The sequence below is a fragment of the Mytilus galloprovincialis genome, chromosome 5 (genome assembly GCF_965363235.1).
Source record: "Mytilus galloprovincialis chromosome 5, xbMytGall1.hap1.1, whole genome shotgun sequence".
NCBI lineage: Eukaryota > Metazoa > Mollusca > Bivalvia > Mytilida > Mytilidae > Mytilus > Mytilus galloprovincialis.
This window is the reverse complement of record NC_134842.1, coordinates 64,108,736-64,180,824: the sequence shown is the minus strand read 5'-3', so window position 1 is coordinate 64,180,824 and position 72,089 is coordinate 64,108,736. Positions and strand designations below refer to the sequence as shown.

The window sequence follows — 72,089 nt, the reverse complement described above, 5'->3', positions numbered from 1 at the left end:
TTAAGAGGTGAAAATTATTTTCTAATTCTTACTTTTAATATAAAATTGAGAAAGGAAATGGTGAATATGTCAAAGCGACAACCACCCGACCATAGAGCAAACAACAGCCGAAGGCAACCAATGGGTCTTCAATGTAGCGAGGATTCCCGCACCCGTAGGTGTCCTTCAGCTGGCCCCTAAAATATGCATAATAGTACAGTGATAATGGACGTCATACTAAACTCCGAATTATACACAAGAAACTAAAATTTAAAATCATACAAGACTAACAAAGGCCAGAGGCTCCTGACTTGGGACAGGCGCAAAATTGCGGCGGGGTTAAACATAGTCTATGTTAGCGCATTGCGAATAATTTATGATGAGATATTCAAATATGCAAATTGTTGATTTCATAATAAACTTTAAATATTTTTTTAGTGTAAACCTTAGTTTCTCTGAAATTTTATATCCAAGATGGAAAAAGACGTCCATATCACCTTAAAGATTAAATATCCAATATATAATATTGTTGATGAAAACTGTTACAAAGAATGATGATGCAAAATTTTAAAAAAACGTTGAACGTGCTCGTTTTTCAAAATAAACAATTATAATTATGAAACATTCGTTCTGCATGTTATACCATGCTGGTACATAAATACTCTAACTTGCTCCAATTAGAAACTCAGTCTTGTATATACCCAAGGCCGCCTACAGCACAAGAACTGTTAACTATTTGTTTTTCGTTCATTTTTTTACATAAATAAGCCAGTTTTTCTCGTTTGAATTGTTTTACATTGTCATATCGGGGCCTTTTATAGCTGACTATGCGGTATGGGCTTTGTTCATTGTTGAAGGCCGTACGGTGACCTATAGTTGTTAATGTCTGTGTCATTTTGGTCTTTTGTGGATAGTTGTCTCATTGGCAATCATACCACATCTTCTTTTTTATATTAAAGCATAGTACATTCCTTAAAAAATAAATCTACTTATATTTTATTTTAGATTTCTAAATCTCGTAGAATATGGATTTATTCACGAAAATGTGTTGTTTTTTTCATGAACAGCCTTTGTACAGTTTTGAAATGTTGTACAACATTTTTGTACAAACTGTAGATTGAAAAATAGCACAAGTACCCATACTTTTAACTATATTTTTGAAAAAAAGCATAGTAAAATATTCATTTTGTCAAGGTGAGAAAATTTTATCTCAGGAAATATATACCTAAGTCTCAAACTTTCACCAATTAACGGAAATCACCTAAATAACTGCCTTTAGATTAAAAACAATCAGTTACTATATGAGCTTATTCCACATTCTTTTTATTATATAAAATATAAATTTCTGTCGTACAACGCATGGATTTCAAAGCTTTTTGTACATACACTTATTGTTTTATGGCTATTGCGGTTTGGTCTGGTTCGGGTTAGTTTTTTTGTTGTTGTTTTTTTTACAGGAACATTGGAAATAATTTAAAAAGGTCAGTAGTATCCATCATTGGTCTAAACAAAATGTTAGTAGAAGCAACTTTAATTAGATTTGTTCCGTTTGCATAAATTTTCTATTCTGAAATAAGGCCACAATATAGATCAATCTTATCAAAAAGGTTACAATGCATGTACCGTATGAGTTTATTTATTGAAAATAACTTAACCAATTCCTCATTCTTATTACATCACAGGATTATTCTCACAATTTTTCAGTTGATATTATCAAACAGACAAATAAATTAAGACGATGTTACAATATAGTGAAAATACAGAAAAATGGGTAGGAGGAGAAGAAAGATGCCACAATTCACTCCAAGAAGAATACGAACAACTGCTTTTCCAGCAGGTGTTAACATAACAGGTTGTACAGATTATCCTGAAGGATTCGTTGTAGTTGATAGTTATAATAAACGTTTAGTTAAACTGAATCGCGATGGTGCATATTCAAAAGATGTTGCAAAATTCACCAACAATCCTTTAGATGTCTGTCACGTTATTGGATATATATTTGCTTTTACAATTCCTAGCGATCACATGGTGGCATTTGTTGATACAAATGAATGTGAAATAGTCGAATCAGTTGTATATAGACCAAAGTGTTATTGCATTGAGTGGGATGGTGTTAATTTGTTTATCGGTTGTCCAAATAATAGTAAAATAATCATTGCAGACAAGCTTGGTCGTGAAATTCGAGTTCTGAATATACCAGGCCAAAGATTGTCAGTGCCTCTGGTAATATTTATATCACAAATAAAACGAGGATCTTGTTTCATGTTATGATATACATGGTAACCAGAAGTGTATTGTCCCAGACATCGTTCGGAGTCCCAGAGGAATAGAAGTGTCTTATGATTTTGTGACTGTATTAGGTAAACATAATGCTGTTTATACACTGTCTCGTAATGGATATCAACACAGAAACATTCTAAATGGACATTCGTTGTCAAGTTCATGTTTGTTAACCAATTTGACTCAATTCTCATGTTTGATTCATAACATATTAAAATGTATGTTCTAATTACAAAAAAAATTGAAATAAACAATTACACATATATATGGGCTGGATAACCTGTATAAAGAGTTTTATCGTTTTTTGTGTACTTTAGTTAAGGGCATACGATACAGTTTTGATCCTGTATTTACAGTTTGATGAAAATTTCCATATAGGCTATTTTTTGCCTGATTAAATCAAATATGTAATAAAAAGTATACCTCCATGTGCTACTTTTTGAGTTAAATGAGGTCGAAATTTTGTATATTTGCTCAAAATTCGAATTTGTGGCCGTATTTTTCTTTTCGAAAGAAAGACATAACTTTTTTGTTTTAAAAGATAAACACAAATTGTTTTTTGTTAAATAATTTATAATTTCTGTATTTTATAAGTATCCTAAAAATTTATGCATTTTTTATTCAGAAATAACTCATATTTATCAAATGGTCATAAATTGAGAAAATTAACGTCATTTTTTGCTGTATATTTATCAAAATTAAAAAAATTGCACTATTTACAGTTTTATAAAATTTGGTCCACATAATCTCCCTGGAAAATGAAACAAAATGTCGTTTTAAAAAATAGGGGTCCATGCACTCGTTTTCAAATTAAATCAGTTTGAATGATAAAAATCAGGCGAAAAATGCATCTTTTCCCGATTTGTCAGAGTTTGACGTCGCGAAAATAACATTTTACGTTAGCAACGTCATTACCTCCCCTGTAACTGTATCGTATGCCCTTAAGACGCCATCTAGTTGACTGTTACATCTATTAGCATCTGACGTCTGCCGACGGTCATATAATTCGATATGGAAAAAAAATAGAAATAGAAATATTAATGGTACGTGCAATTGGATTTGCCTATGTCTGTTTGATTTCATGTAATAGATTAAAAATGAAAATCATCTTTTCTACCTGTACAAGAAGGATTTGTTTGCGGAATGGAACATTCAACGAAATGGTCCATCCTTCTCTAACTTTCATTCTAATATGACGACCTATTATCGTCAACCAGTATAATCACAATATATCTACCTTAGCGCAAACACAGTAATACACAAAAACAGCTGTTCCTCGTTATGACCAACTTATTTTTACCTCCATATATTCTCAATGTTCGTCATCAAAACCCCCAGTTTACGTAGGCTACGATTCAGATATAATGTATTTATCTCTTTTCTACAGCAAAATAAACAAATCAATCCATTTCAATTCATTTTTCATTGTAAAATTTTATTTAACGAAAATTCCGCGAAATGATGTGATTGTCTTGGAATGGCAACGATCGAAACGAGGTGACGTCACAAGTATGTTTCCGTACACAAAAAAAAACTGTAAATACCAGGCGTTGTATGCCTCAGAACGAATAAAATTACATTTCAAGGAAATCTATAAGTGAAAAATGTGATTATTTAAAGAATAACTAATTAAAAGAATCCAAATAGAGAAAACATATTCAACGAGTGACCGAACGACACATTAATTCACGAATGCACGCAGCTAATGAGTTAATTATCAGTGTTGTTTGGTCACTAGTTGAATATTTTTCGATATTTGAATTCTTTAATTAGTTATTCCTTTTTATTACATTGGTAAACTGCTTCTTTTATGAAATTAAAGTAGAAAATGTTAGGAACTATATCTTTTTCTACGCATTTACAATTTGTTTTGATCCGACGTTATCGACGTCTTGACAACGCCTTTAGTTGTATGACAACAGAGGAGTGAAATTACCACGCTTATTTCACAGGGGAAATTATCGATTTTTATTTCACTGGAGAATCAATGTAATTCATTGCAACCAATGTAATTGACACATTCTCCATTTCCTTTCTCAATTTTAATAAAAGAAAATAATCATTGAGTTATATAATATTATTAATATTATAAAATTGAGTAAAACGGAACAGCAAAAACAGTATCGTATGTATAGGGTTTTCACGGTTAACAAAATTACCGAATTTGTCCTATTAGAATCAAAATAATGCATGGCAGCCGTAAATTTTGATTTTATTTAACCATGGGTTCGGCATTTATATTCGTATTTTACTACTCGCTAAAACGCTCATGGTAAACTAATCGAGTATAAATGCCCAACCCATGGTTAAATGAAAACAAATCTACGGCTGCCATGATTCATTTCTTAAATAAAACATTCTTGACATCACTGCTTATAACGAATTTTATTTAAGAAAGGAATGTTTCTTTCTGTAATTTTATTTGGGTACAAAAGTGTTGACCGAAGTACATTTAAATAAAGTTCGGCCAAAAAGCAAAATCAAAAGATCAAACACAACAAACGAATGGAAAACAACAGTTATATTCCTGACTTTGGTACAGACAAAATGTGTGAACAGAACAAAGCTACGTAATTTGTAAAATAATAGGGGTACAGCAGTCAACATTGTGTTATAATCTTAATCACAACAAAAACAAATAAATATGTTAACAAAGAAAATCAAAACTCAGTGCATACGACTAACGTCTATAGACAAATATCCAGTCATTCGTGCTCGTTTCGAAAAAGCTCTGAAGTCAAATTGATAAAACAATTAAGAACATTAAATACAGAAAAAGCTAAACCAACTAAAACTATCTCAGTTTATGCTTGAACTTTAAATACTAAAAAGAGAGGCGAGAGACACCAAAGAACACTCAAATTCGTAAGTCAAAAAAGTCTCATAACGCCATGGCAAAAAAAGGAAAACTAAAAGTCAACCAACAGTATCCAAAGACAGCAAAAAAAAACTAAAGACTGAACAACAGGAACCCAACTAAAAACAGATGGTGATCTCAAGTGCTCCAGAGGAGTCATTAAATATACAAATGTATTTGTTTATTTCTGAATTATCATATTAAATTTACTAAAAATTTTCTGATATATCCCAATGGTTTAATTTCCAGTTTTTTTATTAACTTTTCTTTTTTAAATAATATCACAACGAAAAACTGACAAACAACATTTAATGCATTATCAAACAACAATGTTTATCATGTTTATTAAAATGTAACTCTTTTTCAAACTGTTTTCAAACATAATTGCATTAGAAAACTATAAAATTATAAAATCTAATTTTTAAACAGAAAATTTTCCAGTTGAAAGATTTAAAAGTATTACACATTCTCAATACTCCAAAGATAGTTTCTATGGTCCTCTTTCATAAAACCTCGTACATATATTCTACCACCGGATCCTGCTGAAAGAAAAGAATTCTTCATGGACGCAATGTAAAAACCTTGGCCTTCTGAAATATTTGACTTCACTGGAATAATTTTCCACACACAATTCATATCACTTTTCTCGCTTGATGAACCTTCGACCCATAATCCTGTAGTAATTTTTCTGACTTTGAAATCGGGTTCCCTTTTCGAAAGGATAAAGAAATTGTTCTTTCCATGTTCTTTACTTTTTCTAAAAGTAAATCTTGTTTGTTCAACATTCACTGACCTTGACCATCTGATGAACTTTAATCCTCTCGGTAAATCTGCCATATAAACAAATCCGTCGGAATAGGAAAGCGGTCTAAATCGATATGTGCCCGTTGAAAGATGACTTAGCTCATCTAATTCCATGTGATGATCAATTAAAAAACTTTTCATAAATTCCCTATCAGAAACATTTCCGATAAAATGGAAAATAGCGGTAGACGTATTTGGTTTCCATAGAAACTCTAACAGGGATTTGTTTCTATCTATTTGGGCACTAATAACTCGGAGAATACCAAGTCGAATATTTTGGGATAGCAAACTATCAAACAAAAATGCATAATAATAAAGAAAAAGGACATTTTTCAGAGAAGAAAACCTACAATAAATCTCGACAAACAACATGAGCCTTTCGTAATCACGACATTTGTCTGAAAAATTCGTAAACTTTTTGCTCAAAAGTTCCGTGATTCGAGTTACAAGTGTTTCAAGTACCGAAGCTCCTAAGTGCATTGGTATATTTGAAGAAAGAGCATTTATATCAACATGATCAACTTTTTTAACAGTGTTTCCAAAACCAGAAAGGAAACTACCTGCTATAACTATATCATTTGAAAGTTTTTCACACTCCGTGTAAAAAGATTCCCCGTTGTTATCTTTCAACAAGGCTTTCAACTCCTTCTTTAAATTGGCTGACATCAAATCAATCTTTTCCGTCAACGGCCTCCATTCATCTCGATTTAGGTTTAAAAAATACTTTTCAAATATTTCACATCCTTGCTGTTGAAGCATTCCAGGATTCTCAGAAATAGTTTGCAGAACGTTTTCTTCTGTCTGAAAAAAACATGTAATATATCTGATTTAAAGTTTAGAATTATTTTATATTACTTTGAATGACTAGTTTTTACACTTTTTGTTTGCATAAACATTCCATTTCGAAACAACAATGAGTTTATCTTGGTGCTAATAACACCCAATAGATTGACCTCTTTTCACAGTCATTCACACCATTTATACTACGCAGAACATGCATATTTTAAAAACACAAAATAACCATTTTATGACTCAAACGTTCTAAATTCTAAGAATATTAGTGATTTTTGTCTGGGGAACTTAACATTGGCATGAACAATTGAAAAACACCTGAAATAACAATGCAGATTCGCGTAAGCCTTAATACGGCCCCAACTTCTAGCAACAATTTAAAATCCGGATTTATTGACGTACATTCGTTCTATTTATTACGTCACAATAAGCACTGCTTCTATTTTCCCTGAAAATCCAAGGTGAACTGGTAAATTTCCATTGATTATTTGACAGAAAACAAAGAGCGCATGCGTCAACAAGAAGATCTTTTCACATAATGTTTAATATAACTTTTTACATAAATGACTTTACTATTTAGATTATCGACGCCTGTGCTCCATGTTTTCTATTTCTTTATTTGGTTGGAATCTGGAAAAATAATTCAAAATTGTCTAGAACCGTTTTTGTTCTATTCAACATGTACATTTAACCTCCAACGCTTTAGAATAAAACGTAGATGTATATCTTTATTTAACCTTTTCACATGTCTATCATCAGCTTAAACATGTTTTTTGTCTTGAAACGTTCAACTAAAACATTGAGTCTAAATATGACCCTGACCGAACGCTTATATGTCATTGCAGCAATTTTTTTAAGAAGTAACTTTTTTCCTAAGACTGAATGTATTACTAATAGATTAATAAAAAAATAGATATTTTCTTTAAAATAACGTTTTCTCTCGTTTTTTTTCTATTCTATATTCTGGTTTTATTTCTATATCAAGTAACATGCAAATTTATGAAATAAAGTCATTGCCAAATTTAATTAAAAAAAAGAGCTCCTGACATATTTTCTGTACATCTACAATGAAAAGTGTAGGAACTGCATGAGGTGTTTATTCTAATTCAACATTCAGGCTTTGACTGTTTTTTTGCTTACTTTTAATGTATTTGTTGGTAAAATCATATAATCATCACTTTCAAACAGGTCCTAGTCTATAAACTTATTAGTTTTAAATGTTATATACATGATTTTTATTCAGCTTGATACATGTATCATCTTAAAATATTTAACATTCCTGTCAGTAAATGTTGACCTAATATCTAAAATCACTTCGACCTGTATATGAAGTCTTTCACATAGTGTTGGAAATTAGACCTTATGCTAGCAAGCAAGAACATAGCATGTATAGGTTCCCTTTAAGTTTTATAATTAAATTCAGTTTAAATCGGCAGCATTATTGAATAAAAAAAAAATAACGCACCATTTTAGTATCAGATCTTGATCAAATAGTCAATTATTGATGTCAATATTAATTACATTCAAAAAAATATATAGAATTTGATATAAAATGATAATTGCAAAATTCAGATTTACAAAGTTGGTGTCGTTATATTTACAAATCATGAGTACAGTCAATAATGAGGTGTAAAAAAAATATTTGTCAACTTCATATAATTTAATTTTGAATATAAACCGTCTTCTTATTGGCTGTGGGTTTTTTATTAGCTCATAGACATAATTTTGTCATGTGACGTCACCAACGTTTTCTCATGGTTTACGTTTCGGAATTTTGGGTCCTCAATTCTCTTCAACTTTGTATTTGTTTGGCTTTTTAACTATTTTGATCTGAGCGTCACTGTTGAGTCTTATGTAGACGAAACGCGCGTCTGGCGTATAAAATTATAATCCTGGTACTTTTGATAACTATTTACACCACTGGGTCGATGCCACTGCTGGTGGACGGTTCGTCCCCGAGGGTATCACCAACCCAGTAGTCAGCACTTCGGTGTTGACTTGAATTTCAATTAAATGGTCATTTTTATAAATTTTCTGTTTACAAAACTTTGAATTTTTCGAAAAACTAAGGATTTTCTTACCCCAGGAGTAGATTACCTTAGCCTTATTTGGCACAACGTTTTGGAATTTTGGGTCCTCAATGCTCTTCAACTTTGTATTTGTTTGTCTTTTTAACTATTTTGATCTGAACATCACTGATGAGTCTTATGTAGACGAAACGCGCGTCTGGCGTATAAAATTATAAACCTGGTACTTTTGATAACTATTTACTCCGGTTTGAAATGGAGTTTAGAATTAAATTATAAGAAATGACTGTAATATTTTTATGTCTATTCGAAATAACATTAAAAAAAATGGTGCACACTTTAAAATAACCCACTACGCCTCGCTGGCGGACTATCAACCCCCGAGGGTATCATTAGCTCAGTAGTCAGTGCTTTGGTACTGACATGATTTAACAAACTTTACTGAAATGGTCTGTTTAAAAATTATTAAGAAACTAAAGTTTCAACTCCCTCAGACAAAGTTAGCTTTAGATGAACATGATGAATTTGGCTATTTATTTTAGGTATTTTTGACATATAGCTCTTCAACGGTTTCGGTACTTATACATCTTCGGATTTCAAATGATTGGCTTTTAGCGTTCCTGATGAAAGTAAATCCAGAAAAGCGCTTCGGACGCAAGAAATTATTAAACGTGCTGTTTTTAATATTTTTTACATCACTGCTGGTGGACTATCAGTACCCGAGGGTATCATCAGCTCAGTAGTCAGTACTTCGGTACTGACATGATTTCACAAATTGTACTGAAATCGTCCGTTTAAAAATTTTGAAATTATTGAGAAACTAAGGTTTCAACTCCCTCATGCAAAGTTGGCTTTATATGAATTTGGCTATTTATTTTAGGTATATTTGACATTTAGTTCTTCAACGGTTTCGGTACTTATACATCTTCGCATTTCTAATGTTTGGCTTTCAGCATTCCTGATGAAGGTTAATCCAGAAAAGCGCTTCGGACGCAAGAAATTATTAAACGTGTTGTTTTCAATATTTTATTCAGTGTGCACCACATTTTTTATGTTTTTTCTTCATAGACAGAAAAAATACTACAGTCATTCCTTAAATAAAAAAGATTTACGGATTGTTACGACAAGTAATAAAGTTTGAACGATTTAAAAAAAAAGATTGATTGTTTTAAGATAAAATATATAATTAGTTCACATTAATATTGCTGTATATTGGATCAGTACATGTTTACCAAGGCACTGTTTGTTATACTACACAAGAACATATGTATATTACTAACAAATACATGTATATAGTCTGTGCAATTAAACTGAATGAAATAATCCAGAAATAAAATTTGCTGAATGATATTGTACTTTTCTGCAAAATTTGTGAAATCACTTTTCTGCAAAATGTGTCCCCTTTATCAGGTTAAATAACTGTCAATATCAATTGCAGCTTATATTGCCTGTACTATTGTGAGAACCGGCCGTTTTCGCTATTATTTATACGAAAACACGAAATAACAGAATAAAAGTCTTATTATTATCTTGATGATAAAAGCTGAATAATCGCATGTCTATCTAGGTGAAATCGAAGAAAAAAAAAGTATCTTCTTCAATTAATATTTGTTTGTGTGTATTTCCTATAGAGAGTTATCAAATGTATCAACTTGACAAAATTGTCTTCGGATTGAATCGAAATACATTAGTTTCCAAAACATGAAGAAAAAAATCAAAAATTACTTTGATTTTGATGTAAATGAAGCTGAAAAGAAATATAATTTTGTATTCTTTGATATTCAAAAGAGGGACGAAAGATACCAGAGAAACAGTCAAACTCATAAATCGACAATAAACTGACAACGCCATGGCTAAAAATGAAAAGGACAAACAGAAAAACAATAGTACACATAACACAACATAGAAAACTAAAGAATAAACAACACGAACCCCACCAAAAACTAGGGATGATCTCAGGTGCTCCGGAAGGGTAAGCAGATCCTGCTCCACAAGTGCCTACTTAAAACACACATTTTAAAATGATAGAACAAAGTATATTTCATTTCCTTTTCGTAATGGCGATGAACCTAGTATGTCGAATTCTAAAAATATTAATAATTAATAAGGATTTAAAACCGTGCATGAACACTTTGATAATGATCTTCTAACGTATACAATTAAACGATGTATATTTTCTACCTCAGGCATAGATTACTAGTTACTGGCATGAAAATACGGATGTTTTTTATTAAAATTTGCTGTTACGAAATGATAGAAATTATTATAAATTAAGGAATGTATCTTCCTCATGCAAAGCTCTGATTCCTTTCACGGATTTGGCTATACTTTTTGGACCTTTTGGATTATAGCTCTTCCATCTTTTATATAAGCTTTGGATTTTAAATATTTTGGCCACGAGCATCACTGAAGAGACATGTATTGTCGAAATGCGCATTTGGTGCAAAAACGAAATGGTACCGTTAATTGTATTACCTTAGCTGTATTTGGCAAAACTTTTAGGAATTTTGGTCCACAATGCTCTTCAACTTCGTACTTTATTTGGCCTTTTTAACTTTTTTGGATTTGAGCGACACTGATGAGTCTTTTGTAGACGATACGCACGTCTGGCGTTTATACTAAATTTAGTCCTGGTATCCATGATGAGTTTATTCACAACCACTGGGTCGATGCCACTGCTGGTGGAGATTTTTTTCACCGAGGGTATCACAAGCCCAGTAGTCAGCACTTTTTGTGTTGACATGAATTGTCATTGATATGGTTATATTTATGAATTAACTGTTTACAGATTTTTGAATTTTTTGAAATACTAAGGCTTTTCTACCTCAGGCATAGATTACCTTAGCTGTATTTGGCAAAACATTTAAGAATTTTGGTCCTCAATGCTCTTCAACTTTATTTGGCCTTTTTAATTTTTTTGGATTCGAGCGTCACTGATGAGTCTTCTGTAGACGAAAAGCACGTCTGGCGTATATACTAAATTTAGTCCTGGTATCTATGATGAATTTATTTACAACCACTGGGTGATGCCACTGCTGGTGGAGATTTATTTCCCCGAGGGTATCACAAGCCCAGTAGTCAGCACTTTTTGTGCTAACATGAATTGTCATTGATATGGTTATATTTATAAATTTACTGTTTACAATTTTTGAATTTTTTGAAATACTAAGGCTTTTCTACCCCAGGCATAGATTACCTAAGCTGTATTTGGCAAAATGTTTAAGAATTTTGGTCCTCAATGCTCTTCAACTTCGTACTTTATTTGGCCTTTTTTAACTTTTTTGGATTTGAGCGTCACTGATGAGTCTTTTGTAGACGAAACGAACGTCTGGCGTATATACTAAATTTAGTCCTGGTATCTATAATGAGTTTATTTACAACCACTGGGTCGATGCCACTTCTGGTGGAGATTTATTTCCCCGAGGGTATCACAAGCCCAGTAGTCAGCACTTTTTGTGCTGACATGAATTGTCATTGATATAGTTATATTTATAAATTTACTGTTTAATTTTTGAATTTTTTGAAATACTTAGGCTTTTCTATCTCAGGCATAGATTACCTAAGCTGTATTTGGCAAAACTTTTAGGAATTTTGGTCCTCAATGCTCTTCAACGTCGTACTTTATTTGGCCTTTTTAACTTTTTTGGATTCGAGCGTCACTGATGAGTCTTTTGTAGACGAAACGCACGTCTGGCGTATATACTAAATTTAGTCCTGATATCTATAATGAGTTTATTTACAACCACTGGGTCGATGCCACTGCTGGTGGAGATTTATTTCCCCGAGGGTATCACAAGCCCAGTAGTCAGCACTTTTTGTGCTGACATGAATTGTCATTGATATGGTTATATTTATGAATTTACTGTTTAATTTTTGAATTTTTTGAAATACTTAGGCTTTTCTACCTCAGGCATAGATTACCTAAGCTGTATTTGGCAAAACTTTTAGGAATTTTGGTCCTCAATGCTCTTCAACGTCGTACTTTATTTTGGCTTTTAACTTTTTTTAATTCGAGCGTCACTGATGAGTCTTTTGGGGTTCGTGTTGTTTATTCTTTAGCTTTTTATGTTGTGTCGTGTGTGCTGTTGTTTGGTTATCTTTTTCAGTTTTAGCCATGGCGTTGTCAGTTTGTTTTAGATTTATGAGTTTGATTGTCCCTTTGGTATCTTTCGTCCCTCTTTTGTAGACGAAACGCACGTCTGGCGTATATACTAAATTTAGTCCTGGTATCTATGATGAGTTTATTTTCATCCTTTATCACATCTGTGCAGCAATTTGAATTAAAACATAAACAAAGATAAAAAAAAAAAGGAAAAAGTAAAACATATATTTAAAAAAGAAAACCACAGCTAAAATTAAATAAGTGATGTAAAGTCATTTGTAAATTTAAAAAAAAGATTTTGACATATTTTAAGTACATCTACATAGTATAGATGGGAAAACTGCAAGAGATGTTTACTTGAATTTAACATTAATCCAATGGGCTTTCATTTTAATCGCTTTACTTTTTATAAACAAAAATATAGAGATATCAGAAGATGTGGTATGAGTGTCAGTGACCCATTTCTCCATCCAAGTCACAATTTATAAAAGTAAACCATTATAGTTCAAAGTACGGTATTCAATACAGAGCTTTTGTTAACACCGAACAGCAAGCTATACAGGGCAACAAAAATGACTAGTGTAAAACCATTGAAACGGGAAAAACAAACGGTCTTATCTATATAAAAAAAACGAAAACAAGAAACACTTATGAACCACATTAACAAAATATATTCATTATTATGAAACTTTCAATTAATAGCAATATGAGTTTATAATGTAATGTACATGGTTTATTCTGCTTAATATCATATCTGTAATTTGATTATTTCTGTATGTATCAAAATGTTGAACTTATATTTAAAATCACTAGACAACTTTCTAGTTTTAGTGAACGTCATTTGTTCGTTTAGGGGCGTCGTCACTTCCATTCTAATGTTGAGTGAGTGGTTGGAAATCTATTATAATTCTTTATTGCACGAATTATTCGACAAATTGAATTCTCAAAATTGACAATCAACACTGCTGTCATTAGGGAATTTTCATTAAGTACCTACAGAACAGCCGTTATTTCTTGTTATCCTGCACAACGACGATCACTAAGACGCTTGATGAACGTTAATAGTGCAGGGATTCCGGCGAGCCACTCTATCTGGTAAATGATGTCATAAAGGCGCGCATAATTGACGAGTTTTTTCCGGTGACGGATGAACTCGAAAGTGGTCTGTTCGACATGAATGTGGTTGCTTATGCAGTTCATATGTAAAGTGACCATAGATGACCAAAAAAAAATTTAGATAAACTAAATAACAGGTTACCATTACAAAATTCACTTTTAACCTGTATTCATAATTAATAAGAGAAAAAATAAAATAAACTTACCATTATTGTAACAGGATAATAACCAAACAGGTCTGAATTAAATCATTTGTATCTGACAAAGATTATTAATTAATAGTCGATTAATGATAAAACCAACAAATAACGTTGAAACAAGACCACCTGTTAGAATTTAATATCAAATTGTGGTTGCCAAAATCAGGACTATAAACTCATATCAGTAACAAATTCGTGAATGAAGTATACGAAATAATGGTAAACGTTAAATAAAATAACAGACTCATGGGTGGAAATGATTTGCAATAAATATGCACGATCTTAAAAGGTTGATTAATCTTAATATAGAACAGATACAAAAGCTCAGCTTAATATTTTTTGAAATTGGATAAGTGCATGTGTATCAGAGCGCTCATTGTAATATAGAAAAACAGAATGCATTTAAATTGTTATCAGTAATATAGTCTTAAACATGTTAAAATATAAAAGCTAAATAAAATAGTCCATATATAGAATTCGCTAATTCATGTTCGCATGTTCTGCAACATTGTTGATATGACTCCTTTATAAAATGTAATTTATATGAAAATTAGTGCCAGTCTTATTGTGACTGGTTGTGGACTTTTTGCATTTGATGTTTCATACTATAATAGAAATACTAATTCATAACCCCTTGCATTATATGTTAATAATAAACTTCAATAGATTTAAGAAGATGTGGTATGCGTGCAAATATAAAATTCTCCAACCATGTCGCAATTTGTAAAAGTAAACCATTATAGTTTTAAGCAGACAATTGACTCACACCAAACAGAAGATATAAAGGGCAAGAAAATGATCATTGTAAAACCATTCAAACGGGAAAACCAATGGTCTAATCTACATAAACAAGAGAAACACTTATGAACCACACCAACAAACGACAACTACTTAACATCAGATCAACGCATTAATACCTCTTCTGTTTAAGTTTGAATAAAGTTAAAGTCATTTCAAGTTAAAACTTATCCTTATCGCTAACTTGTGCTGCAAAAATCATATCTTCAATAGTTGCATATAAAAGTGCACTGGTTCTCGGTAAATTCTTAAAACAAGAAGAAGTACTTCTGACATGATCAATATTGCAAATGAGCCCTCCCGTTTCTTATTTGTATACATGTATATCTTTTAAGTATTCCAATGAAACTTTCCTTTGAACCAAAATTACACAAACAGTTTACTTATTGATAAAACCGAATGAGTGATTGTGTTACTATAACGACACCAAACTTGCTATACTGAATTTTACCTTACTTAATATCTATTTAATAATGTATTTTAAGCAAAGAAAACCACATAAAGCTTGTGTACCAATATTATTTCAATGAATCCAAGCCTAAGTTGGACTGGTAGTAAAATATGCGTTACACAATTAATAATGCATATGGACGATAATAATGACCAACATGAGACTTTTTGCTTTATAACGAGTTCTAATTACTGAACATCTAGTAGTACTCAATTATCAATGTTCTTGTCTTCGTGTCTTACTTTATCAGATGTTGTTATATATGGCAGATCAAACATTAAAAATATTTGAGAATTGTGTTCCCCTTTTTTTTGCAAGTTGAAAAAAGGTGTTTTGGTTTTATTTAAACATACATATAGGTAATTTAATGGATCACCAACAGCAATTTATGCATGTCCCATTTAGGCACGATACTATACTACGACTCTTTACAAAAAAAAATATTAAGAGTAAGAATACTCGTATATTCATACACATTTCAGTATATCCTATCATCAATTTTAGTCGCAAGATAATTTTTTAGTGAAGTCTCTGCTTTACCACTGCATTTCAAGTGAAATTGAGTTCTAATATGAGTATGAACTAATTGTCTAAGTCATAAAAGTATACAATAAGTAAACTAATTAAACATTAAAATGCACAAGATAATTAAATGAAAAGCGATTTGTATATTATAAATCAATCAAAATATATATGTTTCATTGATTTCTGTTCCAAAATCATGCAAATATTTAAAATACGGCTTAAATTTGTTAATCTTAACTAAATGCATGTTAAACGACGGAAAAGGCTGAAATCCCTCAGTTTAGCAGTTTGAGGGTTGTAAGTTGACACCAACATAATTCTTCATGAAAAAAAAGATCTTGATGCATGAGGACTAACAACAAATGTGACCAATTTTCATTGTTCAATTGCTTTTCAGTAGTAGGATTATAATTACTAATATTTAGAACTTCGTTTCTATGTTAAATTCTGCGACTTTTTCTGTCTTTAGTTTAAATAAAGTTATAGTCCTGTCATGAAAAAAAAACACATGACGGAATGAACACAACGTAAGAAAATTTGCTCCGACACAAAAGTAATATTAGTGTATTTAAATGTGGTTCTTGACATTATAGTTGTGCAAATCGGTCAGAGATATGATCAGATGACTGACATTTATTAATTTTGATGGGGAAAAAACGCAAGACTAGCAATAATTCATCAAAAACAGGTTTTACCCCACCAAACAAAGCCGTGTCCAAAATGGCGACACACAATCAAAACATTTCAGATGTTCTCACTCAAGCACACGAATCACTTCACGGATCATATATTGATTAACCAGAAAACAATATTCAAATGAGTTCTAAAGACCAAACGTAATGAGCGTATTGTTATGCGTTTACTTTTCTACATTAGCTAGAGTTATAGGGGGAGGGTTGGGATCTCATAATAAAATTGAGAATGGAAATGGGGAATGTGTCAAAGAGACAACAACCCGCCCAAATAAAAAACAACAGCAGAGGGTCACCAACAGGTCTTCAATGTAGCGAGAAATTCCCGCACCCGGAGGCGTCCTTCAGCTGGCCCCTAAACAAATATATACTAGTCCAGTGATAATGAACGCCATACTAATTTCCAAATTGTACACAAGAAACTAAAACATGTTTAACCCTGCCGCATTTTTGCGCCTGTCCCAAGTCATGAGCCTCTGGCCTTTGTTAGTCTTGTATTTTTTTAATTTTAGTTTCTTGTGTACAATTTGGAAATTAGTTTGGCGTTCATTATCATTGAACTAGTATATATTTGTTTAGGGGCCAGCTGAGGGAAGTATCCGGGTGCGGGAATTTCTCGCTACATGGAAGACCTGTTGGTGACCTTCTGCTGTTGTTTTTTCTATGGTCGGGTTGTTGTCTCTTTGACACATTCCCCATTTCAATTCTCAATTTTACATGTAGTCCAAATATTCATCTACAATGTCCGAGCCAGCCGATGTTACAGAGCACCCCCTCTCGGATTTACCAAACGGTCCACCACAGCCAACATTGGTGCCAATTTTTTTACCTCCACATTTACCATCAGACATCCCAGCACATCTTTCACAACAAATGATATTCAATAATATCAATGACACTAACCAACGTATCCAACGACTTGAAGTGACATTAAATCAAAGGTTAGCAAAGTTAGATATGTTAGATGTGTTAGATGCCAGGCTTGGAAATTTCGAAAACAGTTCAACAACAATCCAAAATACCACAAAATGAAAAACAGCATCATCATAATATTGAAGAAAGGGTGAGACAGCTAGAACAAAATAATATGGGTCTTGAAAAGAAAAACTACGACATTTCTGAACGACTTCTAGCGCTCAAAACCCACTCAATGAAATACAATTTAATTTTTGCTGGCATTCCAAACGTTCATGGGTATGAAGAAAACACCAAAAATGTACTACGTGATTTTCTTAATTACGAGCTGGGTATTGCTGATTGAAATAATGTCTCCTTTCAAAATGTACACAGACTCGGTGAACGACAGGATGGAAAACACTTAAGTAAAATTGCGCGTTTCACACCCCGAAAGAGTAAGAAAAGCTGCAGTCGATCAATTGAAAAATAAACATGAATTTTCAGTCTATCAACAGTACCCAAGAGAAATTTACGAGCGACGTAAGCAACTCATACCGAATCTTCAAGAATTTCAACGTCAGAAGAAGAAAGTCAAACTTATTTATGATAAGCTATTAATATGTCGACGGCCAGCTCTATAACGAGTGTCATCCTCATCAAAAGAATTACACAATACCTGGACAAACCGGTGCGCTCGAATAATGAAAGTGAGTACAACACATCAGACAAAAATGACGATCATTCTACTGACAATTGTAATCAACTCTGTTTTACATATGATATCTCAATATTTGTAGAGTCTAAAACTGATGAACTTGACCCGGCCACGTCCACTTGTATTTTTTGTCCATCTGATGAGTTAAGCCTTTTTCAACTGATTTTTATAGTTCGTTCTTATGTTGTACTGTTATACCACTGTCCCAGGTTAGGGGGAGGGTTGAGATCCCGCTAACATGTTTAACCCCGCCACATTATTTATGTATGTGCCTGTCTCGAGTCAGGAGCCTGTAATTCAGTGGTTGTCGTTTGTTTATGTATTACATATTTGTTTTTCTTCCATTTTTTTAGCTCACCTTTCCAAAAGGAAATGTGAACTTTTGCCATCACTTGGCGTCCGTCGTCGTCCGTCCGTCGTAAACTATTTCAAAGATCTTCTCCTCTGAAACTACTGAACCAATTCAAACCAAACTTCATCTGATTGATTCCTAGGGTATCTAGAATAAAGTTTGTGTTTTAATTCCCTTTTTATCAAAAAACATGGCCGCCATGGCTAAAAATAGAACATAGGGGTAAAATGCAGTTTTTAGCTTAAAACTCAAAAACCAAAGCATTTAGAGCAAATCTGACATGGGGGTAAAATTGTTTATCAGGTCAAGATCTATCTGCTCTGAAATTTTCAGATGAATCGGACAACCCGTTGTTGGGTTGCCGCCCCTGAATTGGTAATTTTAAGGAAATTTTGCTGTTTTTGGTTATTATCTTGAATATTATTATAGATGTAGATAAACTGTAAACAGCAATAATGTAATGCTTGGGGTACAAATGGGGTATACAATGTTTTTTATACTTTCATCATAAATTATATTATGAACACGAGACAAACGAGACATTTCAGTGTGTCCACTCTTGTTTTTGCTTTTGAAGAAGATATGACAGAATCGAAGAACCATTTATATAAATTGAAAACCCAAAATAATCATTGATGGAAGATTTAAGCAAAAAATTTAAAGGTGAGCGATTCAGGCTCTTGAGAGCCTCTTGTTTTTTACATAAATAAGGCCGTTAGTTTTCTCGTTTGAATTGTTTTACATTGTCTTATCCGGGCTTTTTATAGCTGACTATGCGATATGGGATTTTCTCATTTTTGAAGGCCGTACGGTGACCTATAGTTGCTAATGTCTGTGTCATTTTGGTCTTTTGTGGATAGTTGTCTCATTTGCAATCATACCACATCTTCTTTTTTATATTTGACCATTTGAATTTACCAGACGATTTAACTTTTGTAGTTAAACACAGAAAACATATGTAACAAAAAGGCTGGTGGTAAAATACTTATTTATACAAAAAGTTTGTCAACATTTTTGAATTTTTAAAATCAGAGTCAGAATTTGTTCTATGGGTTGAAATTTTTAAAGACCCTACACAACTTCATAATTTGAACTCTTCTGTTTTACTTGGTTGTTTATAAATTCCACCTGAATATTCATCAAATGAAGCCTTCGCCGAAGTGGAAGAAGAACTGTTAAAATTTTCAAAAAATGCTGAAAAAGTTGCTTTGGTAGGCGATTTTGATTCAAGAACCAGAAAATTAAGTGACATTTTTTAAATAGATTAACACTTATTTGAGATTCCAGACAATGATAATGAAGTGACAAAAGATCAAAATTTATGTTATACAATCTCATGACAGAAAAAGGTATTCCTACTGAAAGATTTAGTTTAGACAATACACGTGTCAATAAATATGGTAAAAAAACTTGTGGAACTATGTAAACGATGTTCAATCTGTATTGCAAATGGTCGTATTGGTAAAGACAAATGTATTGGTAAAACTACTTGCAAAGATGCAAGCCTCGTTGATTATTTAATTGTATCTCCGCATTTATTTGATGAAATTGTAGATTTTGAATTAGCTCAAGAAATGATTTGTCTCCATGGTGACATCATGTCGGGTTGATTTATTATATCCCCAATTACTTGCTAATACATGTATGTTATATGGCTTAATGTTGTGTTCTCTATGTCTAAGAAATAACATCTGAGAGTCTTGTCAGATATAATTTTGAACCATACGGTCACTGACATGTCACATAGAGCTCTAATGGCAACAAAACGAAGCAATATGTCGGAGAGCACTGATGGCAAAAAAGCGAAGTAACATGTCGGAGAGCACTGATGGCAACAAAGCGAAGCAATATGTCGGGGAGCACTGATAGCAATAAATCGAAGCAATATGTCAGAGAGCACTGATGGCAAAAAACCGAATCAACATGTCAGAGAGCACTGGTGGCAACAAAGCGAAGCAATATGCCGAAGAGCACTGATGGCAACAAAGCGAAGCAATATGCCGGAGAGCACTGATGGCAACAAAGCGAAGCAAATCACACGTTAATTTTTCCACAATACAAAAGATACCGATACATTTTGTACATGTACATGCCTTTTGAATTTACATTGGAGCTTAATTTCTTTGTGATTAAATTTTGTGTTTATTTTGAAATCTTAATAAACTACATTGTATGATATTGAAGGTTTACCTTGCTGTTTTTAAAAAAGCTTAGGTTTTCAATTCATTAAAGGTACATATTGATTTTTTGTGTATATACAAAAAGAACAGATTTGAGTCAATATATACATATCTTTATAATCATTTGGACAAATGTATTAAAAACCTTATGCTATCGCAGCGGAGAAAAACATTTCAAATATTCATGACCAAGTCAGTACGTACATGGATGTACAAATACAACAAAGAATAGTATGAAAACAAACTTTTCTTTTATTGAATTAAAAGCTCGGAAATCACTATGTGATCCGTGTAAACTCATCGAACGTAAATAGTAAAGGTGAGCTTACCAATGTTGTAATTAGATCTTTGAATATAATAGTTTACATTGGCACATATATCGATTATGTTATTAGCAAACAAAAACATAACTAAAATTAGTATTCTTTTCAAAGTTTTTTTTTGGGGGGGGGGGGGGGTGGAGGGGGGGAGTATTAATAAACCCATCACTGAATCAAAAGGAAAATAACAAATGCCAAAAATATATACACATAATAAAAAGTATGGTTTCGGACCCCCCCCCCCCCCCCTTTACTTATCTTTAGCTTCAATTGATTGTATGCTTTCTGCTCACAAAAATATTCTAAGTTTTTCAAGCTTGTGTAAAAATGTAACTATGAATTAGATAAGATGAAATATCTTCGCTATACTCCGTTAAATACACACATGACCTGGGGGAAATACATGTAATTAGAGAATCAAAGGTTTTAATTATGTCAATCGAAGGCTGCTATCCCTATATTTTTTTACTTTCTTGGTTTTATCATTTAAAAAACGTTTTCTGTTAGCTTGATTTGAGGAAAAATTCTTTCTCATCCTATGGTGTCAATAATATTTTTGTATTTTGTTTTTATGCCCCATTGATGGGCATAATGTTTTCTAGTCTCAGCGTCCGTCTGTCTGTTGTACCGTTCGTCCGTCCGTCGTTTTTCCGTTCGTCCTTCTGTCTGTCCCGCTCCATTTTAAAGTTTTTGGTTGAGGTAATTTTTCATGAAGTTGAAGACATGTTCCCTATGATTTGATCTTTTTTATTTTATGCCAAATTAGAGATTTGACACAATTTTCATGGTCCACTGAACATAAAAAGTAATGGTGCTAATGGGGCATTCATGTAATTTGGACAAATTCTCGTTTAAATTCTGAACCTGCAGAGACACCTGCTGAATCTAAGGATATTGCAATCTTTACTTCCAAATCTGTATTAGTGCTTAAATGTGTATATTCTTTGAAAAGTGTAATTCACCTACTTCTTTTCTTTTGCCTAAACGAAAAATGTACGTGTATAAAGGAGCTTCAAATACGCGTGGCTGCACTATTTCCCATGGATTGTATGTTCAACTTCACCGGACAGAATTATTGAAAAAAAGAAGGTTTGGTATAACAAGAAAACTTCTATTTTGTTCAACAAGTCAAGTGTACATTGTTCCTAGTCTATCGAAATGAAAAATAGATTCACAAAAGACTTTCAAGAAGCCTGCTATCAAGTACCGTAAAGAAAAATAACACATTACAGCCGATTGCATTGAGTGTGTAGGTAAAGGTAATATCTTTAGTTAGCTTGCTTGCTAGCTGAACCGTTACTTACACTTATGAAATCAGCTGTAGTGTGTTATTTTTCTTTTATTTGTGTGGGCTTTTTTATTGGGATGAGGGAGGGGAATTTTTGTGTTTTGTTTGGGTTCTGTTTATATTCATACAAAAATAATGTAACATAAAGAGAAACCCAAACTGATACCAGTATCATGCACAAGTATGCAGTTTTAGCATGCGAAAAATACAGAACACATGACATGAATTCGATGGTCAATGTTCAGTTTTTCTTGTTATCTGTGTTTCTTAGATGATATAAGCAACACTATTTCAACGGTATTTGTTTTACGGAATGATTGTTATGTTTGCATAGAAATAAGTAGATGTAGTATATTTGCCAATGAGACAGTTATACATTGAAGTCTACTGTGTAAAAAGTAGACAATTATAGGTCATGCATCATCAGAACACGATGATTTCGGGGCTTTTATAGCTGACTATGCGGTATGGGCTTTACTCATTGTTGAAGGCATGACCGTGACCTATAGTTGTTAATTTCTGTGTAATTTTTGTCTCTTGTGGAGAGTTGTCTCATTGGAAATCATACCACATCTACTTTTTTTTATATATCTGTATGAAATGGTTCATTTGACTTTTACCTATTTTTTCTTGATTCGTTGGTCATTGCTCAGTTTTTTCATGTTAAGTGTGTTTCTTAGATGCTATAAGCATCAACTGTATTTGTTGTACGGAATGACTGTTCGGTATGTATAGAAATAAGTGGATGTAACTGCCAATGAGACAACTATACATTCAACTCACAGTGTATAAAAAGTAGACAATTATAGGCCATGTATCATCAAAACATGCAGTGGCGGATCCAGAGTTGGGGTTCCGGGGGTTGGAACCCCCCCTTTTTTGGCCGATCAATGCATTTGAATGGGGACATATAGTTGGAACCCCCCCCCCTTTATCCTGGGTTGGGGACCCCCCCCCCCCCTTTTAAAATGGCTGGATCCGCCCCTGACATGACATATAGTTGTTAATGTATGTGTCATTTTGGTCTCTTGGGATAGTTGTCTCATTGGCGATCATACCACATCTTCTTTTTTATATGACCATGTTTTCATGGTTCAACTTCATAAGCAATTGATTACTTTTTTGGTGAGTCCGTAACCGCGGAGTTTCTAGGATACTATAACCAATATGTCATCTATATATACAATTATGGTTGTAAATTCATAATTAGTTTCTGAAATTTTGGAATACCTTAATTATTAAAGAAAGTAAATCTATGATACAAATCGAATTCTTAAAATTTTAATGATGAAATCATTCATCAAGAATTAAAGTAAATATTATGATACAAATCGAATTTTTAAATGTAATTAAATGTTAGAAACATTCGGTCTAGTTTAATGAAAATTAAAACTCTCGGCTTTACGTAAACGCCTTCGGTGATATAAGACCTTTAATAGTGTTTAAAGTGATATAATCATCTAAACAATTGTTCTCAGCTTGATGAAGACAAAGATAATAAACACATTGAAAGAACAAATCTATTTAAAAAAAAACTATTGTACCCTAGTCTATTCAATCATCCATTTAAATTGCCCCTATTACTTCATCATTCGTATTTTGCTATTTTTGATGTCAAAATATAGGATAATCGTGTCACTTAAAAGATTTCACTTAAAAAGAATACTAACCAGTGAAGCAGAAAAGACTTTTAGTGTACTAGTACGCTATAGACTTTATTAAATGTTAACCTCACTAAGTGTGGCGAGAAGTGTAGATAATGAACCAACGACAAAATTCACGTACTAATTCGGGATTTCAAAATAAATTTTGGTTTGAACATCCTCCTCCAGACTATGGACAACAAATGGACTTACAAGACAAAGAGGTAAGCTGGTTCACATCATATAGACAGAAGAATTTTTTTATACATTTTTATGATTCCAGACCGTAACGTTACTTACGTAACAGAAATCTGTTATTATCTTTGACTTTAGACCTATTGACTGAAAAGTAAATTCGGATCTTTCTCTTTTAAATGTGAAACAATATCCAAGAAAGATAAGGGAGCTAAAATTTGAATATTATGGAAAAGGGGGGTGGCTAACTTAAGATGAAATTTTGAAAAAAAATAGGCAGGACAGGAATTTTGAGTAAAAAAAAGGCAGGCAGGACCGAATAGAGAAAAAATTGAAAATCAGACAGAGATTTAAACTAATAAAAAATAACCGAAAAATGCGGTACAAAATTTGTCATCCCTGCACCACCACCCCTCCCCAGCCCGAACTTTGACCTGGTGACCTTAAGCAATCTTCCTCTCAATATAAATGGCCATTTATCTTAGCATGGTGTCAATCAAATAAAAAGTATTTAAGTTAGCACCATGAGACAAAATTAACTGACGGACAGATTGACGGGTCATAGACCATAAACCCCAGATACTGTGTAGCGTGAAGCAATGATATAAGTAAACGATACGCTACAAGCAGTTTCGCAGAAAACTATTTATTATTATATATAAGAGTATAGAATAGAAGAGTCTAATCAGTTCTGCTTATACTTTATATAATTAAGATGCCTGATATAATATTGTTTAACAGAGTACAACTATATCATTAGCTACTGCATACTTCAACTATAGTATGTCTGAATGCTGGAATTCCATCTCACGTGGGGGGACTTCCTATATGGTCCGAGACCACAATTGTCGTCCCTTGATTTTCGTATAGTCCCTAGTGTTAACAGTGGGTTACTTGCCAATATTTGTCATATCCCTTCCAAATTTATTTCTCCATGTTTGATGACTCAAATTTGGAAGTTATGGGGGGGGGGGGTGAAATTACACTGTAAACAAAATTTGGGTCCAGAATTTTAAAGGAAAGTAGTGATTTGGTCCAGCTGAAAAAGGTTAAAAAATAGCACTTCGGAAACTGTCAAAAGATTTCAAGACGCCCTAAACATAAAATTGTCCATATGTTGAGTTGATGCGATGAAGTTTTCTATAATTTTGATATAATTTGTCCCAAAAGTAGTACAACACACTGTAAAAATCTCATTGAGAAAGCGCAGGTGGGATTTTTTTAATTTTCATTTATGTTATAAAAGAAATGCACTACGAATTAATTGTGGTCTCGGACCATATACACCGTTATAGGATATACCTCTAGAACAGGTCACCTTTTAAAGCTTGAAAAAATTAATAAGGTCATCTATTCGAGGAAAACTATCCAAAATATATTATAAGGTCAATAAAGTTCCATAACATCTTTGTCTGTCATCTTTCTTGGTGTTCCCGTCTGTTGGAGTATACCCACCGAGAATTCCATACACCGTTATCCTATACAAGGCTTATCTTTCAGACAGCAAATAAAACAAATTAAATAGTTCTCTTAAAAAACTTTATGATTATTCTTCAACATTTCCCTTAAAAAATCTATTTTTAAAACATTGTGAATAATAAGAGAAGGAAGACATAATGGGAATATTAAAAATCATAAGTCGATTAGAAAATGTTGTAAACATAATAATATGTCTGTAGTATGTATTTGATACAATGCTATTATGCGCGGGAAACGGCCTTGAAAATCAGACGAGATAAACAAACACACTCGTTGAAATGATGAAGTTTTTCTAAAGAAAATGAATACTCCTTTTGTCCTTCTTATGAAATAATATAATATGCGTATGTATCATGTTTTGAACTGATAATAGAAATAGTTTAAATATGAAACGTGATAATTAAATTTTAAATTTTGTTTTGAATAGAACCGTTACGGTACATTTGCGACAAGTGCTTTTGAATATATATGATATTTATATTCATTTGGTGAACCCGTACATATTGATGTTAGTTGATTTTATTGTTTGAAGTTTTGTATTTTGTAGCAGACGTGTTTATAGTCTTCATATTGATGTAAAATTGATCAATTTAGGAAAGAGTTTAACTACCCTTTCTTTACATCTTAAATGTAATGAATGGTGATGTAACACAACCCTTATTCCAAGGTTAAACTTGCTTTAACTTCAAACGAAAAATAATGTAATTTTTGAAATACATAGATCAATCACCATGAATCTGATAAGGGCAGTCTGAACTTTGACTGTCGTTAGGGAGCTACCATTTGATTTTTATGGGGGGGGGGGGGGGGGGGCTAGGATGAAAAAATTTGTCCTGCATATTTTTTTAGTTGTAATCTCTGTCCTGCATTTTTATTTTTCACTCTATCCGGTCCTGCTTTTTTTTTTAGTTTATCCTGACTTTTTTTACATAAATTGTCATCCTGACTTTTGTTTTTTTTTTGCAAGTGTCTCATCCTGCCTTTTTTTTTACTCAAAACTCCTGTCCTGCCTATTTTTTTCAAATTTCATCCTAGCCCCCCCCCCCCCCCCCACCCCCCCCCCCCCCCATAAAAATCAAATGGTAGCTCCCTTAGGTCTAATACTTTCATAAAAGGAGATAAAAGATTCCAACTAAACGAATGTCATATACCCTCTCTTCAAACAATATATATATATGTGCATATTTTAACATGATTGTATATATTATTTATGAATTTGGTCAGAAGTTACCCCAGTTACAATTGATCAATATACAGGGGAACTTGCCCAATTCAACACACTGGGGAACCAAACAAAAAATGTAGGATTAAGCAAGGTGTCGCAATACTCAGGTTTTGTCTGCAAGGATAGGCCAATTTTGGGCTCATGAAATGAGTCGGTTAAAACAGGATGTTGGAATATTTATTTGTCGGATAAGACAGATTACAGTGTACAAACAAAACAAGCAAGCTAACCAAAGTCTTAGCTGAAATTAATATATAATGATAATTGTACTAGTTTTTCAAAACAAAGTTAGTGGCTTTTACAAAACGTTCTTCATTGGTGTCAATTTCAATTAAAAAGAACCGACTAATTTGGACAATTTATGCATAATGTGACGTTACACAAATTGCACCGTTTTTTTTCAGTCTTTTCACCTGCGTTTATTTATGATCCAGACAAAATTTAAGTTTCCATTCTGTGCTTATTTTGTAGATGTGTCATAATATTCTATCAAGTTACCCCAATTTAATTTTGAATCCATATTGAATCATAGAAAAATGGGTTTAAACCGACATCCAAACGAACCATGATGATTCTGTAATCAAGAGTCAACCCACATTGCATCCATGCTGAAATTCACGTCACTAAAATCGAATAACAAATGTTTTGTTATATTTTTTCAAATATTTAGAACAATTTTATAAATAATCGTATCCATGGTCTAATTTTAGCAAAACCTACTTATATTATTGCCTATAGGATATTTTATGGCTTGTTCGTATCGAGTTTCTATAATGATTTTTCATGTATCACTGTGTATATTACGTACTTTATATACTAGTATGCAATTTTATATGCATTTAGATTTTTATCTTCAATTAAAGAGTTTATTCTGTTATTCCTATGTTTATGCATGATTTGGTGGTTCATATATATAGCGTGTTTCGCTTATATAATTATATTTACTTTAAATCATATATATTATTTTCATTTATTAAAACCTGATTTAACCTTTCATGGTATATGGATTATATTTTTCATTTTATAAAATTGTGATGTTAAAGAATACAACTACATTTTCTTGAGGAATTTAGAAAAATATTTTAAATTGATATATTTATTGTTAAAATAACACATATATGTTTATGATTCGTTTAATTATAAGTAGTACAATACACCCGCCTAACTTACTTTTGGACTTGATTTCAGGTATTCGTATTGTAATTATGGCATTCTGATAAAGTCTTGATGATAATTACAATAGGTAGTTTTCTCTGCTTTAAAAATCTTTTCCCGTCTTTGAACCCGTTATGGTTTTCTTACTCCAACACGAAACTGTTTGAACCCGTCCTTGCTGTCTTCTTATATATAATTTTTCATCACTTTGAATTTTGTTTTATTTTGATGATGAGAGAATCAGGTGCGTGTGTGTTAGTATATCTTATTGCATTGTACTTATTGATTTGGGAAAAGTCAACTTTCTGGTAGTAAAATACGTCACGGCTAGGCTGAGAAATTTGGTAGCCAAATGCTCACATAAATTCTGAATCAATATAATGTGGTAAATAAAATTGATAATTCAAACGTGTCAAAGAGACAACAACCCAACCACAGTGCAGATAACAGCCGAAGGCCTCCAATGAGTCTTCAATGCAGCGAGAAACTCCCTCAACCGGAGGCGTAATTCAGTTGGCCGCTAAACAAATATGTATACTTGTTCAGTGATCATGGACGGCATACTAAACTCCGAATCATACAGTCACAAGAAACTAAAATTAGATCATACAAGATTAACAAAGGCCAGATGCTCCTGACGTGGGACATGTGCAAACTTGCGGCGGAGTTAAACATGTTTTTTTGGGATCACAACCCTCCCCTATACCTCAATGTAGAAAAGTAAACGCATAACGATACGCACATTAAAATTCAGTTCAAGAGAAGTCCGAGTCTGATGTCAGAATATGAAACAAAAGAAAATAAACAAAATGACAATAATACATAAATAACAACAAACTACTAACAGTTACTGACATGCTAGCTCCAGACCTCAATTAAACTGATTGAAAGAATAAAATGTACGTCTTCATCATATAAATATCAGGCACAATTCCTCCTGTTAGGGGTTTAGTATTATACCATCATGAAATATATGAGAAGAACATAACCCGTGGCATACCAACAACTGGTTTTGGAATAAATGTGTTTAATTCCAATAATTCCCATAACCCATGGGTGGGATCCTACTAAAGGAGGAAACTACACAATATTTCACTGATCTAGTAAACATTTAGGGGCCAGCTGATGCCCACCTTCAGGTGCGGGATGTTCTCGCTGCGTTAAAGACCCATTGTTGACCTTTGGCTTCTGGTCGGGTTGTTGTCTGAAATATTCCCCATTTTTCATTCTCAATTATATTTTATACATACATGTGACACATTGCCGAGCTTTATAAATAATTCAAATTTAACTGCTGTGAGAGGTGAAATATCGTAATACACAAGTTATAGTGGTGGAATCTGCTTCTCTGGTGATTTTTAGCTTTTCTCTTCAAAGATTTGCAGAAAGATGTGTTCTTTGTATGTGAAATTATCATGTTTTCACGACGTTACAATAGAAATTCAGAACAAATCAAGAACATTAACGTCATAATTAAATTTTGACCAATAATTTGCTGTGAAGATATTTCACTAGTGATGAGAAATATTTTTCTCATACCGCTCAAAAAATGTGAAAACAGCAGAAAAAATAGAGAAATGTAAATAAACACTTTTTTTTATATTAGTTATATTCAAAGTTGAATATTTGTCGTTTCAACTTCATGTCAGTTAACAAATTGGACCTTATTATTTTAGTAGTATAGATATGTATATATATTTGTATATTTTAACTGTCATTTACATTTGGATATATGTATTGAATTCCTCTAACTATATTATTTTAACTTGAATTGATCCTCAGATATATACAAATAAATTCCTTCGGTTTGTCTCTGGATAAAGTGTACGGAAACCTGTAACATTTATAGTATCATCGTATATAAAGTGCGGATCTTATATAAATAGATATAGGAAGATGTGTTGTGCCAATGAGTCAACTCTCCATCCAAATAACAATCTATAAAAGTAAAGCATTATAGGTCAATGTACGACCTTCAACACGGAGCCCTGGCTCACATCGAACAAAAAGCTATAAAGGGCACCAAAAGTACTAGTGTAAACCATTCAAACGGGAAAACCAACGGTCTAATCTATATAAAAAACGAGGAACGAGAAACACGTATAAATTACATAAACAAACGACAACTACTGTACATCAGATTCCTGTTTCACTGTATGTGCCATACATTTCTAATTAAGAAATACTTCTTTCATTCCATGCTTTATGTTCATTTTAACATGGGAAGATACTATATTTGTCAATATCTTAATACTGAGCGTTAGCGAGGTATTTTAAAAAATGTTTACAAATATAATGACTTGATAGAATTATTTCGATTCTAATAGGAATATTTTGAACTTTTGTACTTCGAAGCGGACCTATAAGGCAGCAACCATTTGATTTTCTGGGGGGGGGGGGGGGGGGGCTATGGTTTTTTTTGGAAAAAAAAGTTTGTTTCCAGTTTTTGATGAAAAAAATAATTTGTTTTGGACCCTGAGAAAAAAAAATTGTTTGTTTCACCCTCAGCTGCCACTATATGTAATGCTAAAATTGAAAGAAAAAACTTGTTTTCGGTTTGTCCCTAAAAAAAAAGATTGTTCTTCGCCGAAGGCGAAAAAAAAAGTTTGCACAGAAAAAAAAAAAACATAGCCCCCCCCAGAAAATCATATGGTTGCTGCCTAATACACGCGCGAAAGGTCGCCATTTTGAATTAATGAATTTGATTTTTATTACATTGACCATTTTAGGATGAGAAGAGCAGAGAATCTTTGGATTCAACGGGGAAAACAAAGTCTTTCAAACGTCTCGTGGTACGATTTGCAGAGAAGACTTCCATGCAGGGTGTAGCCTACATTAACAGTGCTAAAGTATGGTACGCCAAGATCATATGGACTTTTCTCCTCATCACTTGTACTGCAGGGATGGGTTTACACTTGTACTATCTTATTAATCAATTTTTGCAGTTCCCTGTACAAACAAAAATTGAATTGGGATTTAGCAATCTTATATTTCCTGCGGTGACAATTTGTAATGTGAATCCAATTCGTATGAGTAAAATAGATATGGCTTCCCAACAAATCCAGTCACTTATAGAGCAATTAGAATGGTCTAATTTACAGGACGACGACGAAACAACGACACAGGTAAACATAATAATTAAACGTTTAATTATAGAGCGACTGTTGATTAGGTTTTCGTTTCCTATTGTTAATTTTCCAATTTTAAATGGTAATGATCCTTTGGCTCCTTCTAACGGTTTAGACATTTTCCTGTCGTTTTGAGTACTAAAGACTCATCGGCGACACTTGTGTTCGTTAATTTAGAAACGACCCATGGTAGCTAATTGATTATTTAAAAAATATTTTCATTTGGTTAGTAGTTTTTGCGCCTAGAACCGATCTGGTGAGTTAATCCCATTTTAACGAATTTTTACTGAGAGTGCATTTCTTTCTAACACATACGATGCAAACGGCTAAGCGCGCACATGTTTTGATCATTTATTTCAAACAAACGTTTGCAAAGTTTACATAAACCTTTTCAAACTATGCATTCGCTAAAGATGCGTCTACAGTTTGTCTTCATCGTTTGTTACAACAAGCGCTACATTTGTTTCGAACTTCAACCTGATTAAACAATGTTTTTTTTCTACTTTTGTAAAAAGTATATTTACCGACAACATGAGCATTCATTATTGAAAGTTCAAACAGGGTCGGTAAAGACTTATTAAACGATGTATTTGTTTTTACTTTTGTAGCGTTTAGAAAACAACAACAAACGACACACAACGTTTGCAAAATTTTGTTTAGAAAGAAATGCACACGCTAAAAATGCGCCTGCAGTTTGTCGTTTGTCGTTTGTCGTTTGTTAGTATAAACGCTACATTTGTTTCAAAGTTCAACCTGAATAAACGAAGTATTTGTTGCTACGTTGTAAAAAGTCTGTTTACCAACAACATGTGCATGTATTATTGAAAGTTCAACCAGGGTCAGTAAAGACTTATTAAACGATGCATTTGTTTCTACTTTTGTACCGTTTAGAAAACAACAACAAACGCGACACAACGTTTCCAAATTTTTAGTTAGAAAGAAATGCGGCCTGAGTTATGTCCCAATCTTACTGTTAGTTTTAATGGTGTGATTGTACCCGACTGTCTCGGATTCGGACAGGATTTATCGCACACTGACATATTTCACTCGCCACATTTTAGTATAACTATCCCAATTCAGTCGCCTGTTTACTATTGTTGGTCGTCTCTGCCATATGTGTCTTTCTCGGCTTATTAACCACTCAGTCATCCCATCTATAAGGTATCATATTTCTAAAATGTCTGTTCATGCCGCATTTATGGGCATTACTTTTTTCTGGTCTGTGCGTCTGTTCGTCTGTCTGTGGGACAGCTTCAGATTAAAGTTTTTGCTCGAGGTAGCTTTTGATGAAGTTGAAGTCCAATCAACTTGAACCTTGGTACACAAATATTGATTTCTAATCTAGTTTTCGCAAATAGTAATCACGTGTATTCCATCAAGTGGTTTCCTACATTTGTTTATGCTTTGGTTAGATTCGAGAATTTTACTATATTTTAGGGTGCCAGACGGAGAAAACGTTTTGTTGACGAACTTTCAAAAATAAATAAGAGTGCGTTTTCTGATTATGATGACGTGTTTGACAACTATGATGATGATGACTATGAGTTTGGTAGCCAAAAAGATGAAAGACTTGAGATTTTATCACTGTTTAGAGAGTTATATAAAGACGAAGAGAGGTAAGCCTTTGCTTCAAATTCAATGTAGTCGATTTAGTGACAACTTTGAGAGCTAGAATGATGGCCAGTTTAGCTAATTAAACGCTTAGAAAATCTAAAAAAAAAACCAAAAAAAAAAAACAACAAATGGCATTATGATTGCTGTCTTCGGAAGAGTACCTTTAATAAGCTGTTTTAATTGTTTAACATTTGTCATTTTGGGGACTTTTATAGCTGACTATGCTGTTTGGGTTTAAAAGCATTTGTTCATTTTTGGCCGTACAGTGACCTATAGTTGTTAATTTCTGTGTCATTTGGTCTCGTATGGAGAGTTGCCTCATTGGCAATCTTACCACATCTTCTTTTTTGTTCTGCTAGTTACGGGTGGTTATAAGTATAGTGATTATACCTTGTCAAAAATTAGATAGAAGATGTATAAATACAAAATATGTTACTTATTTCCTACATGTACAAATCATATCAACAAAAATATTATAATGACCCGAAAGATATACATTGTGATTTGATTAGATACATTTTAAAAACATTTGGTTATACATGTTTTAAAGATTGTACCCTCCAAAAAAAAATCACCTCTCTGTTATATGTCAATCAATAGTATAAACTTTGTTCCGGTAATAAAATCATTTACATAACAGCGTGGACAACCGCAATACTTATGCTGGAGTTTACGCTCCCTAAGTCTGGCAGGGGTCCTCCAGTGAAAATTTAAAGATAAAAGAGTAAAGTACATGCAGGTGCACGAAAAGAAAAAAAGGTTTTTATTTTCAACATTTAAATCAACACGCAATGTTTAGTCGTCTGCTAGTTATTCGTATATTTGATTTAGGCGTTTAGAACCTTTAGTGACCCCCAGTTTAAATATTTAAACACGTACGATATGACAAGTAAGCGTTACAAACGAACGCTCACCTAACACGACCCAGTCAAATAAACTTGAGTGCGCCAAGCAAATGGTCTTGTCCACGCTGTTATAAAAATGATTATAAAAAAAAACACTTAGATGTGAGGGACGACAAAAAGCATATACAGTTGTCTATTGCTGTTGTCGCATCGGCATGACAGGGGCGGATCCAGCCATTTTAAAAAGGGGGGGGTTCCCAACCCAGAGTAAAGGGGGGTTCCAGCCATATGCTCCCATTCAAATGCATTGATCGGCCAAAAAAAGGGGGGGTTCCAACCCCCGGAACCCCCCCCCCCCCCTCTGGATCCGCGCCTGCATGATTACAAGTATGCTCTCTCATCCCATATATAAATATCGTATAAGGTCTCTACTAGCACACTATGTAACTAATAATGCACGTTAAGCAGTCTTTAATTTTTCAATTTCAATTTCAAATTCATTTTGGATGATTTGATATCTTAATTATATATTGAATATTTCCATTACAGGGACACCAAAGTAGAAATGGGACACCATATAGAAGATATGCTGATATCGTGTACTGTTGGGAAATATAAATGTTATGCAAGGTAATACATGACCCAGAACTTAAACTTAAGCTGTACAAAAATTCACGCGTCAAACATTTGTATTGTTAAAAAACATAACGAAATACTAATCGCAATCTGAAAGCACGAACAACTGTCTTTTTAATTTCAAGTCGTTTTTTTTTATATATACATGCCAATCATACTCTTTTTTTTTAAATGAGTTCAGCTTTTGTATTTATTATCGAAACATTCCATCGGAGTTCTGGTGTATGTTGTAATTTCAGGAATATTTAACAAGACTTCAACAGTAAAATATTTTAGAGCTACAAAATGGGGTCTAAACAACCTTTATTGCAATAATTATTTATAGATATGTTAAAGGTTGTATGTGAATGGTGTACCCTGTTTATTTTTATATTGGCAATAGACGTGTCAGTTATTAATTCTTCGACTTGTTATTTTGGCTAACTTTTGACATCAATTCAATTCAATTCAATATTTTATTTAAGTCTCATCTCTCAATAATATATAATACAACATTACATTAAATGTAAAAATATATAAATATAAAAAGAGAGCCATTCTGTACAGAATTACAAGAGACTATAACATTAAAAATTATATAAAGAATGCATCTATTATAAAACATATTGACATTAACATTATTTACAGTATAAAACATTTCTACGTCTATTTAAAATAAGATTACAGGCTTTGGCACAGCTACGAATCATATTATTCTCTGTAAATAAAAACACTAATTTCTGTTTATCATCATAAGACATAAAATCACTATTAAAATGTGTTGCTTCATCAAATAATTTCTTTCTAAAATCATCATACAAAGGACACGATAAAATAACATGGGCTTCATCTTCTAAAATATTCATGCAATTATCACAGACTCGATCTTTTAAAATTAATTTTTCAAATCTCTCCGTTTCTATCAACGATGTATCAAATACACCCTTAAAACACACACTTGAGTTAAATAAAACCCTTACAGAATTGTCTACACTAAATGATATTTTGTACACTTATTTTTTTATGAGCATATAGTTAACAAGTTCATATTAATTGAAAGATTGTATGTTCATTATTACTATCTGAAATTCTGTATATATATTACAGCAATTTCACGGTTTTACAGCACGATGTATATGGTAATTGCTACACACTGAAAACAGGAAGTTTGAAAATTGCTAAAGCAGGACCCACAAATGGTAAACTATTATAGTGAATAGGCGAAATGTACCAAAGGGATATTAAAATGCATAAATCGAAAACAAACGGAACCATGCTATGGCAAAAAAAAATTAAAAAAATTGGTGAAAATACAAAACAACAGTTCATAAAACATCACATAGAAAACTAGACTAAGCAACATTAACCCTACCAAAAACGGGGATGATCTCAGGTAATCTAGAAAAGTGAGCAGGTTCTGCTCCACATGTGGAAATCGTTCAGTTGCTTGAGTAAGTACAAACCAGGTGATAGGTCTACCTCTGTAGGTCATATTCGAGAAAAAGAGGGCGGGATTTTGGTTAAGTTTTTTCTAAATAGCTTTCATCATCTATGAAACGAATGTGTCATAACGGTCAACCAAATTTGGTGGCATCCGTACAATTTTTGAAGGAATGATTTTATCTTCATCACTTGTAACTCTCAGATTCATATCTTCATTTTAAGCAGAATCCTCTATAATTAAGCAATCGTAATAAGAAATGCAAGCTCTAGAATATTTACCAAAGAGTATATATGCGTGCTGTTGGAATATTGCTACATAGAGATAAAAAGTTCACAATTGGGAAGTTGACATTCTTTTTTCCTGTCGTAAGAATATGTCATTTCTAGATGTAAGTCAAGACATGAGGCAAAATTAACAGTATTTGTTGTATCCTTTTCCTTTTTACGATTGTGACCTACCGAATTAGACTGTTTACCGGATTTGTAATTACATGAGCAAACAACGGGAGCCACATGTGAAGCAGGATCTGCTTACCCTTCCGGAGCACCCGCAGTTTTTGATGGGATTCGTGTTGCTTAGCCTTTAGTTTTCTAGGTTTTGTCTTCTGTTCTATTATTTGTCTGTTTGTCATTTTATTTATAGTCATGGCGTTGTCAATTTATTTTTAATGCATGAGTTTGACTGTCTCTCTGGTGTCTTTCGTCCCTCTTTTATTTAAAGTTTGATGGTATAAATGCGTTTAACATATTCACCATACTTTTAATAGAGACGGAACATCACCTTAATGTCAGAACCTGAGATTAAAGGGCAATGTTAGTTTTTTTTTCGGTCATCCTAAGCAGATCTTGCATAAATAGTTAACAAAGGTACCAGGCTTATAATTTAATACGCCAGACACGCGTTTCGTCTACAAAAGACTCATCAGTGATGATCAGATCAAAATAAATAGTTCAATATGAAGCCATACAAGTACAAATGTGAAGAACATTGAGAACCCAAAATTCCAAAGAGTAAGGTAAACTACCTGGGATAAAAAAAAAACTAGGTATTTCGAAAAATTCATACTTTTGTAAAGAGGAACTTTATATGAATTACCATATACTAGTAATTGATATTCATAAAATTGAGAATGGAAATGGGGAATGTGTCAAAGAGACAACAACCCGACCAAATAAAAAACAACAGCAGAGGGTCACCAACAGGTCTTCAATGTAGCGAGAAATTCCCGCACCCGGAGGCGTCCTACACCAAAGTGCTGACTAATGTAAACCCCATTAAGTCAGCCCCATAAAGTCAGCCCCATTAAGGCAGCCAAATAAAGGAACTAGTCTATAAGAAATTGGACATAGTTTAATTGTATACTTTTCTGAATACACTTATCATTCAGCCCTCGAATTCAGCATACGGAAGTGCATTTGAGATTTGTGTTTGAGAAGATAAGTCCAATGACTCCAAATAACAAAATTTGAAAATTTGAAATGTCATTGTCATTGATTATGCCTAAAACCATCTAAAACATATTATATGGCGCTTATTACAACCAAGAAAATTACAAAACTATGTATTTTAGGGCTCTCGTTAATTCTATACATGGACAAAGAAGAATATCTCAAACAAATCAGTGAAGGATACGGAGCGCGAGTATTGGTCCATGACAAGGATACCTACCCATATCCTTTAGAGGAAGGATTTTTTGTACCATCATCAAGTGAAACACAGATAGGTCTACGCATGGTGAGATATTTAATAATTTTTCTCAATAGCTGGTGGCCTCATAGACGAAATAGTCTTCTGTGGCATTTCTATGTTGAACCAAATATGGTAGGTATCTTTCAGAATGCTGCATTGATTGAAAAAATTGTCGAAAAAAAAAACATGAATTAACTGGCTATTATCTTTAAAGTTTATTCTAATGTTAAAATTGAAAAGATGCATTTAACTGTTATTCATTTTGTTTAAGTAACTGATGTAAATATGTTAGAAGCGAGTCCATATAAGAATCATGATAAATGTATTTTAAGTTAGATGGACAGCCTACTACTAAAAAATGTTGATATCGGTTTATGTAAAAAAAGAAAAAAATGCTGAAATAGATATTCATGTTTAGCTTTTTTTATGGATTCTTTACACGTGAATTATAAATTCTATAAACTCGTGTTGAAGTCCAATAATGATGTCCTATTGTAGATCTAGTCTGGTAATGAAGTACATCGATACTATTACTCGTCCCTTTATCTACACTCCAAATAAGCATTTGCAGCCTTTCATAAAGTATATAAAGAAATTTTTGGATTTTGCCTGCTTTTTATATGGACTCATACTTTTCGGTTGTTGGTGGTGGTATGTTGATCTTACGATGTCCTTAGTTTTTTTTTCTGTTGTGTTGATGCCGTATGGACGATTCCATAACTCTTTTGTTTTCATATGTGTAAGTTCTTCAATTCATTTTAAAGCAGCTAAAGTAGATCGAGTATTACATACAGGGGCATATACTTGCCTCCCCATGCAGCTATACTTTGCTTGAGAGAAACCAAAACACATCTACTGCCATGGCACGGTTATTTAGAAATGACAGATACATGAAATGACATATTGTATTATTAAAAGGGACACAACTCTCACGATTTGAATACAACACACATACGACCATACTTGTATTTAGCACGAGTGTCTTTTTATGAGCATTTCCATCTTGTCGTGTTGTGAAAATGCTTTTTTGGTTTAAAAATATGGTGCAGGATATCACCAAATAATGCTTAGAAAATTAGTTTACTCTTTTGAATTGTTTCACATTTTCACTGTCGAGCTGCCTTTTAATGTTTTTCTCATTGCTGAAAGCCCTACAATGTCTAATAAATGCTTACTACAATTTCATGTTTAACTCTGGTAGAAAGTTGTCCCATTGACAATCATACCACATCTCCTAATTTTATATCATGTGGACTTGGTTGTCTATTCGTAGTTTTTAAATTTTGCTATGACATTGTCAGTTTCTTTTAGAAGTTTTAGTTTTTTAAGAATCTTTCATCAGCCCCCAGGGGTGACTAGAGAACGAAATATGGTCACTTGGTATTCTCCCGACTTAGTAAAACGCTTGCCGAAGTGGGTAGTCCGTTTGGCTTTGCGGGATGTATCAAGTTCGCAGTCACGTCTGGTCAGAATGGGGATGTTCAATCCGATGCCTCGTGTAAAGAGAGTGCCACGATACTTTGCACGTTAAGAACCCTTGCAACGACCCTTTGAGGGATCCGTAGGTGGCCTGTTGCAAGGCAAAATTTATGTCCCTATCCAATATACCCTCATTTTCCAGTGGCAGTCCAAATTTCCCTGACCATCAAAAAGGATGGCCATTATCATGACAAGCCATACCTATTGTATTTATTGTTAACTTGTTCTCGTCCAGAACATGCATGATTTTTTTGACACTGGACGTTAAGCAACCGACAATCAATCAATCAATCGTTTCATCAGCCTTCATTTTACATCCTATAATTATGTATTTAGGTTACCATCGAACGACAGGACAAACCATACGGAAATTGTACTGAAGACACTTATATACGCAAATATGGATACAAATATACACGATCTGTGAGTAAAAAATATTTATCTGAAACCTATTATCTGTCAAAATGCATGTAAATATGAATACCATTAGACGACAAATAACAAGCTGAACAAACAACAAGTTTAAGAAGGACACACAACATCATGCCAAAATAAACAATGAATGATTTGTGTTATTACCTCTTCGACACAATACTGTAAACCAACTTATTTTCGCGGATACTTTATTTCGCGTTTAGCCATATCTAGTCAACTTCGCGGCTATTTAATTTCGCGATATTCTTATTTACTAGAGGTGTTTAAATAAGGTAAGATCCAAGTTATACATATTCGCGACGATTTAAATTCGCGTCATTTTTCTAATCGCGAAAGTCGCGAAAATAAATCGCTCGCGAAATTAAGTTGGTTTACAGTATTCAATTGTGAAGTTGTAGTGTCATGCTAAGACTTCACGTTAATACAAAAAAGATTCGGTTAATATCTGAAATCTAGAGAACAATAAACATCTGAAAACAGAAAAGACATGTGTGCTTTCGGTAAACAGTAATTATGTTTTTTCAGCTTGAACTGAGAAGAGGGTTCTTTCAACTTGGAAGAAGAACAATATATGAATATCAACATTGTTGCAAACTCAAACTTCTTGAGTCATTAGTCACCAAAACATATCTCAAGGGCTGTTCTTGAAAAAAGTAAAATCACAAAAATACTGAGGAAAATTCAAAACGTAAAGTGCCTAATAAATTGGCAAAATCAACAACTGTCATATTCCTGACTTGGTACAGGTAATTTCAAATGTAGAAAATGGTGGATTGAATATGAATTTATAGCACTAAACCTCTCACTTGTAAAACAGTCGCATCAAATTCCATTATATTTATAACGATGCGTGAACAAAACAGACATACTAAGTAAAATTGTCAAAATAGGAGTACAGTAGTCATTACCGTGTCACAATATCAATCAGGACAAAAACAAACAAATATTTCACAAAGAAGCACAAAAGCATATATGAAATTGAACAACTACATCCATTGCTTGCTTATATATGAATTTTGAATCAACCCAAATATTTGAAGTCCTCTGTTTGATGTGCTAATTATAATTTTAGTTTTGTCAAACATTATGCTCTCAAGAATTGTTCTCCAAAACATGTGGTTGTTATGAAGATGATGTGACAGAACTGTATTACCAGATAAAAACCGGAGTAACAGAAAAATTTTGTGAAACAAGGCAAGGTAAATGGTAACAATAGGGTTAAATAAATCACGACCAATGCGCCGTTTCAGAATCTTATGAATTATGGGTAATATTTTTAAAAGTTTACACCAAAACGTCGTGATTGGTTCAAAACATTGTCAACAATGGGAATTCAACCAATGACGTGACGTTATTTTCATTGTGGTGTACGAACAATAAAATTACCCATAGTCCTTTAGATTCTGAAACGGCTAGTTAACAATTATTTAATCAATGTATTTTGGTTCTTAAAATTCAAGGATAAAATTAGAAATTTAATGCAACGTTGAAAATTGATAACATTATACTTCGATCATACTTACATCAGAAAATAAACATCGTGTAGAATACGATGATCCTTTTGACATTTTTGGCCTTTGTCATGGATTTTGTTAATAGTCCTTGTCTTATGCCCAAATAACACAAGCATGATAAGAGTGCGCTGTGTGGTAAACGCAAAATAGATAGCAATCAAACGATATATTTAACTTATGACGCCTAGAGTGCTTCTTATATATTTTTGTTTCTACTAAAATATGGTTTCACGTTTAATTATATCTCCATCTAGATTAATCAGAAAAAGTAGAAAATAAGACGCGGAAAAAATACTTATACTAGAAACAAATTACGGGTGTATTTGTTATAAAAAAAGTTATAAAAGTATATTGACTTTAAATGCTGCTGTAATGACATGTCTATTTTTGTAACTGTTAATTTGTGAATCTTAAACATCTATTTGTACACACTAACTTAAATTGATTGATTGATTATTGTTTGTTTTACAAGCATTAGCAGAGAAAGGCTATATCACGGCGAACACTAACTTTAATAACAGTTATTAAATAGGCAATAAAGTCGTCGTACCAATATTGCTATAATGAACATTTTAATTTGTTGGCAGAAATTAAATGTATGAATAAAGAACGAGCGAGGCAAAACAGACAAAAAGCAGAATGTGACTGCAAAAACCCTTGTAGGTAAGATAGTCTTTTTCAAACATTACACCTTTTTTGTGTTTGTGTATGTTTTATATACTAGTATTTGAAGTATCACTTTTTTATTTAACATTTATGAGAATTGATGCAAGTATACAATTTATTCCAGTTGCACACTAATGCATTATGCTAATTAAGTAATTATAACTGAATGGGACAAAACTTATTTAATATATTGTATAATGGTACCCGGCTGTTATTAAACATATATCTCATGGCACTATAAAACATACACAGTTCAATTTGGTATGAAATATATTTTACGGTTCCGTATCTTTTGATCACTTTTGATCACTTTTCTAAATTATCACGTTGTTCATATGTTGGTTTTATTGTTATTTGTTTTGTTTTATTTTTGTTTTGTTTGTTTAAATCTTGTTACAAATGAATTGCAATCATATTACTCTGTATGGGCAATTGTCCCCCGCGCTAAGTATCTAATTCTGTGTAAGCCTAATTTTAGTCTGGATTTTTTAAGTATTGGTATTTTTATTTGATATAGTCATGCTGATTGTAAGATGCACAGTTTTCTCTGCTATCAAAATATTTCTGTTTGAACCCGTCGACCTGAAACTTATTCGTTATTATTGGTAATATTAATTATTTGGAAAACGAAAGGGCCTGGAAAGGAAATAGCATCGGATAGTTTCGGAACTTATTAATTTGTCAAATTGCTTATTGCTCATTGAAATTTGACAGCATTCAAATCATTTTGATCTCTGATGGATTTGTATTGTATAAGGGGATACATTTTTTGCGTAGGTCCACGATTTGTGGATATGTACAAGTAAACATTATTAGTTACATAGTGAGCTAGTGACCTAATACCGTATTACGTCACTAGCACACTATGTAACGAATTTATCTTACCGACTATCTTAACGTGTGATTCTCAAAATTAGCAAGTCTTCAATACTGTTAGTACTAAGAAAATACCTTCATTGATCCTTCTAAAACAGATGCCAACAATAACGACTTGAAAGGTTTAAATGTGTTTTATGAATTTATTTCAATCTTAATCATCAATTTCTTCGTCAGTTGGAACTTTTAAGATTTTTTCTCAGTACCGTTGTGTTTTTTATAAAGGGACATGACACCATTACTAACCGTGTATGAAATAAGCCCCGCCCCCATCTTACCTAATAAGGAATATAAAGGGACGCAACTCCACTACTAACCGTGTATGAGATAAGCACCGCCTCCCTACTAACCTAATATTAAATGTACACGGTTTGCACGCGGACGCTTATAACCAATCATATTCATGGAAATGTATAGGATGTAAGATAAATAATGATATTCGTTACCAATATTAAAGTAATATAAATGACAAATTCTATTTTGTTTAGGGATCTTTGCCCATCTTCCTGTCTCTATAGGAAATTTTAAATTTGAGCAACTTAACTTACACATATATAAACTATCAGATACAGCCAATCTAAGAAGATATGGTTCCAATTTAAATTCATGTTTGAAAAGTCCATAAAATTCCCCCCTAGATGAGCTATTAATTTGCGAGAACCAATTTTGAATAAATTGATCAGTCAAATTCTGTTTTAGAATTGACTTGAGAAGATTGTTATCCATATGCATTTGGTCATTCCATATAAAACTGAGCTCTGTTTCATCAAAAATAGAAAATTTAACATAAGCAATCCATTTAAAATGTCCTTGCTTACTCTCGTGAAGTTTAAACATAAGTCTATACAAAATACTAGATATTTTGTTACTACTGGATAAAAGGTTGTTTCAAAATAACGCCATTCTCAATTTAATGACAACTTCCATTGGAGAACGTCCAAGTTCTCCATATACCATATAGCTAGGAGTATTGTTTCTTAAATTGAGAATTCTCTTACAAAACTGAAAGTGTATTTTTTCTATACCCTGTTTCTTTTCAAATCCCCATACTTCACTTGAGTAGACAGGAATTGGAGTAATAAGTGAATTAAACAATTTTAATTGCAAATCTAATGGAATTGACAAACTTCTTATTTTCTGCAGTAAAGCATACAATGCTTTATTTGCCTGATCCAATAATTTCTTTTTAGCAGTACAAAACACTACCATTATATATGAACATAACACCAAGGTATGAATATGAATCTTGTACATCAATATTTTCACCATTAATATTAAATACAATTTTTGGTTTAAATTTTCTCTTACTAAATATTACAATTTTTGTCTTGTTTGTTTTAATAAGAAGTTTCCATAAATTACAATATAATTGCTCAAACGCTAACAGGGCCTGTCGAAGACCTTCTGTTTCAGACAGTAGTACAGTATCGTCTGCATACAAAATAATTAAGAGTTTAAGTAGACAAGACAATTCTTCTTCACATTTTTCATAAACCTTTTGTAAACAATTGACATTGTTTTCTAACAAGAAACTTTCAAGGTCATTTAAAAATAAATAATTTTGTCCCTGTTTTACTCCTGCATCACAACTGAAAAACGTTAAGACTTCGTCTCCTTTAATTATACATGTTTAATATTTAGATACATATTATATATAACTTTAAAACTTTTACCCTGAATATTTGATTTTTGCAATTTTTGCCACAGTCCCATTCGCCAGACTGTATCAAACGCACTTTTAAAATCTACAAACGAACAAAACAGTTTTTTTTCCTGCAGAAAAATATAATGATATAAGGGCATTTAAAATGAATATATTGTCTACGGTTGAGAAGCCTTTACTAAACCCTGCTTGTGCCACAGAAATTAATTCAATTTCCTCTGATAATGTGTTTAATCTACAATTCAATACGACAGTAAATGTTTTACTAAGACAGGAGTTAAGAGTTATACCCCTGTATGCACTAGGATCTAATTTAGATCCTTTATTTTTGAAAATAGGAATCATAATTCCCATATCCCAGCTCTCAGGTACAAGACCCGTGTCTAAAATGATATAATAAATAGCGAAAAATATATAGGCATTATATGTATTTTTAATATATTTATTTAGTATACCATCTTGTCCGGCAGATTTGCCATTTTTTAACTTCTTTACAACATTTTTTACTTCATCATCATTCATAGGATCATTCAATAATTCATTTAATTCTGGTGACATATCATTAAGGTTAACATCTATATCATTACTACATTCATTAATATCATTCATATTTAAGTCCTTAAAATAATTGTACAAAGATTCCATAGATATAATGTTTGGATCATCTTTACTCTTTTTATTAAAGTTATTCAAGATTTTCCAGAATTCCTTGCCATTTGTTTGTGCCGTATTTCTAATCTGGCTTTCAATATTAAATTGATTATCATTGTAAGCTTTATTTGTTAATTGCTTATATTGTTTGCTAAAGTCAAGTAATTTTTTATGATTTGTTTCATTTTTGTGTAAATTGTATTGTTTTCTTTCTTTGTTAAAAAAATTTCTAGCATCGTAACACTGTTTTGTATACCATGGTTTCTGGTTAGTTCTTTGTGTTGTAGTGCGTGGATTTTTAACAAATGTTTCGTTCGCAGATGATACGAGTATTTCGCCAATAGTATCAACAACTTTGTCAATTTCGTGTTGAGTACAATGATCACTCGAGTGTAAAATGTGAAGTTCGTTTAGTATTGCCGATAACTGTTCTTTTTTTTATTATGAACTGTATTGACAAACAGGTTTCGTTTGTTATCATGCCACCTTGTTTTTGGTTGTTTTCATGTGACGTACTTTGTGACTTTAATGTAATGTGTATTGCGCTGTGCACATCAGATAACAGTGGATCAAACTGTTGTATTTCAAATTCTTTTACAAGTGTAAAAAGCTTTGACGATAACAATAAATAATCTACTACACTTGTATTTTTAAAAGTAGTTTTACCAAAACCTTTATCTACACCAATACGGGAATTAGCAATATAAATATTTAATTTTTTACAGCAATTTAGCAATTTATACCCATAAGTATTAGGTTGACAACTACACTGTGTCACTCTTTGTAATGGAATATTATAAATAAAGGCAACAGTAGTATACCGCTGTTCAAACTCGTAAAACTATGGACAAAAAAAACAAAATTGGGGTAACAAACTAAAACTGAGGAACAGAAGAGCAACGACACAACATTAAAATGTAACATACACAGAAACGGACTAAGCATTAGACAAAATCCGATGAGAATAACCAATATAACATCAAAACCAAATACATGAATTTGGGATAGAAAAGTACCGTGACACGTCTTATAGTAATGTGAATTCACACTCAAATATAAGAGAAAACAAACGACACAACGGAAACACAACGTTAAAATGTTACACACACAGAAAAACGAACTATAATATAACAATGGCCATTTTTCACACTTGGTACAGGACATTTTTAAAAATAAAAATGGTGGGTTGAACCTGGTTTTGTGGCATGCCAAACCTCGCACTTTAATGGCAATGTTAAATATAACATTGAAATGACAACATAATATTACAGGACTACAATACAAATGAATAGGAGAACGTATTAGACAAAGAAACACATGATTAATAGATAACAAAAGGCATCAGGTATAAAATTCAATACGCAAAAAACGCGCCTCGTCTACACAAGACTCACCAGTGACGCCCAGATATAAAAGATCGAAAGTGAAAAAAAGTACAAAGTTGTACAGCACTGAAGATCAAAAATCGAAAAAGGTTGTGTCAAATACGGCTATGTTTTTATGCTTGGGATAAGAACATCCTTATTATTTAGAACAATGTATGCTATGCAAACAGAAAATTTTATCAAATAAACATAAAAGATATACATAATGAAACTAAAGTATTAACTAATTACAGAAAACAAAACCCGAATACATAATGCAAAGACCAACACAGAAAGGTAGACACACCTGACTTAGTCCAGGCCTCAACGCAAAAAATCACGTCACATACGAAGTGGTGAAAAGGCACAATAATTACGTCACATTTGAATTTCTGAAACATCACAAAAATGACGTCACATTTAAAAAACTATATCTCAAACGTAAGATAGAATTAGGATTGATTTAAGAGTATAATAGAACTAAATACTGATTTTACATTTAAACACAATGCACATTGCAAAACTTATTAATAGCAATTAACTATAATATATATATATGTCCAGTTTGTTTTGAATCCAACTTCAAACGTAAATTATCGTAGATTACGTTGAACAAAATCAAATCTAATAAATGAAGGCGGTGATTAATTGACTTTACCATAACACATGAATATAATAGAAAAGACGTCAACAAATTTGACAAAATCCGACGAGAACCACAAATACAGCATCAAACTAAACACATGAATGATGAATGTGGGATAGACAAGTACCGTAACACGTCTTATAGTAATGCGAATTCACACTCAGCAAAACAGTCACAATTGGGAATAAGTCACGTTCGTTAATTTAAAGATAAGACGACGTAATGACAAACCACAATCTACCATGTGGTAAAAATGTCCTTAGCTAGTTTTGTCAAAGACACATCGTATGTATCAACTAATTCGTGATCGTGTCCATAAAATTTACGGAATGTCAATTTTAATCTGTCCTCCTCATAACTTTGTTGAAGCAGTTTCTGTGTAAGGAGCAAACTCCTGTATATGAGACTTCAGATTTTCATTATCTAACATATATATATATATGACATTATTTCGTTGTCAGTGTCTAAGTGAAATGGATCTAATAGAGTTTCATCAGCTATTACAAAATCATTCAAAATGCCTGTCTTGGTGTATGTACATCTGATACTTTCTTAAGAGACATCAATTCATTCTCGATTTCATCATAAGCTTCTAAATTTGAATATTTCGAACCTTCAGGTGGTAAATAAAAACAGCCTACAATTACATCATTTTGCAGACCAAAAATGCTTTTTGCTACTTTTATCCACTGTACAAATTGACTTTCACTTGATAAAAATATTAAACTTGTTTCTAAGCTTTTTTTGAAAATAACTGCTATACCACCTGACTTTTTATACATTTTTTTTCTATTTTTTGTTACATATGTATTACCTTTTGGGACATCTAGGACATCTAGATTATCACGTTTGCTTTCTACAAATATTGAAATATCATAGTTTAGTATATCATCCGTAAATTCTTTAAATTTCAACTTAGATTTTAAACCACACACATTCAAGTAAAATATATATTAAGTTCATTATTTACACCTTTATTGTTTTTTTATGATTATCTTTGTTGTCAATGTCACTATTCTGTCCTCTTGTACACCACCTGTCTTATTCACCATTTTGGTCCATTGCAACAGAAGGTGTAGGATGTTGTCTGGTTTTCCTAGGATAGTAGCGTTTGTTATCAATGTAAATTCGATCTTCCTTTAGAACTCCCGTGTGTCCTTTCGTTCGGGCATCCTTCAGTATGGGAACTAGTTCTCGTCTCCGCTCAATGACTTCGATAGGATATTTTTCATGGACAACAAATTGCTTTTTGATTTTCAGTTTTTGAATTGCAGCACTAAGCACCATATTCCTGTCTTTACGTCTCTCAAACGTAGCCACTATTCCCCTTGGACTCTTTCCTGTTTTGGTTTAAGTCTATGGACAACATGAAAGTTTATTTCCTCCTCTATTTGAATATCACTCTTAATAAAATCTTTTAGAATTGCTTCAGTGTCCTCTTCTGGATTCTAAGTATATAACCTTTCTGTCAAAAAGTGAAACTATCATACTACTTAAAAAAACGCAAAGGCTCATTTCTCCTATAAAAATGGTCGGATCAAATTGACGTGTACATGATGACAACCTTTTTCCCAATATTAGATGTGTTTGTTAGACGGTCTCAAAGAATTAGCGTTAATGAATTGTTTCAATTCTCCAAAACTGATCAAAGTCTCATCGCTCCTGTAAAAATGATCAGAACAAAATGAATATTTTTAAACAAAAGCCAGTTTCAAATGATGGCAAAAAAAAAGTACAAAGTATTAAAGCTTTCATTCAAATGGTCTCAGAGGTATTGGTTACACAAACTGTTATTGTTGACAAAATATATCCCATATATGGTTATAATTATGTTATGATAATAAAATCTTACATTATTTGAAGCACGAGGCTTCACTACCCAGAGGCATACATCGAATTAGTCGCATTTTAAACTATTTCTAGTTTTTGTAAATTTCCTTCTTTTTTTTTTTTATTTAAACAACAAATGCTGTTTCTATGTATACCTAAAGCTTAGAAAGCTGTATCTGTATTTGGCACATATATTTTTGATTGTTCGTTTGTAATGCTTTTCATCCCTGGTTTTGGTTTATATATATATAAAAAAAAAGAAGATGTGGTATGATTGCCAATGAGGCAACTGTCCATAAGAGACCAAAATGACACAGACATTTACAACTATAGGTCACCATACAGCCTTCAAAAGTGAGCAACGCCCATACCGCATAGTAGCCGTCCAACTGTTTTGAATCGAGTGTACTGACAAGTCTTATGTGAACGAAACGCGCGTCCGACTTAAATATCAAAAGCCTGATCTCTTTGATATGTATCAATACCAAAGGTAGGTAGCTATCCTTCTGGCATCGTTGTCAAATAAAGAGTCACTTTCAGTCAGATAACAATAGTGAATTTAAAAAAAATGCCAACGGCCTTCCATTGTGTATATAAATTGTATACATCTTTTGTCAAGATTTTTTACCGTTTCAGTCAATGTGTGATGTTTTGTCTTCCTGTCAGTTCTTATATACATACAGGCAACAGTAGTATACCACTGTTCGAAATTCATAAATCAATTGAGAGAAAACAAACCCGGGTTACAAACTAAAACTGAGGAAAACACATCAACTATTAAAGGAAAACAACGAAACAACAGAAACACTGAAGTTCAACACAAAACAAACAAAGCAACACACACACAAACGAACTATAATATAACAACTGCCATTTTCCTGACTTGGTACAGAACATTTTTAGAAAAATGGTTGTTGAACCTGGTTTTGTGTCCTTTAAATCGTGACTTTACTGACACCTGAAATATTCACCTCGAAAGTGAGTCACCGCGACCTTAATATTTTGTTCCATTTAATAACTACAATAGATGTATGGTTCATTATAATACGTAACTCTGATTGGCTAAGTGCAATCTCGCGTTATGCCTTAATCAACTTCATTACACAATGAAATTTATCATTCATGATGACACGAGGTCCCTCAATAGAGTGCACAGGTAAATTAAATAAAAACTTGTTAAAAATCGTGCTTTTATGATCCTAGCTAAAAAATGTAATTATAAGTATTGAATGCTTCTTTTTGTAACTTGAAATTCATACAAAATGTATTTCGCTCAACGTTTTTACACCCCAATGAAATTACAAAAAGAAGCATTCAATTCTTAAATAAAAATACATAAAAATGATGTGTGGGTACGAGGACAATTGCATGAACTCTAAACAGAGTGAGATTAGCTACTTTGGTATGTCTTTTCAGGGAACATCAATTTTTGAAAACCATCAGCTATCGAAACTGGCCTACTGAAGATTATATGGTTAGTAAACTCTATTTTAAAAGATTTTTAGAAATGAATAAAAAAAAATACAAAAATAATTATACTCAAAAATGGGATAGTGCATAAAACCTGTCAAAGTCAAACGTTCGTATATATCAACAAACAAGGCGAATGGAAGACAACATATTCCTTGATCGGTATAGGTATTTTCTGAAGACAATTGAGGGTTAATCTGGTTTTATAGCTAGCAGAACCTCTCACTTGTAAAATAGTTGTTCTTCGTAGTCCTTTCATGTAAGCTTTATAGATGATGTACTTCAGTTTAATAAAATAAATTCAAAATTATATCTTTATCTGATTATCCCCAATGCATGAATAAATAACAGAAAACCACAGTATTTGTAGGATAAATGTTTCAATGTGATTGCAGAAACAAGTCTGCTAACAAGGGAACATAATTCGATATATTTGGATACAAAATGTCCGCTAGATTATCAATCCATGAAATTCAAAAAATGCTATCAATCATCAAAACCTTTTTTGAAGTCCTAAACTTTGATCATGTATATTTTGATGTGTTTTTATTGGAATCAGAGTAAATAAAATATAATTTGTTGACATTACTATATATCTGAACGTTTGAATGTACATATGTTGTTATATCGAAATCTAACAGTTTACACCATAAATATCTGCTCTTTTCCATTACAGAAAAAAACTGACGAGATGCAATATATCTCTGCAGAATAATTTTTTAAATCGTTTTTGGCAGCAGTACAGTTAAGTGATGGAAAGTAAAATCACCAAAATACTGGACTCCGAGGAAAATTTAAAAAAAAATCCCTAATCAAATATCAAAATCAAAAGCTCAAACAAATCAAACGAACGGATCACAACTGTCATATTTCTACCTTGGTGCAGGCATTTTCTTATGTAGAAAAAGGCTGATTTTACCGTGTTTTACAGCTAGCGAAACCTCTCGCGGGTGTATTAAAATATAAAACATTATATTTATTTATTTCAGTTTACTTTAAAAGATGGTGTATGTGATAGACTTCCAGCACAGTGCCAAGATGCTTCAGCTTTATATGGGCAAACTGAACTCTACAGGAAAAGGTATCAAAAAGAATTAGCATGCAGTTATTTATTTTCTCTATACATAACAATGAGTTGAACGATTAGAATAGTTCATTATCGTTTCAGATAAGGGTGAAGGTTTGGTACCATGAAAATGTTTAAAAACACTGCAATTGTTTGCACCTGTCCTTAGTTAGGAATCTATTTTTCAGTAGTTGTCGTTTGTTGATGTGGTTTATAAGTGTTTCTCCTTTCTTGTTTTTCTAAATAGATTAGACTGTTAGTTTTTCCGTTTGAATGGTTTACACTTGTAATTTTTAAGGCTCTTTATAGCTTACTGTTCGATGTGAGCTAAGTCTCTGTGTTGAAGACCATACTTTAACCTATAATGGTTCACTTTATAAAAATTGTGACTTGGATGGAGAGTTGTCTCATTGGCACTCATACCACATCTTCTTATATATATTAACATAGTTTTCATTCAATATGTAGAAATGTGAACTTTTTATTAACATGGCGTTATTATTAGACCATGTAGATAAAACACAAGCTCCAAAAACATAATACTGTAGTGCATATTGGCGTATTACAGTTCATTTGTAATTCACGATTCTGTAAACTGAAAAATGGACTTGGCGCGCAGATCATAGATATAATCTGTCATGGTTATGTTCATATAAGGCTATGACGTCACGCTTTGTAATTCGTGCATTTAGATACCTATATAATGTGAATATTTCTTAGAAAACTGGAAACACTTTCCCTGTGTTTTCAAGTCATGTTCTCGGCTAATTTACCTTATATTTTAAATAGTAAATGGTTTTTATTCGGAGCGAAATTGTTGGTTAGAGGAAAAAAGTTGCACCTTTCTTTTACCAGTAACCGCTCGCGAATGTTTGAGTTTGTATATTTCTGTTCTGTCTGTATAGATCTTTACATGATCTTACATGTACACATCATCTTTTGGTATTTCATTTCAATATGTAAATTATGTCCTAACAATGAACATACAAATATATTTAGAGATGGTTTAATTATATTATAAGTTATATGGTTCGCTACTGACCCCCTACGGATCCATAGAGGGTTAGAAAAATTCACAGGGGGTGAGGCGGGAGGCCGAATCCCTTATGGATTTTATTTACCCTTTATGGTCCGTAGGGGGTCAGTAGTTAACCGCATAACGAAATCATCGCACGCTGGACTTTTTCTGCTGCATTATGTTGAAAAATAAACAATGAAACACAGCTACATTAATAGATGACGTCACCATTAACGCATCATGAACCCCCCACGGTCTCAAAGGGGCTCACTCAAAAACCAATCACAACGGGATATTTTACCCGCGGTGCGATAAAACGTAATATATCCAAATTGCAACGAGTATCCAAATTGCACCGAGTACCCAATTACACCGAGTACCCCAAATTCCACCTATTAAGCATAAATAGCAGCGAAGTTTTCTTATTTGTGTAAATTAACTGTATCAAAACATTTAGATAAAGTGATCTACAGAGCGAACACACAATATCAGTTCTCAATCGTCACAACTCGGCCGTTTCCGTAACTTCATCTAACATGGAAGGAGAGTAGCGGATTCTCCCGAGGATTGCCGATTGTATCAGTTCTCAATCGTCACAACTCGGCCGTTTCCGTAACTTCATCTAACATAGAAGGAGAGTAGCGGATTCTCCCGAGGATTGCCGATTGTATCAGTTCTAAGGAAAATTCTCAATTTCAGTTCATGTGATACTTTCCTTTCAAATTTTAAAAGTCTTATTTGTTCAAACGAATATATTCTCATTGTAGAATTTTTTTAGTTATTAAATGCAAAGGTCAACACACAATAAACACACGTTTTTTAGCATCACACATTCTTAGGTATCAGTACGGAAGCCGATAAGGGCCATTCAAAAAAAAAAATTATGTCGTAATTACGACATAGCATGTCGTAATTTCGACATAACATGTCGTTATTACGACATCGCTATGTCGTAATTTCGACATAACATGTCGTTATTTCGACATAACATGTCGTTATTACGACATCGCTATGTCGTAATTTCGACATAACATGTCGTAATTTCGACATAACATGTCGTTATTTCGACATAACATGTCGTTATAACGACATCGCTATGTATATAAAAGAATATGTATTATGATTGCCAAGAGACTAAATGACACAGAAATTAACAACTATATGTTATCATAATGCCCCCAATAATTAGAAAAGCCCCCGCATAGTCAGCTATAAAAGAGGGACGAAAGATACCAGAGGGAGAGGCCCCGAAATGCTGTGTGGCAGACAGTGTTAACATTATTAATTATTAGCTCCCTTGGAAAAACTCCAAATTTCATATTTAAAGTATTTCATTGTTGATTAATTTACATGATGCTTAATAAGTATATATTTGTTAATTGCATAGCTTTTGCTATTTGAATTCATTGGTTAAAGATATTTATTCATATTGTAAAGTTTAATATTTGTATCGTTGCAAAATCTTTGGTCACCTTCTTTGGTTACCTTCTTTGAGAAACTTATATAATTTATTATAGATCCTAATTAAGTGTTTGAAGATACCGACCGTGGAAGGGATGCAGAGTCAAGGTCTTTTAAACCTTCTACTTGTTCGAACAAATTAGTGTGGAATTAAGTGAGAACTGACACACAGTCCTACCTATAAACAAGCGCTAACTACATGCCTTCGTGTAATAAGGGTGAATTGAAATATTGATTGCTCTTTTTCTACTTTCAAACGTTGGACACGATGTTCCTACAACCTCTAGGATTTAAAACAGAATCTTCGAAATTTCATCCGCAAAACAAAATAAAAATGTTAGAAAACACGAACCAATATTAAAACAAATTCAATATATGTTTCAAATTATGTTTTTACAGCTCTTGATCATATACTAAGTAATATCTAGTATATTTGTATGATTAGATTAGCAAAGCTATGTGAAAAAAACCGGATGTCCAACGTTACATTTATGAAAAACTGTTTTAAATCTTATGTATAGTGATCCTATTTCTTATTCTCTGATCTTCTTGATACTTGGCAGGAACAACGACAGGTGTCGGTTCTTTGTGGCGTTAAAGCCGTTATTTTTGCCAAATTTTATTTGACTTCGGTGGCTTCATATTTAGCGGGAATAAGAAAAATGTCCAACGACGTTTTTCGTCATCTCAACGACTGAAAGTGAATTTTGGAAGTAGCAGAAAATGAATAAAAAGAGTAAGACAATAATAATATCTAACAAAAGTACAAATATTTGCCTCATTGTTCGTGAGTTCAAATATTGCTGATTCAATAAAATCTTCTCTACACAGTCGTTTTTCAAACGGTAGCCATTTTGTCCAAGTTGATATTTCATTTTTCAAAGCATTTAACGCGTATTTTTTTTATAATTATTCAAAACAAAAGTTAGATACACGAAGAGTAAAAAATGCCAAGATTCTTTTCTTATTAACTACATGTTTGGGTCTTAAAGGAATAAAATGCTTCCACACATTACAAAACAGTAGCCAATTTGTCCAAACGTCGAAAGTTTGAAAGACGCTAATTTCCGTCGTTACATGTGCTAAAGTTTCAATTAAATGATCATGATAATTAAAACAAATCGTGTTATGAAATTTGGAAAAACAGGTTGATGATTGCTGCCGAAAAAAAAGAATAGCGCATGTTGCTATAGACTCCACCCGGGGACATAGGTTCGACACAGGTTAAATTTTGCAATTTTTATTAATCTTTTATAGCTTTTAACGATTTATTTAAAAGAATGGTGAAATGGGGAAAAACATCTCATTACATGAACTTCGTCCAACTTTTGCAAAGACAAATTTTAGACACCAAAACAGTCCTCTAAATGTAAAATTCGAATTGAAATTTATATTGTGGAAGTACTCCATAGATCATTTAAAGTCGTCACTTCAGTAAGGTGCAATCACCAATATTAAAAGACTTATACCAGTTCACGGAGTGTTTTACTTCGCGATTTGTCCTGCTATTCATGTTATAACTGTCGTGATGAAATAAATTCCTGTACTAGCGAAGCCGGAACTTTTCGTCAATATAAACTTGTGCATGAAATGGAGGTACTAGTAATTGAAAGACAAATCCCAAACAGCGACGAAAACCGTTTCATCGAATTTTAAAAACCCGGGATTATTTAAGCCGTTTTCGCGGACGATCCAGGAGTAGATTACTATATTTTAAAATGTATATCAGAAATTAAACACTATAGATGACTTGCGGAAATAATTCTCAAGCCAAGGTTCAAGTAATTGAAGGGGTGTATTTCGACAACTTATGTACCAGGGAAAATACAATTCTATTCAAATTTAACCAAGGGTAAAAATGTTCGATGTACTTGCATCGTGTCAGATATATTTGTATTGGGGTTGAGTTAAGATATAGAAATTTTACAATGACAGATGATATGCACCTTGAAAGTTAAACATCATATGATAAAAGTTTCGTACATCTAAAAAAAATATCTTTTTTTTATGGAAAACTGTAACACATCTTCCTATATCTACTTCCGTCCCATCTTTCTTTTCCACATTACTTGCGACAGTAATGCATTTTTAGTTGAAATAACTTAAAGGGTAAACATTATTAAATAGATTTCCACAACTTGAGGTAATTTATGATAAAATGACATCACAAAACGAACAGAACCAGAATCAGAAATTTTAAAAATTTTGTAATATAATGAATAAATCAACCAACATATAAAAATACGAATAAAACTAGTAAAAATTAATCAAAATCCCTTTTTGACGCCGCTTTTTATGTGTATTGTCGTGTTTTAGGAACATCGTGCCCATGACAGTAAATACAGCGCAATCGATACGTCCTTTCACCCTTATTACAACAAACCATGGAGTTGTGCGCTTCAACAAAGGTGGAGAGCTTTGCTTGCCTTGATAGGACATGACATTAGTTCTTATAGTCCCGGTTTCTAATTACTTTCAATCAGGATCTATAAAATATATATGTTTCTCACAGAAGGTAACCAAAGAAGGTGACCAAAGATTTTGCGACGATACAAATATTAAACTTTACAATATAAATAAATATCTTTAATCAATGAATTCAAATAGCAAAAGCTATGCAATTAACAGATATATACTTATTCAGCTTCATGTAAATTATTTAACAATGAAATACATTAAATATGAAATTTGGAGTTTTACCAAGGGAGCTAATAATTAATTAATAACACTGTCTGCCACACAGCATTTCGGGGGCTCTCCCTCTGGTATCTTTCGTCCCTCTTTTATAGCTGATTATGCGGGGGCTTTTCTAGTTATTGGGGGCATTATGATATGACCTATAGTTGTTAATTTCTGTGTCATTTAGTGTCTTGGCAATCATAATACATATTCTTTAATATATATAGTGATGTCGTTATTACGACATAGCTATGTCGTTATTACGACATGTTATGTCGAAATTACGACTTAGCGATGTCGTTATAACGACATATTATGTCGAAATTACGACATAGTGATGTCGTTGTAACGACATGTTATGTCGAAATTACGACATGCTATGTCGTAATTACGACATAAATTTTTTTTTTTGAATGGCCCTTATCGGCTTCCGTATATCAGTGATAGACAATATAAATAGATTAACCATTTTAATAACTATAATACAAAAAGAGGCTATATACAATGGCAAATGTCTTTCGGATACGTTTTTTAAGTTTTTGAAAATCGAGTTTGGAGTAATTTTACGTGTATTATCATATAATTTAATTTTGGATGTAACGTGTCTTCTGATTTGCTGACGTCGTTTTGTTAATCAGCTAATAGACATAAATTTGTCATGTGACCGTGACGTCATCAAAGTTTTTTCATGATTTACTCCGGTTTAAAATGGAATTAATAGTTGAGCTATAAGCAATGACTGTAATATTTTTTCTGCCTATTCGAATTAATATAAAAAATATGGTGCACACTTTAAAATAACCCTCTTAGAGGGTTATTCAGTGTGCACCACATTTTTGATGTTATTCCTTCATAAATAGAAAAAATGTTACAGTCCTTAAATATCATTTAATTTTCATATATCATTTAATTTTTACATTTTACTTTAGTTTGAACTACGTTAAAATCGACATTTATTACGAAGATCTGAATTTTGAGAGGATAGTAGAAAGTCCAGAAATTGAGGTGACTATGATATGATTATGTTTAAATTTCATAATTACTATTATTATTTACTATCTATAAAAATCCAAAAATTTAATTATAATGTTTATTGCGGCACGAATTATGATATTGTACTCTCTTGCGTGATTTAAAAAAAATGACTAGTGTTTTCCATATCGCTGTCGAAGTTTACCTTATAAATGGCTGATCATATTGTTCGAACACTCTGCTTATAAGTGGATGCCAAATTCACACTGTGACTGCAAAAACAAAGTAAAAAAAAAACGACCAAATAAACAACATTTTACAAAACATAACATAGAAAACTTAAAGACTGAGCAGCACGAATCAAACTTAAAAAAGGGGGGAATGGTATCAGGTGTTCATGAACGATAAGAAGATGATGATCCACGTTGGCATCTTTGGTGTTGATCATGCAAGTACAAACTGACGATAAGGTTAAATCAATGATATCACGATTGTTCAAAAACACTCCAAAATTAAGATGCATCCAAGGATAAAAATTACCTAAACCTTAAAAAAAAGTATCTTGTTAGTGCTTTAACAAAAGATATCTGTCGGTTAACATGTTATTGAAACATACACAGTCATCTCAGTACCAGAATCTATGACAAACGAGACGATTTTAATTTTGAAATCATTAATTTCCCCCACCTTAGTAGCAATATACCAACTGCACCTGCATATGGGATATATATTTCCCAACTTATTCGATATTCAAGAGCTTGCAGCTCCTACTCAGACTTTGTAATACGTCATCAGTGTCTGAGTAGAAAGTTGATGAAACAGGGGTATGTCAAAGAACGTCTCGTTCTTTTTCTAAAAAAGTTCATCGGAAGGTACCAAGACCTTGTTGATAAATATTCCGTATCAACTTCTCAAATAATACACGATGGTCTTGATGTATAGATTCTTCGTACTGATGTTGTTTATCATCTTAACAACGTGTTTTATAGTTCTTTCATTTGTCTTTGTTCTATTATTAATATTACTTTTACTGTTGAATGGTTTCATGTGATATCCGTTTCACGTGGCTCGGTACTTATACATCTCGTCAATGGGTTTGCATTTGCTTTCATTTTTTTGTGGTTTGTTTTGTATTTGCGACTTTTTGTATTTCTTTTGTTCTTATAACGTGACTCTGTACTTTAAAGGATCCCGTCAGTATGATATTGTTCTATTATATGTCATTATGATATATTTCTATTATGAATTACAATATACGTTGAACCACAAACGTCAAAATCATTCAATCGCGTAGTGGAATTAACTATTTTTGGATTCTTATAAATTCTATATATAACTTTTGGACTAGTTTAAATCTCGGTCTATTTCTTAAATTTATTCTTACATACTTTTGATTTTTTAACCCTGTATGCTAACATTCCCATGAAAATTTTAAAATTGTTTGTACGCACATTGAACGACTTTATGTGACGTATAAAATTTTCTGACGTCAGACACTCAAATCAATAAATGTGTTCGTAGATAGTAGATGTTTTTGTGTTCTGTTAAATTGTTCCTTTTAAAATTGTTAAACGATGATGACTGATGTACCCATATTTTGACTATTATATTTATTGTGTCTGTTTATTTAACGCATCAATGTAAAAATATCGGAAATTGATGAGACTGTCATTAAAGTGAGAGGGTTAGCGCTATAGAACCAGGTTTAATCCACCATTTTCTACATTTGAAAATGCCTGTACCAAGTCAGGAATATGACAGTTTTTGTCCATTCGTTTTTGATGCGTTTTGTTATTTGATTTTGCCATGTGATTATGGACTTTCCCAATTGATCTTCCTCTAAGTTCAGTATTTTTGTGATTTTTCTTTTGAATAATTTGTAAATTCGTTTTGAAAATAATTTTTCGAAAATACTAAACAGGTCACGATATTTTTTTCTTATTTCAGAATGCACAGTTTGCATCAGATGTAGGTGGTGCAGTAGGCCTCTGGATTGGATTATCTTTCTTAAGTATGTTTGAAGTTGTACAGCTGCTTTTAGAGTGCTGTGCATTTGCAGGTCATAAATGTACAAATAGAAGTAGGAAAAGAAACGCGAGGCGAAGAAAAAACAAATCAATCAAAACAAAAGAAAATATTTACGCAACAGAAATGGATAATAAAAAGTCTAACTTTTCTAAAAAAGAATCGGAAAATAATTTACAGCTAAATAAACGTTATCAGGATCTTTATGCTGGGAATTCACACGAATATAATTATATTGACAACAGAGTATGAACAGAAAAATCTAGAGATTTATCAAACTGAATTGTGATATTAGGGAGCTACCATTTGATTTTTATGGGGGGGGGGGGGGGGGGCTAGGATGAAATTTGAAAAAAATAGGCAGGACAGGAGTTTTGAGTAAAAAAAAAGGCAGGATGAGACACTTACAAAAAAAAAAAGTCAGGACGACAATTTAGGTAAAAAAAAGTCAGGATAAACTTTAAAAAAAAAAGGCAGGACCGAACAGAGTGAAAAATAAAAAGGCAGGACAGAGATTACAGCTAAAAAAAAATGCAGGACAAAATTTTTCATCCTAGCCTCCCCATAAAAATCAAATGGTAGCTCCCTTATAGGACAATCATCTAGATTATTCATCCGTATCAAATCTATAAAGTGTTGTTTTCAATTGTATCTGTTTTTCTTGTTGTGGTTTTGTTACGTTTGAATTTACTTTTTTATTTATGAGCCCATTTCTCCGTTAACTGGGCGTGTATATAAAAAAGAAGATGTGGTATGATTGCCAATGAGACAACTCTCCACAAGAGACCAAAATGACACAGAAATTAACAACTATAGGTCACCGTACGGCCTTCAACAATGAGCAAAGCCAATACCGCATAGTCAGCTATAAAAGGCCCCAAAATGACAATGTAAAACAATTAAAACGAGAAAACTAACTGCCTAATTTATAGTATACTTACCTGCATGTAATGATGTCCTTCCACAACCCAACTGATGTCAAGATCTTTTTGTTGTGTTTTGCGTAAGTAATTGAGCTGATATTTGTTTTGTGTTTTTATAATATAACGCTGACCTACATATTTAAAAAGGAAGGCGATGGATACCAAAGGGACATTCAAGCTCATACATTCGAGCTCATAAGTCGAAATGAGTTGACGCCATGACTACAAAAAATACAAATAGACAACAGTATGCAAAACACAACATGAATCCCACTACAATCTGGGGGTGATCGAATGAGCATCATGCTTTTCCCGGTGATTACTTCCCTTTGAATTAAGCAGTATGCGGGACATTGTTTCGTTTCGTCATATCAAGTGCATACATACTAGAGATTAAATTATCAGGATAATTTATCAAATGCTGTTAAAACTATAAATCATTGTTTTATGATATTTCAATTCTCCTCATAAATATGTCCAAATTTTAAACATTTTTTAAGTCACTACATGGCTAAAAAAGTCAGAATGTATGTTTGGTTTGCTCGCAATAACTTATTAATTTCTGTGTGATGCAACATTAATATTAATTTTTTTTTATAAAGATTATAAAAACATTACAAACATCTTTAAACAAACACACGGCTACTTATTCTACACTAATTCATTATAATACGGTATAATGCAAATAATACACTATGCAGAACGTGTCGTACTTAGAAGTTACTGTGAGCATATATATATGGCAGGACAGACATTTAAACTAAAAAAAAATGCAGGATAAAATTTTTCATTTTATCTATAATCGCAAAACGTGTTTTAGCAGTACCAGCATAGTCTGTTCCATTCGAGAGGATTTTCTAATGTGCAGGACTTGTTGTAACAAAACTTAGAAACAGACTTTTATCTGAAGTTGTGAGTCAGATCAAAATTTCTGAACAAAAACAAAATCAAAGTGCCCTGCGATGAACACAACGCAACTGATTAGAGACATTTGTAACAGTGTTTGTACACGGATTAACACTTTCACGAATTAACAACTCACAAGCCGTAAACTTATTATTCTTTTTATATTACGACTTGTCTTTGTTTGTTAATCAAGACTGCTTTGTAAACGTCACGGATTGGTATGAGATCTACATTTAATGTAACAAATGTTTATTTGAAACTTATTTATTGTTTTAATTATAATTAAATATCGTTTCGTATCAGTAATTTGAAGTCCAATATTTTGTTGACAAATTATGAGACAAGTCGTAATATAAAAAATACTAACTCCACAGGAACAGATGGTACAGATTGTTTATCAAGTCGGACATTATGAACATATTGATGGTTTTATTGGCATGTTTTTGATTTGGTTCATGAACACACAAACAATAATTGCAATTTTGAAAGGTTACTTTTTAGAAACGGTGGTCCGTTATTCATTGTTCACTTGACACAGAAAAGGACTAGCGATACACATAACATATTTTGTAGTCATACAGTTTGAGTTTTGCAACAATGCGTATGTTTTTTCGTTAAGATGTCAAGCGATGTCATCATATTATAATTAGGTTGATAAAAGGTAAAAACCAAAATACCATATCCCAACAAAAATCAAACTTTTCACTGGACGTTAAAGATTTATCCGAGTACTAGAGTACTCGCAAGTATCATGACTGAGTACTCGAGTATTAAATTTTTGACATTCCTAATTACTAGTAATCTTACTTCTTATACTACACAGATAGATTCTACCACTGAATCGAGTGTGATACGATATTTATCCACTCGAGACAGGTAAATTTTCATATTTAAAATTTAAAAATCGAGAGTGGATTAATATCGTATTGCACGAAATTTGGTGGTGGAATCTGTTTCTCTAATGATATCAAGACAATATGCAGACAATCTTAATCCTTCTTTCCGAACGACCTGCATGCATTAAAGATTGGTTCTTTCTACGTGACGTCATCAGGCATGGTCGCCTTTTTTCATGACGTCACAAAAGAAATTTCAAAAGAAAGCAAGAAAATTTGACGTCATAATCAAATTTTGACCAATGAAGATTTGAGATCAAACAAATCACACGTTGATTAATATAGATTCTACCACTGCATCGAGTGTGATACGATATTTATCCACTCGAGACAGTTAAATTTTCAAATTTAAAATGCGAGGCTCGCCGAGCGTTTTAAATATTTAAAATTTAACTGTCGAGAGTGGATAAATATCGTATTACACGAGATTTGGTAGTAGAATCTGTTTCTCTAATGATTTTCAAACAATATGCAGGCAAACGTATTCTTTCTTTTCGAATGATCTGCAAAAAGATGTGTTCTTTTTATGTGACGTTATCAGACATGGTCGCCTTTTTTCATGCCGTCACAATAGGAAATCCAGAGGAAAGCAAGAAAATTCGACGTCATAATTGGATTTTAACCGATGTAGAACTGATCAAACGAACAACATGTTGATTAAATTCTTTTATACAATAGGTGCAGAAAGGGATAAATTGACGAAGAATTAGAGAAATAAAAATAATCAACAGGTCAGGAAAAAGATAAATCGAGAATTCGGGAAATACGTTTATATAATTTTGTATTGGTTTTCGTCTTCTTGAAACCATCAATGTGACTGTACACGTCTAATAAATAGTAGTGTTATCAGAAAATCGCTTCTTTACACAGTATCGGATTCCTCGTGTTGTAAGGAATATAACAAATAGCAACATTGTTTGAGACATACAAGACTGGCCTGACATGTAATTCAGACGTATTCAATCGGGAGGTCGCTCGATGGCGAACTCACTGGTGTATAACACCTCACGATCAAATGCCAACTTCGCTGTGTGAGACACTCGATGCGGTAAGAATATAAAACAACACGTTTAATAATTTATTGCGTCCGAAGCGCTTTTCTGGATTTACCTTCATCAGGAACACTCAAAGCCAAACATTTGAAATCCGAAGATGTATAAGTACCGAAAATCGTTGAAGAGCTATATGTTAAAAATACCTAAAATAAATAGCCAAATTCATCTAAAGCCAACTTTGCCTGAGGGAGTTGAAACCTTAGTTTCATAATAATTTCAAAATTTATAAACGGACAATTTTAGTAAAGTTTGTTTAATCATGTCAGTACCGAAGCACTGACTACTGAGCTGCTGATACCCTCGTAAGCCTAGTGCTGTATCCTTCTATAGATACTATTTTGAGTATTATGTTGATAATGCTAGCTATAACAAGTGCTACCGCGTAGTGATTCATCAGTGTACTACGTCGGTTGAAAACATATGTACGATTAACCATTAATAACGATAGGTTATCATCGCTAGCATTAATGCATATTCATCAAGATTTCAGTGTGAATATTGACAAAGTAATGGAGCAGTTCGTTTCTACTAAGACCCGACGAGCAGATTTTTGACAATTTCCATGATTTACCCTATTCAGAAGAATTCTCAATAGTTTTGCATTCATAAATCGTTTAAGTCTTATGTATATGTAGCACCTCTTTTAACCCTCCTATGACCGAAAACCGAAACAAAAAAATCATTTTCTGCATAAAATGGTCCCAAAATTTTTTCGTCTCGTTCCGCTCGGCGGTAGAAAGAGTGCACATCATTTTATTCTAGCTACGCCCCTGGTTTTAGTCCATTCTTCCACAGAATTAAGTGGCTATTGGACAAATGTTGGATCTGACTAATAAAAGGTTATAATTAAGAAAAGATCTGTAATTTGAAAAAAGTACGAAAAACTATGGTTAATCGTCAGTTTGTTAATATATTCAAAAAGTCCTCCGGACTCTTTGTTTCTTGTTTTAGAACTAACTCTGATAACCTGTATATCAAATAATAAACTCGAGGTTGAAATAAGGGGTGTGTATGCTGGTCTCTTTGTTGAACGAAGAAATAATTTTGTATGGCGTTTTAAGAAATAATATTAAATCGGTATGTTTTTACAATAAGACAAAAGTCATATTTTGTGTAATCTATTGAAAAACGCAAATATAAGAAATGTGTCCAATTCATTCGTAAACACATATTGTATGATTTATTACATGCCCATAGATTCTAAATATTCTGCGATGACACCGACAGCTTTATTCGCATTCCCTTGCTGACCTCCATCTTTAGTATGAGCGATAACGATAGCAGTTTTAGATCTTTGTAATGTCAACGCACCATTCCATTTCTTTTTGGCAAAAACTATTTTACTCTCCTCTTCGCGTAGGAACTGATACTTGACTCCTTCAGCATAAATACCATTGACCATGAATGGGGTAAAATCTTCGCTTTTGAAGGCTTTTGCAATTGTACTAGCCTCATTCGAAGATAGTTTTAGTGCATTTTGGTAACTATCTGTCGTCCATTTTGCTCCACCATCGAGACCTATAATACATGCTCTGTCTACATGTTCGAAACCACTAGCATCACGTGACTGTCCTATCAAGTTGTCTATATAACCATTCCATCCCTGGAGAATCACTGTCAAAAGAAATCAAAAGGTTAAAGAAAACTGGGATTAAAGAAAAACAACATAATGTTCGACCCTTTATTTCAGCACAGTATAGTCTCTGAAAACTTATTAGAGAAGGTTTATTTTGTAAATATTGGAAGATTGCCTTAAAATTAGTTATCTACTTGTGTAAATGGGGGAAAAGTAAATTATAGAAAAATTCGTAAGGTTCGCAAAGGAACCCAGTGTCTCGCTTTATGCAGTTAGTCCTAGGTTCAACAAAAATAAGGAAAAATTATTAAACTTTTTTCCTCTAGATACTCTCTTCTGATTGTAAGAAGCTTCTGTCGAAGTTTAGTATAAATCCAGCAAAAAATTAACTTCAGACTGTAAAGCCTCGGTCACACCTTACCGGACAGCTCGAACGGACGCCTAACGGATAACTTTTTTTTTCAATCCGTTCATGTCCGTTCTTATCCGTTAGACGTCGGTCCATATCCGTTGAATGTCCGTTAAGCGTACGTTTTATCCGTCGACGTCCGTTCTGTCCGGTGGAAAATTTTGAGCATGTTCAAAACTTTCAACGGACGTCCAACGGATAAAATGTCCGTTGAACGTCCGTTTGGTGTCCGTTTTGTACGGTACTCGTCCGTTTCGTTTCTGTTTTCTATCCGTTACGTGTCCGTTGGAGGTCTGGAAGGTAAATTCACCAACGGACTTCTACCGGACGTTTAACGGATAAAACGTATGAGAAACAGACTTCTACCGGACGTATAACGGATAAAACGGATGATGAACGGATCTGAAACGGATAAATTCCAATTGAAAATTTCTCGTCAGAAAAGCCAATTATTAGTATGTCAGATTTCCTAAGGTTCATGAATTCTTATTATTCATAATCGATCTTAGAGTAAAGGCACGTCTTCACAATCAAGCAGTTCTTATTCAGGCCAGACACTGCCCTTTGGCGGAATTTTGAAGAACAAACCAAAACCAGTTACACAAACATTTTGAATATTTATGCGATTTACATGCATTATTATTGTCGCCTTTGATTTTTCCGTATATCTTGTTCGTCCGTTTTATCCGGTACGCTTCCGTTAGGTGTCCGTTTTATGCGGTACTCGTCCGTTGGATGTACGTTCGACACGGCGCTCTGTCCGTAACGTGTCCGTTTCTCGTACGTTGCATATCCGGTGTGTGTCCGTTATGCATCCGTTACACGTCCGTTTTATTCGGTCAGTACATCAACGGACTCCCAACGGATAACAATTTTGTCAACGGACAACTTTTATTTTCATCCGTTAGGTGTCCGTTCGTGCTATCCGGTAAGGTGTGACCGAGGCTTAAGTAAGTAAGTAAATTATTTATTATAATGACATGTGTAAATATGTAAAGATTACAAATATACAATATATTATAAATATACACCCGGCCCAATGGACCTATAAGTCACCTCAAATGAAATTAATTAATTATAAAACAATATATCACGTTCTTGGAAACAACAAATTATTCAAGAATTTATCTTTTTGTTGACGAAATATAATTTTAAAAAAATATATATATATAGATATTAAGCTATTTGTAAACAGAATTGCGTCTTTTAGAATATACCTGTACAATGTATTTGGCTAGTTTTCGAGTATGGCTAATATTTAAAAAAAAATAAGTTTTTCATTATTGGGCATATATATATAAAGGAAGTAGTTAACAAAAGTTCACCAAAACATGTTCTCGTATAGCTGAATAGAATGTACAGTCTAGTAAAAAATGAGTTTCAGTTTCGGTCACGTCTGCAGTGCAAAATTTACAAAGTCTTTCTTCTGGTCTTTCACCTATATATCGTCCTGTTTCTATCCTCAAAGGTAATATTCCACACCTGAATTGTGCTAAATGCGAGCGTTCGACTTTGATTAAATTTAGTTTTACATACTGTTCCTGATTAAAGGCAGATTTGAAAGTTACATACACGTAGGTACGAAGTTTTGGTACTTGTTGTATATATTGTCATTCCATATGTTTGAATAAAGGCGATGAATGTTCATTTCTACAGTTTTCAAATTAATAGCTGTTTTTTAATAAAAAAAAAAAATGTTCTAAATTAAGTTTACAGAAAATGTCCTTCAATTCGCTAAACCAATTGTCGGTGCAACGGCCAGGTATAGTCTGCATTATAAGCGATCTTCGTTATGTAATGTTAACTGGAAGAAAAACTAAGTCTGTTTATAAAAAATAAACAGGAACTAAAACTTTACAAATTTTCATTCTAGATACTAGCTTTTGATCATAAACAAGCGTCTGTCTACGTTTGGTACAAATCCAGGCTAGTTAAATACAGTTATTAAAATTTTAAAAACTTTAACCACAGAGTGAATGTTAGAATGTTAACTGTTAGAAGAACTAAGTCCATTTATAAATTTTACAAAAATTACCTCTTGATACTATTTAATGAACATAAACAAGCTTCTGTCCAAGTTTGATACATATCCAGGATATTTTAAGAAAGTTATTAGAATTTCAAAAACTTTACAGCTAATTTCATTGAATGTGTAGGTAAAGGTAAAATCTTTGGTTACCTTGCTTACTATAGCTGAACCATGAAATCATTATTAGGTTAGGTAAACTACCCTCCTTTAAGGGTAGACTAGTCCGACAGATAACCAATCTGTCTGTAGGACTAGGCTACTTTGAAAGGAGGGTAGCATACCTTACCTAATAATGACTTCACGGTGTAGATAGCAAGCAAGCTAACCAACGATATTACCTTTACCTACACACTTAATGCAATCGGCTGTAAAGCAATCAGGGGTTTCCCACATCCCATCTTGGTCTTTGGGTTTTCTTTATCCAATTGATGGATGCTGTAAATCTCATCTTGATAGTTTTTTTTTTTTTGTTTTTTTTTTTCATTTCTATTACAGGTTTTGGGACTGATTTTCTATATGGTTTGACGTGTTGACCGTTTTCTAGTATAAGAATGTATTTAGAATAGGTAATGCAAACAAGGAACAGTAGGATTTCCACTGTGAACGAAAACAAAAGAAAATTCACTCTTTCTATGATAGAGGCGAGAAAGTCAGTAATAAAACAATACCGGCGACGATACTGATCAAAAGTTATTTCTAAATAATAATTGTTTATTTTAAAGAAATAATTTGTTAAACTGTGTTATTAGAAATATACGTGCAAATACGCGATGTTTTATTTTCAATATTTATAGTGATAGCTTGCAAAACTGAAAATTAAATACTGCCAATCCTTGCTGCATATTTATAAAAAAAAAATGGAAAAAAATCATGTACATACAAAATCGAAAGATCTTTCGTATCAACAATGTTCTGAGTGTTAAAAAAAGTACTTATGTTATAATTTCCCGACGAATACTTATTTTTTCATACCTAAGTTGTCGAGCACACCGGTCTGTTCTTATCACATGTTCATGTGATCTAGCTTTATGGAAAAACTTCGCAAAATGACAGTGATTCATAAATTAACAAATGACTACTAGTTAGTTACTGATATTACATCCCAGCTCCTTTGTTCTAACAGGGGTGATCTGAGCCGGATCACCCTACCAGATCACCCCAGTTTGGGTTTCGTTGTTATGCATGCTTTCCTTTTTTCTGTAACATTTTAGCGGAAAAGTCAAATCCACTATAAAACTTATAATTAATTATAGGGAAAATACTATATATCAAAATTCACGTAAAAAATCCAGTGTATATGCTCGCATTCTAACTCAAGACCTTAACCATATGAAGCCACGACATATACCACTACTCCAGGACCACTGGATACGAACTAACAGTAATTTAACATACTTAAAGGAAGCAAGATCTTTTTATAAGTGGGGAGAGTTGGCAGACCTTTATTCAGTGGGGTTAACACATTTTTCGTTAATAAGTGAGATGTCAGACTGATTGTTCAATTTGATTTTACACTTTTTCAAAAGTAAGGCGAGTCGGTAAACAAGAGTGGGGCGATTTTTTATAAAGTGGCGATATAGTGTGGGTCAATTGGCAAGTATGGCGCGTTGACATTGTTTGATATCTAAACTTCGTGTTCGGGGGTCATTAAAGGTATACATCATATAGTAATATATAAAGTATATTATAATGGTTGTGTGGCGTTCTAAACTAGATTTTATGAATTGTAAAAGGGTTTTCGTCTAATCTAAAACAGCTGGGATGTAAAATAGTTATCCCACTCGGACTTGGTGTGTCAGTGCTAGATCACCCTGTCATCCGGCCATCGGGGTGATCTTACACTGACACACCGCGTCTTTGTGATGCCAGCTTCAAGCCTAAAGTAAACTGATTGAAAGATTATGTCTCCATCATATTAAAATCAAGTACAATCCCTCCCGTTAGGAGTTTAGTATCATTCCATCATAAAAACATAACGCGTGTCATGCCAACAACTGGTTTTAGAATACATGTGTTTATTTCCGAATCAAAGACCCTATAAGTGAATCAATATTAATTCCAAAATTCATGTATGACATCTTTAATGACCTGACAAAAGTAACGTAACTATATCCCTTCTGAATATGTCTGTTTTTAAGGAGGTTAGATTAACTTTTGAGGTTAATAACGACATTTGTGTGCTTTGTATAGAATATTACCATACAAGATTGGATGTGAAATACCTGCACACATAAGATGTCTGCATGTTAATTCATATTTACGAATGATGTCCTTGTACTGATGATAAAATTTAGTAAATGCTTTGACTAGTTTGTGATATCGAAAACCCCGGTATGTAAATATTAGACAATACAGATATTTCTTTCGTTAAAATCAAATACGTTGTTACAAACATGATCGAATAATTTAATTTTAGATGTAACGCGTCTTCTGATTGGCTGACGTTATTTTGTTATCAGCCCATAGACATAATTTAGTCATGTGACCGTGACGTCATCAACGTTTTTTTAATGGTGTTCTACGGTTTAAAATGGAATTTAGAATTAAATTATAAGAAATGACTGTAATATTTTTTTCTGTCTATTCGAAATAACATAAAAAATGTGGTGCATACTGTTAAATAACCCTCTACGCGCGTTATTCAGTGTGCACCACATTTTTGATGTTATTTCTTCATAGACAGAAAAATGTTAGTCATTCCTTAAATAGAACAAGTTAAGCTATATAAACACCGTTAGATGGTGACTAGGGATTGTCACCATCTAAAAATGGATGATTAACAATAAAAAATGAAAAACCATCTCTTTTGTCGTTTTTGGTATTAAGCATTCTGTTAATGATATAGAGTTCAAGACCATGGAAAGGACAACGTTCATTGTTAGTATTAGCTTGTGTTTAAAGTCAGTTCAGCATGATAAATATCTTTAGTGTACACAATGAAGCCGTCATTATTGAGAGCCAATACATGATCCAAATACCTAAACGTGTTATTATATGTTGTGTAATAAATGTGCCTTGATGTGCCTAGGTTAATTCCCCTAGGAACACTTTAATTTCATTTTACATTTGAAATTACTCTATTTTTGAACTTCATTAAGAAAGTTTTCTTACTCCTGTTTATATCCGATTTTGTTTAATGCAATTATTGTACATTTGGGAATAAAATATAGTTTCATTTGATTAATTGTCTGTTGTTCAGCCATAATCTGATATCAGGTATCCGATGGTCGAATAGGGGCGACACGTCCCGGGAGGTGTCGTCAACGACCCCCTCCGTTATTTTAGTCATCAATTGTAACTCATTCAAATACATAAACATAGGTCCGCAGTTATTGATCAAAGCAGGTCCAACTGACATAGTTATCTTGTTTCGTATTACTAAAAAATGACCTGATAGAGTTTGAACAGATATACTCGCATTCTGACTTTTTAATAAATTGTGTGATTTGTTTTCTTTTTGAGATTATGAGGCAAAGTTGTAAGTAGATAGTCTTCTAAAACGATCAAGGTGTTCTTGTGTGCGTTTAGATAAATAACGTCACCTACATACTGAATACTGCACTCATGTTTGTTGCATGTAGGTGAATAGATAGTACTGTTAGTTTTTTTTAGTGTATATCAGTTTCAAAATTTAAGGAAACGGTGCGACCATTAAATGTTGATTTTACCGTATTGTTGGTGGAAAGACGGGGACATGTAAGTCATTTTTTGGCATGACACTTATCGACAGAAGGGTAACCATGATTTTTATTTTAAAAATATTAGCGATAGTAGTATTTTTAGAAAAGCAATTTTGAAGATTGAGACGTGTAGATATCCTTCAGTTTGAACGCGTTTGGTATTTAGCTTTTTCCATTTCTGAGTTTCATTTTGTAATCCATATTTCCAATTAAAAGGAGCAAAGACTAGCGTCCAAAATATGACCCAGCACACAGGGTATTGAATGTAGTAAAAGGATGAAACTGTTCGGCTACCGACGACAAACGATTTCCGTCATCAAGTAGCCGACGACAAACGATTTCTGTCATCAAGTAGCCGACAACATTCGTAAACTACAAAACCAGAGGACAAAAACAAACGGTAGGATTTATTAGGGTAGCGCCTGACGTCTGACTAAATAGTATAATAAAGCTGAATGGTGAAATATGAGTTTTGGATAAATATTCCTAAAGCAACGAACCTAGAGAAGTTCTCGATCAGATACACTCTCTTGTATCTTGAAATGATGTATGCTTGTTACTGCGAAAAGAACGCCACAATAAACTTCGAAACATATAAATGGAAAAAAAATAGAAGAAAAACACAATACAAACAATGGCTAGATGTTCCTGACTAGAGACAGGTTTGCATGTTTTATGAGTTGTTACTCCTTTGTGTGGTATACTGTTCCCAGATCAAATGTAATTCACACGCCTGGTAAACAACCCAGCCATATTATCTATGTGCCTGTTCCATGTCTATAACCTGTCATTCAGTGGTTGTTGTTTGTTGCTGTGTAACATATTTGTTTTCGTTCATTAATTTGTACATACATTATGCCGTTAGTTTTCTCGTTTGATTTTTTTTACATTTGTCATTTCGGGGCTTTTTATAGCCGACTATGCGGTATGTGCATTACTCATTTTTGAAGGCCGTACGGTGACCCATAATTTCTGTGTAATTTGGTCTCTTGTGGAGAGTTGTCATATTGGCAATCATACCACATCTTCGTGGTTTTTTTTTAATAAATTATTTTAAATAAACGAAAATTGTTTCCTTGGTAACATCCAACAGAGATTATATTTACCATTTTACGTTTGTAAATCAGATCTATGGAAGATGTTTCCATACATAGAAAATATATAAAAAAAGAAGATGTGGTATGATTGTCAAAGAGACCAAATGACACAAAAATTAACAACTATAGGTCACCGTACGGCCTTTAACAATGAGCAAAGTCCATACCGCATAGCTATTATAAAAGGCCCCGAAATGACAAAAGTTAAACAATTCAAACGAGAAAACTAATGGCCTAATTTATGTACAAAAAATGAATGAAAAACAAATACGTAACACATCAACAAACGACAACCA

At 32.8% G+C, this 72,089-nt stretch overlaps 1 protein-coding gene across 1 annotated transcript; it reads left to right on the top strand.

The window, feature by feature from the left end:
* The first annotated feature begins 24,022 nt into the window (after positions 1 to 24,022).
* Positions 24,023 to 59,863, top strand: LOC143076245 (FMRFamide-activated amiloride-sensitive sodium channel-like). Its single transcript, XM_076251976.1, has 13 exons — positions 24,023 to 24,242; positions 30,802 to 31,197; positions 32,638 to 32,816; positions 34,209 to 34,289; positions 35,382 to 35,473; positions 37,289 to 37,452; positions 39,223 to 39,309; positions 40,394 to 40,520; positions 41,423 to 41,498; positions 49,948 to 50,005; positions 50,991 to 51,082; positions 57,155 to 57,230; positions 59,145 to 59,863. The coding sequence occupies exons 1-13, from the start codon at positions 24,135 to 24,137 to the stop codon at positions 59,472 to 59,474; spliced, it is 1,866 nt and encodes a 621-aa protein (XP_076108091.1). The 5' UTR covers positions 24,023 to 24,134; the 3' UTR covers positions 59,475 to 59,863.
* The last annotated feature ends 12,226 nt before the right edge of the window (positions 59,864 to 72,089 follow it).

Bases quoted from the DNA above. Each gene is read 5' to 3' on its own strand.
- LOC143076245 (XM_076251976.1), top strand. From the start codon at position 24,135: ATGAACCAACGACAAAATTCACGTACTAATTCGGGATTTCAAAATAAA. The intron at 24,243-30,801 runs GTAAGCTGGTTC...TGACCATTTTAG, and splicing joins TGGACTTACAAGACAAAGAG to GATGAGAAGAGCAGAGAATC. The intron at 40,521-41,422 runs GTAAATGGTAAC...ATTTGTTGGCAG, and splicing joins ATTTTGTGAAACAAGGCAAG to AAATTAAATGTATGAATAAA.